Here is a 69,164-nt window from a genome sequence, read left to right on the forward strand (position 1 = left end):
GTACAGGCAATTGGAGCAATCCCAAAGACTGGCGGGGGGGCGGGGATATATATATATATTTATATATTTTCAGAAATTTTAAGAAATATATAAGTTACAAAAGTACAAAGTTATAAGAAGTTAAAGAATTAACGTTGAGAAATATATAAAAAAATCAATTTTAAATGAAAAAGGCCCATGCTACTCAAATAAAAAGAGATAATGTTATATACCATTCATTGTTTCGGTGTTTTTTATTTATAAAAAAATTATTCTTTACTCTTGTGATTTTTATATATTTTACATAATTGATGAGCGATTTGACTTGATGATCTAAATCTTTTGAGGATTAATTTTCGAATCAAATATGATTAAACGGATAGTAAAATTATGCCCTTCCTTTCCATGCACATTTGTGTCCATGAACATAGCCCCAGACTTTGCGGCCGATGTTTACAGCTGTCTGTTTTAACGCAACACCTTGCAAGTTGCAACGGCCCTCCCTCACAAGTCACAACATGGTGTGCAAGGGGTCATCCTGTAGCACATCACGCTTTTTCACACAAACAGATGAATTAATAGTCCAGATTTCCTTCCAAGAAAAAATTATCTATCAATTTTAGAAATATTCTAAGCTGCGTTTGTTTATCCTTAGTTTTTGTGTTTGTAGTAGATATTTGATAATATATCAAACTATGTTTTATACTATGGATTCATCAAAAAATTAAGTTTAAAACGTAATTTTTATTAAGCAGTTTTTACATATTTTTTTAATTGAATTTCGTAAAATTCTGTTTGTTTTTGCGTTTTAAAAGTATTTTTCTAAAAATTTGAAAATGTTTTATTTTTTTCTTTACTTCAAATTATTTTTTTTATTTTTATATCATTTTAATACACTGATATCAAAAATAATTTTTTAAAAAAATTATTTTAATGCATTTCCAAGTAAAAAGTATTTTTGAAAAGCAAGCACAATCAAACATTTTATACATGTTTTTTTGTTGTATATAAACATCCATCATAATTTTTACCAAACATGTATCTAAATTCAATTAATTACACATAACTATTTTTTTAAAATTTATTTTTTAAAAATTACAATCACAAAAACTACTTTAAAAACATAAACGTAGATTTGATGGGATAAAATGATAACTACTTGTATAGGAAGAGAGTGATGTATCCCACAAGAACCAAGGGAGTTGCATTCTTAAAAGAGAAAAAGATTAATCAACACACAAGTTACAGCAACTGTGGGTCTTTCTTTACAAGGAGGGATGGCCATGATGGCCATCGCACCTTTTCAAAAAACATCAACAATAGCCCTTGCAAGGAAGTTGCAAATGCCGATCTCTCTTTACACACTTGCGTAAGTATCTTAATTTGTTAACCTTTCTTTTCTGAAAGTAGGGGAATCCAGCAATCAAGCCTTGTGGGGAGGACACTGGTAGCACTTGGTGAAGAGGCCAAATGAATCGATCTGACGTATAAAGTTGAGCATGCTCGCCCATCCTCCAAATCCAAATCCCACAATAAAAACCCATACCATCACAAAAATGTTCACGCAGTATAAGCCCACCCAACCTCCAAGAAATGGGGGCGGTCTCTCCACAGCATTCTGTGAAAACACAATGAATTAAGAGATTATTAATAATAACTTGCTTTAACTAATGATGATAAAAGGGAAATTAAGATGGCTAACCTCTCGAGCCGACGCTGAAGAGAAGGTGATCATGTGTGCTAATGATGGAATTATGTAGACAGTGAAGCTGACAAGAAGAGATCCGACAGTGGAGTTGATAGGTCCAAAGAAAGGGAAGATGATAGCTAGGAACCAAATTGGTATCACCACGGGAAGTCTAGCCAGAGCTCTCTTTAACACACTCTTCGTGTCGTGAACCCTTATGAATTTCTCCCACACAAAGTATAGTGGGGTGCATGCAAATCCAAATGTTATGAACTGCCAAGAAATATGAAAATAAAGTGTCAAATGAAGGACATGAACATATAAGACTTGAACCAGATCCGACTCAGATTAGAAACCTGTTCCGATCAGGAATTAATTAATCGAAGCCATGCTGGTGAAGTTATAAAAAACTTCGTAGGCACACTGGACAGAAGCGGTAATCAATTAACCTGATGAATTAGCATGAGTATTATAGCAGTATCTCTATATCCGTTCTTCGGTAGCAGAGAGAGAGCATTAGAATGAGTAAGTAGCAAGTCCCCAAATGCCCAGTAAACAGCAGAAGCTGATGGTAGTGTCAAGGTTAAAACATAAAGTGTTGCTATCAAGTATATTAGCTTGAACTTCTGAGGCTTCCACATCGCATGCATAATTTCCCTACATTAACAATCACGCAGAGTCTTATCAATCAAAATTTAATTTCTGATACATCTGTGCATATGCACACAGACAGGCGTGCACGGGCAGACGTATGGAGTACTGTGCATTAATGCTTCTGTATGAAGGTGATCAAGATGGTCAACTTAAATTCCAAAATGATGGTATGGTTATATTTTTAAGTTTCTCGCTTCTTTGGAAACCAAATGGAGAATTGTATAAAGTAATCAGAAAGTTGGTGTACCAGCTTTTTCAGGAAAGATGTTCTTTTACTGGGAAAACTCTTTCCTGTAATTACATGTGGGTCCATATATGTATTTATAAATCAATTCCATCATTATCATAAAGTATATTTGTATATGCCATTATATATATTGAGTCATCACTCACACTGTGACAGCATGCCCACCAAAGGTATAAAGAATGTTGGTAGCCCCAGTAAAATACAGAACCATTGTGGTTGGACCTGAGTGTTTCACTTCTTCAATCTTCAATAAAATGGGGGGAAAGGAGTTAGGTTAATACCTTAAAAAAAAATACTAAATTGACAGCGGAAATTAAGGGCATATCACTCCAAAATTGGGTTTTTAAGCTGAATAACACTGCTAATTAATCAAAGATAGAATATGCAACCAATAGAATATGCAGCCGACCTGTCCATGGATTAGGGAAGCAATTGTCATATACCATGCGGTATAAGAGGTCATCATAAGGCCCAAGAATGACCAAATTCTGTAGTTGTGAAATGAGGGAACGAAGACAGTTGTTGCACAGCATGCACCAAAGATGTAGGTCCAGGTTCTCTTGTCTAGATTATCGTTTATATAGTAGATATTGCTGCGAAACGTTAGTGAAAAAAGAAGGATGAAAGTGCTGTTTGTTTATGATGAAATCATCTCAACCGAATAGGGCAGAAGAAAAAAGTTTATATCATGATTGATTGATGAATATGTAAGGATACCTTGCACAGGCAATTAACTGAATGACAGACCCAAATACAAGAAAAGTGCAGTTGAAAAGGAGGCCGATATTCCTCCAGTATTTCCCCAGCAGCCCATCAAGAACTTCAAACCACTGCAAACAACACCATTAAGTTAAAAAAAAAACTTAAAGAACACTTGACAAGACTAAACTAGAAACTTTATTTTTCTCTCTCTCTTGTGTTTCTGTGTTGTTTTGGCACTATATATATTGTACATAAAAGTTCTACGATACGACTTATCAGTTAGCATAGTCCAGATATACTAATTTGAATATTCAAGTGTATAGCTAGAATATATTACCTGAATTACATGATTCCTGAAATCAACCTTTTCTCTCTCTTTTCTAGTTCTATATTCAACATAAAGAACACTAATAAGGTAAGCAGTCCAGCTTCCCATCAAGCCGTATAAAAGTTGAAACAGGATTCCAGATAACAAGCCAAGTTGTGAGAATGAGTAGGGCAATGTGAGGAGCACTTGTGCAACCTACAATTCAAAAAAAATAGAAGAAATTAAACATATATGTGTGTGTGTTGATGTATTTATATTTCTTGCAAGATGGCAATGAAACCAGAAAATCCTGTAAGCATGCTTGAATATATTGCCTGATTCGAAGCACAGCTAAACCAAGCGTCATATACTGAACCACCATGCCATAAAAAATTTGAGAATTTGCTCTTAGTAGACTTGGAACTCCCCTCTTCTCTCTCCATTTCCACGTAGTTTCCAGCAATAACAGTCTCAACTTTCTCAGAAGCCATTGTTGTAGCTTACTGGTACTAATGCTGGGGAAGCAGTGGACTAATTGGAGTCTATAAATAGATAAAAGAAGCGCTTCTTTTCGCTATATTTTGCTACGCTTCTCCTTTTCCTTTCGTCTTTATAAAAAAATATTGGAGCAATTATTGATTCACCGAAGTGGGGACCTAAGTAGTTATTCACCCTTTAAAATGTGATTTTCAGATGACAGTTTAATTATCTCATGTTCATTTTCATAGGGTCTAGCTTTGAATCTCATTGGTAGGTGACATAGCAATGTCCCCTGCATGTGAGGAACTCATTACACTGTGCTCTCTCTTTCTTCCCCCCCCCCCCCCCCCCCCCCCCCCCCCCTACTTGCTACGGGCTTGAAAGGAGAATGGTGGACCCAGGCTCTCATGCATTACACGAGCGGGGTGGCCCACCACAGGCTTTTTCCAAGCCTAAAAGAGCCCATGTTTATAAACAACTGTGTGGATTGATCTCGAAGAGAAATTTTAAATGTTTGGATTCTGGAAGAAGGATTAAAGAAAAGATGGCAATCTGGATTTGTGTGTTTGGTTTCGTGGAGGTAGAGGCTAAGATGGGGTGAATTATTGCTTTGACAAGGGGGCTCGGTGCTAAACATGATTAGTACCACACGTGTGCCAACTGTCTTTGTAAAAGATTGATTTTTTTTCCCCTTCTTATCTTTCATCATCAAGACTAAACTAATAAGAATGAATTATTATTATTTTTTTCATTTTCTTACGTGTCAATGTCTATTCTCTGGCCCACTTGATTAGGCATCATCTCATCTCAATCATGATCTTGAATGAATGGGGTGACAAGTCTAAATCATGGAGTTGAAAGTTTAGTTAAAATCACTGGGAGAAGGATCATATTTTACAAATAGAGAGTTTATTTTTTTTTATGGTCAATAATTCATTAATTGATAATTTTTTTCTTATATGTGACTTTTAAAATAGTCAAAATGAACAAATTATCCCTTTATGGCCTTCAAAAAATATTTTGCATTAAAGCTAATTACAAAATAACTCAAGATGTCGTTGGCTATTCCTAAATTAATTAATATCACAATCCCAACATAGCATCCTTAATTATCGACTATAAGCTTTAAATTGATATATCTGGATCCATGTTTTCTTAGTTTCTACTCTGCACCCCATGGGTTCCACAATAATTGATTATCATTAAAATGTTGAAAATTAAAAGTAAGATTGGGTGGAAAGTAACTACAATGATATGAGTTAGCATTTTAAGTGATAAGTCATGGCCTAAATCTGCTTTCTTTTCTCACGAACAAAATGACTATAAAAACATTGGATTTCAAAGAGTATGTTCTGATTGAGGATGATCATTTTCGGTTCGGTTCGGTTTTTATCTAAAAAAAGTAACTAAACTGAAATTAAAAAAAAAAACAAACCGAAACAGGTTCAAACCGATTTGGCTTGATTTTTTTAGAACAAAAACCGGTTCAAACCGGTTTGGCTCGGTTTTTTCCGGCCTGGCTCGGTTTTTTTGGTTTGGATTCGGTTTGGTTTTTTCGGTTTCATGCTTGTAAAACCGAACCGGTTGGTTTTTTCAAAATTCTAATCGGTTTAATCGATTTTTTTCACGGTTCGGTTTTTTCAGTTATTTTTTTTCCAGTTTTCTCGATTTAATCAATTTTTTTGTTTTTTTGCTCATCCCTAGTTATGATCATGAAGACATATATACAATCTACCATCAGTTGCAGAACCATGATGAATTATTTTGAGAAATTATATACAATAATCACGAATATAGAATCAAATTAACAATAATCAATATAATAAGGAGGATATGATACCACATGTAAAATATTAATATAGTAAGAAGAAGGCTATGATACCACATGTAAAAATATCTTTAATAATATGTCAAGTATATAAACACAATGAAAAAATAATAGGATACAAACCTCCTACCATAATTAATCAAGTGTTAAAGTAATTATATCAGGTGTTAAAGTAATTATCTAAAAGAATCTTATAACTTAATAATAAAGAGTTTTGTAATATATGTCAAATCTTTATATTATTGTGTAGACCGAAGAAATGACATTAATATATATAGTTGGGTTGGGTTTGAATTCATAATTACATCCAACTCAAGTTTTTATATTTTACAAAATATAAATTCGATTCATTCAAGTTTTTTTAGATCAAACAGATTGAATATATATATCAGGTTGGGCTAAATTTTAAAAATATTATAAATATTTATGAGTTGAGTTGATATTGCTAATTTTTATAGGTTGAGCTTAATTAAAACTAAGTTTTTGGCTCAATAAATTAAATAATGTTTATTTCCAAGACCTATACTTCTTAGAGACTAACATGTTCACTCCACAACACAACTTTTAAACCTGAAAATATAAGCATTTAACCCATATTTTATATATTTAACACAACAAAGGTCAACCGACTTCTAACTACCAAGTTCTAACATGATCTCATTTTTCTCATACCAGAAAAAATCATTTAGAAAAAAAAAAAAAAAATCGCATGTTCTCTTGCTTTTGAGAAGGTTCTCTTTATCTCTCAATAACAAACACAATTATTAATTATAGCTTCTCACAACTTTTTCCAAAAAGTAAAAGGATTGAGATGGGAGTTTTGTTAATTAATTCATTTTTGCTTGCACAATCCCCAATCCCGGGGGGGTGGGGGGGCTCCCAATCCTTCTCTTCTGTGTCATAACTTTCTGCAGCTAGGATGGAGAGGCGGGAGGTGGGAATCGAGCATTACTGGCGGCGAGATCAGGAGTAGCACCTGGTTGGTAAGGAGATCAATAGCTATGTGCTGTGAAAGCGGGGAGGAACTTCTTTTCTAATAGTTGTTTTGTAGATTAGTAGTTTAGATTAGTTGGCCTGCTGTGAAGACAGACCGAATAGAAAAACAGATGGTTTGATAGTTGCACATTCGCTTAGTGACTGATCCAGTGCCGGGAAGGAGAACCCGATACTAGGGCTCAAGCAAACAGTGACAGATTATAATTCCGCTATATTCTATAATCAGGTAACATGTTCGGCGTGCTAGATTGATGAATTTATTCACTAAACTGATATGGTATTTTTGTTTTTTTATCCTTTAATTTTTTTAATATTAAATTAGTGGAGAAATAAATTGTATAATTTATTTTTTATTGTTTTCTATAAAATTATTATTATCTTAGATAAATATCTATTTTTAAATTGATGTTCAATTTTATATGCATGTATTTTTCTCGTGCAACTAAAAAAATTATTTATAAAAAAATTATTAAATCTGATATATTTCATAATAACACGTGTTGTTGAGAATGAGATCAATCAAATCTGTCATTATCTCGATAATTTTTTTTAAAAAAAATATTATTTTAAAATTTTATTAAAAGTTAAAACATGTTTTTATCTATTATAAAATTATATTTGAATTAATAAAATTAATCAATTTAATTTAAATTAATTTTTATATTATTTAATTAAAAACTTAAATCAAATAAAAAAATAAATTAAGAGGTATTAAAATTAACTCATTAAACTAGATTTAATAAAATAATTAAGAAATTCTTTATGTTTTTAATATTTTTTTATATTTTAAAAAAATTATTCGGACCAGCGACGTGTATGTCTATAATTCGGCAACATTTACTTGACTTGAAGGTGTCCCTATCTTTTTTAGTACGGCCTGATAAAAGTCTTTCATATCGTCATAGAGAAAAGGATCTGCATTCTGCACCCCCCCCAGCCCATTATATAGCTCTTTACAGCCACGTGTCCATGTCGACCAATGACTGAAGCCTAGCCCAAAGCACATGAAAACTGTTTTTTTTTTTTAGCCTACGAATGCAAACCCGAACTGACAAATGTAGATCATTATTGGACGTATATCAAATTTCAGCAAATGGGTGGTTAGAAAAGGAGTTTGAGAACTTTTCGTATTGTTTATAAAACCTGAAATTAGATTTTTAAAAAAAAAAAAAAAACTGAAAGGCGTAGATTTTCTCAATACGTGGTTTAATATACGAGGGAGAGTTGTTGGATTTTGGTGGTAAAAAAAATATATTAGTTGATAATGATTTCAATCATTAAAATGATTGATATTTGTGTTAATATGTTTTATTAAATGAAAGGATTTTTATTTAAGTATTTTTTTATCTTGAAATTATACAAGGTAGTAGATCTAATCTCAAAAAAATTCTAGGTTTCAGGTTTATTTTTTTATTTTTGGATTTTTTGGGTTATTAGAAGGTATAAATAAATTTATTTAGTTTTCCAGCGTGTTTTTTTTTGTCTTTTTAAGTCAAAAAATGGTTGAAGAATAAATTATTTAGTGTAAAACACCTCTACCGTAATCTTATGGCAACCCTTTAGCTGTCGAAATCCTGGCATAACAAGCAATGTGTCGCCTATTCTTTTTTTTTTTCTAAAAAAAAACAAGGTAGAAACATATTGTTCGTCCTTTTAAAAACTAAAAAAAATATATTAAAGCCCAGGTGCACGGGCCTAAACTAAAGACATGTATGCTCATGCTTTTTTATTATAGCTCAAGAGCGTTGGCCCGTCTAAGCCTGTCCAGGACCAACATTTGGTTTACTTTAAATTGGTTTTCATAAGTTGTTTTTTTTTTATTATTATTAAGTTATCACAGTCTCAAGTAAATATTTTGTTATTTTGTTAGTTCTTGATTTTAAAAGCGTTTATTTGTGTTGTCATTTTTTATCGTTCAAATTATCTTTAAACTTATCAAGTTGATCAGATTGCATTAGTGTAACCTTATAATGTTTAAATTTTTTTCTATTATAAAACAGGCTAGCAACGCTTTTTGTTCCGTTAAAAAAATTAATTTGGCCAGCTATCCAAAACAAAACAAAAAATGGTAGAAATTGAAGTACTGCTCTAGCACTATTAAAAAAAAAAACTAAAACCCACCAATATTTTACTATATGGTTAGACTCATTACATTGTAAATTGTTATAGTTCAACGATGTATTTTCCTTTCATTAAAAAAATCAAATGGCCTTTTTATAGGGTAAAATTGCCTTTTCTAATGGATTCATTTAGCAGTATGAAATTAATCGAGGGTATAATGATCTGTCAACTTTTTCTATATAGTTAAATGATATAAATACCCTTAAAAAGCAAACAACAAGTTAAAGAATTAGAAAGGCTTCTACGTCTTTTTTTTTAACAACATTAAAATTATTTCATTGTCCTTCAAGTAAAAGAAATAAATAAAGAGGTGAACCAAATTGATCTTGATCATTTTTTAATTCTTATCTGATGTCACGTGTAGTAAATTAGTAGAGTGAATCAGGTTAACTCAGTTTTTTTTCTTTAATTATTTTTTAAATTGATTTTATTTTTATTTTTATCATTTGATTTTAGGTTATTGGACCTTTAATTTTATAATTTTTTTTATTTTTCATTCTATAGGATATTCTGATCATATATTCCACGAGTTCTTTAAGTTAATTTGAGGCAATCGGATTATCCTTGTTTATTTTTTTTTAATGTTAAAAAAAATTGACTTGTCACATCAGTATTCTGGAAAAATACCTAGTGTAAATTATGAAGACAAATGAATACTTGTGTGGAAAAAAGTGGAGACGGATTACAGATTGATTATCACAAGGTGGCACATTCTGCTGATCCACTGTGGGCTTCTTTTCTTTTTTGGGTTACAGATCCACCGATCACATTGATGCATGAAACTGGAAAGTAAAGTAGAGAAAAAGTAATGAACGGAACCTGAATAAACTTGCATGAAAGGATGAGGAAAGGAATCATCCAGCTTTGCCCTACAGCCTCCCTCCCTAGAATGGACTCGTGTTTTCATTTTACTATCCCTCCCTCCACACGTATTCTTCGCCACTCTGCTTTATATGTCGGGTACATTTTAAATCTTCCTCCTCTATAGAGAGCACAACAAGCAAATTAAGAAAGATGGCACGTCTCCATGTGCATTTGCCGCTACTGCTGATTCTACTCCTGATTTCATCAGGTAAATGCTTTCTAAATCTTTGTCAGTTTTTTTCTTTATTTCCGTAATTAATTAGTTAATTCTGTTAATTTATTCAGCAATGTCGTCATGGCATACTACAGTAGTACACGCCTTTGGTTTGGCGAGCTTGTTGCTACACTATATATTGACGACCAAGATGCTTATTTTTTTAATCTAATTAGGATTAAAAATATTTATATTTCATTTGATTTTTTTATTATTATTTTTACATAAAAATGATAAATATTTTGGTTAAAGTAATTTGTAACTTTAATGAAAAAGTTGTCACAGAATGGTGTCAAAGTCTAGCTTTAATAAAAACTAAGATCTTTAACTTACTTATTGACTGTGAGTGCTTATATATCTTATTTTATAAAAAAAGATTAATTTATGCTAAATTTTTTTTTGAATTTAACTTATTTTTATCATAAGTTATTAAAAAATAAATAAAATTTTAAAGCATGATTTAAATTTGAAAGCCATTTTTCATAAATTATACAATAACGAAAATTAGATCACTAGCAGCTGGCATTAAATTAAACATTTTGGATCGCGTCAATAATAATTTTTATCTCAATTTTCGTGACCGGCAGGGCCAAAAATGATGGAGTGTGCGAGGATTTTTACCATAGTTAATTATTGCCAAGAAACGGTATGGCCGGGTGTCACCCCGGGTGACAACTTCAATGGTGGTGGATTTGAGTTAAAATCAGGACAATCAATTGTTTTCACTGCTCCGGTTGGCTGGAGTGGCCGGATATGGGGCAGAACAGGCTGCAAATTCGATAAAAATGGAAGTGGTTCATGCAAGACGGGGCCCTGCGGCACATCCCTGAAATGCAAGGCCTCCGGTGAGACCCCAGCCTCCCTTGCTGAATTTACCCTAACAACACTCGACTTTTACGATGTCAGCCTTGTCGACGGTTTTAATTTGCCAATAGCCGTTACACCAGTTAATGGTAAAGGAAATTGCAGCGTTGCTGGCTGTGATGCAGATCTGAGGGATACTTGTCCTTCCGAGCTCGCTGTTAAGTCCAACGGAAAGGTTATCGCTTGTCGGAGCGCCTGTGATGTGTTCAACACGGATGAATATTGTTGCAGGGGAGTTTATGGAAACCCTGTGGTTTGTCAACCTACATATTATTCAAAGAAGTTCAAAGAAGCATGCCCTACTGCTTATAGCTATGCATATGATGATCCTACCAGTATTTTTACGTGCTCAGGGACTGATTATATCGTTTCCTTTTGCTCGTCCAGGTCAGTAAACAGGAAGAAACATCTACAGATACTAAGATTTTCAATATCTCCTGTATATAATGATTCATAAACACAGATCAACAGTACTGTTGTTTTAATTTCAGGAAGCAACCGGTTTGCACCTACCATGACAACAAGCTTGTTTGCAGTGGATCAGAAGGCCTGAAATCATTGATTACTAGATGGTGGGCTCTCGTGTTCGCAGTGCCACTGTTACTTACTTTCTGATAATAGTTTTCAAGTAAGAAAACACATTTTATATTTTTTGAATTTTATATTTTTTGAAATTTAAACGAAGTCTCATTTTAATTCCATGAGCTTTACCTTGTACAACTTGAATAACGATTTATTATTCTAGGAATTATTTCCTAATTGAATGTAAACACGAATTTGCTCATCTGTTTATTTCAACTTAATTTGTTCATTCTATAAAAAATTAAGAATATCATTTGTTTATTGTTTATAGAATATACCATCCGTTCCATTTGCACCTCTTGCAGCGCGGCCAAATATTTTAACCATATCATAATTATTATAAAGTTATAAGAAACTTTAAAACATGTGGTAAAATCAGAAATATAAACACAACTTAGTGTATAATAGATCAAATATGGTAATGGATATCTATCTTTTAATTTTTTTAATTTAATCTAATATTTTTTTTATGTTTATTAGTACGGATGATTCTTGATTTATTTAATTAAATACATGCATAAATTTTTTAATTTATAATTGAAAATTTATTTAAATCAAAAATTGAAAAAAATTATATATTTATTTTTTTATTAAAAAAATATCCAACTTTCCTCGGATTAAATGAGAGAGATGATGAAGATGGTGGTTGGGGAATAACCGGTAACAACTTAGTATATATATCTGTTTGTTTCTACGTTTCAAAAGCGATTTTAAAAAAAAATAATTTTATTTTATTTTTTTATTAACTTTAAATTAATATGTTTTTAGTGTTTTCAAATCATTTTGATGTGCTGATGTCAAAAATAATTTTTTAAAAATAAAAAAATATCATTGACATATATTTTAGTACGAAAATTTATTTGAAAAGCAACCAAAACCACTCGCCACTTCAGTATATATATACGTCTGGAATTGGCACCGACTAGGACAAATCATCCCTGATTTAACACTTTTTAAAGCATTTATGTTAACCTTTTCTAGTTAAGTATATTTGGGACAAGAGCACTTAGGATGAAAAATATTATTGTATTATACAAGAAACTAACACATCATGTACTTCTACCGTCGTGTTTTAACTGTTCATTTACTATTAGCCTTCTAAGAAATGTTTTTGAATTTTATCTTATTTTATTTTAAATTTTTAGATCATTTAAAATATATTTTGTTATTAAAAATATAGTTTTATAGTTTGACAATATTTTTTCCCAGTGAAAAAATGATTGTAATATAATATGTCCTATTTATTTTTATGTTTTAAAAGTGTTTTTGAAAAAATTTAAATTTTTTTTAATTAATATTTTTTGTGTTTTTAGATCATTTTAATATACTAATATCAAAAATAATTTTTAAAAAATAAAAAAATATATATTATTTTAATATTTATAAATAAAAAACACTTAAAAAACCACTTCAACCATGCTCCAAATCAGCCATTTCAAAAACTATCATCTCGTATTTTCAGTCATCGAAGATGGGTTTGGTGATCGAAAGTGTTTCTAGACGGATGGTGTTTAGCATGGATGACTCATTGTGCGTAGTTTGTTATTAAAAAAAAAACTGGCCTGGGCTATAGAGCCCAGGCGTGTGGGCTTCCCTACAACATCGGAGTGCATTTGCTTGCTCCTCTAGGTTGTTGTATTTTTTATTTTTTTTTATATCTCTGAATAAACTACTGTTTAGATAATTAATTACAATGATTTTGAAAAAAAATAAGTTAATTCATGTTATTTAAATGATATTTAAGTTTTTATTGTAATATTTTTAATTATAATATTTATTTTTTATGATTACATATAAAACTGAAATGCACAAGTTTTTAAAAACGGTGGCATAAATATTCAACAAGAACAAAATATGTATTTTATCATTATCAGTTTCTATATTACTATCTCCATATTTTTGTTTTTTATGTAGTTGCATGAGAATAATTAAAATATTATTATTTTTCCTTAAAGTTACTTTATAAATCATGATAAGTTTTTATTTAAATAACCATGATTTTTATAAAAAAATTATTTTCTCTCAAAATTAAGAATAAAACAACATAAAAAAAGTGAAGCTTTGCCAAATAAATTGTTTCTTTCTTACTTAATTTAAATCATTTGAGTTTTGATAGATATTTATTTTAATTGCTATACGTTTTTATTGATAAAAAAACCACATCTCTATCAAAATAAAAATAAAAAACAAAAATGAATTTCAATTGGAGAAACACATTTTTTCTCAAAATTTAGATCATTAATTATGAATATTTATTTTAATTATCACCAAGATAGTAAAAAAATTGTTTTTCTTAAAATTTAAATAAATGAGTTTTAACAATCAAAATTAACCTTCATTGATGATAAATGAGAGAAAGCAAATAAGATAAGAAAGATAACTAAAGTAAAGTATTTGCATGTGCATTGATTTTTTGCTTCTTACAGTGAAGATTAATTTCTTTATTTTGTTTCTAATTGGCGTTAATAATTTTTTTATAATTAAAAATATTATTTTTAAAATAAATTCTGAGGTTTTTATTATGATATTATCATTAATTTATAAAAAAATTTATAAATATAATTTGCATGTTTTTTCAAAAAAAAAAAACAAATTATTGATGAACATTCAATAAGACCTTATTTTCTATGCTATAATTTTCTGAAATTAATTATTCTATCATTCCTTTTATATTGTTCCATTAGAATTATCATGTTATGACTTTTTTAATGTTTTGAATGAAAATTATTTTCATATAACGCCTATTTTTTCTTTAAAATAGCACTTTTTTATATAAAAAAAAATTGAAAAAAGAAACGTATTTTTTCTCCTACGTTGAAATTTGAATTATTATAAATGTTTATTTTATTTGTATCATGTTTTCATTAAAAACTTTATCCTACATGTAAAAAATACATGATTTTATTGAAACAGTAATAAATTAAAAAAAAAATTAAAATCTAAATAGATAATATTTTTCCACAATTTAGATTGCTATAGTTATAATATAAATTTTTATTATATAATTAAATAAAAATAGATTTTGAAAATCTCCTCATTAAGGTATCATGCAACCGAAATGAAACTAGAGGTAAACTAGTATTCGTGTGATGAGGAGAAGAGAGGTGTCAACAATGTCAAACGGTGCCGTTAATGTCAATTTTATGAGATCAAGTTTTTTGATGGAGCAATGTGGTAAAAGTAAATGAGAGAGAAATTAAAAATATTTCAAAACCAAAATTTAGTTTTTTTTTTTTGGAAAAGAAAATCATGAAAATATCAAAATTCAAGAAGAGAGTAGCGAAGAGATGGAATTGAATCAAGTTTACTTTTGAAGTATTCTTGTGTTTTTTACATTTTAGGTTTTATTTAAACATAATAATTTTTATTACGGCTCTTCTTCTTTTTATTGTTTTACTCAATTTTTATTCTCAGTTTTTTTTACCCCCTTATTTAAGTGGGGTGGCAATTGCTCCAAATCGATGTTTTAAAAAAATAATTTCCACTCTTTGGACATATCAAGGGTAAAATTGATGGGCATTTATGAATATAACTGGACGGGGTTTGAATATATAACTATATTTAACTCAAGTTTTAATATTTTATTAATTATAAATATGTTCCATTCCCTTTTTTTTTTCCCAACAAGTTGATTTTTATATGAATATTATATAGATTCATAGGATTTATGCCGCTGGTTTATATAGATCTTTATTTATAGACAAACCTACAACATAAATTATAGATGTTATGAAATTTCGATGTTAGATATAATTTTAATACCTTGCATCACCATTAAATTATAATTATCTCTATTTTCTTTCCAGTAAATAGACAAGCTTTCTTTTGTTACATTAAAGAAATCCAATATAAAACTTTCTAATAAAAACTCTGGAGATGAGATATTTTTAAATAAAATAAAAATAAATGATCAATTCACAAACTAACATATATAAAAACAAAATAAGTATAAAGTATATGAGTTGGGTAAAGTTGATTAAGTCTTAAAAATCTTAATTTATCACTTAGCTCTTAATAATCATTCATTAGATTATTCTACTAGCTATCATATATAATATCTATATTATTTTATTTTGATGGGTTGAGTTAATTCAACTTAAATAATATAAATATTATAAATGAGTTGTTTTTTTAACATCTTTTATAAAATTTATTTTTCCCCGACCATTATGAACATTCAAATATTGTTTGTTTTCTTTTGTTTCCATTTCTCTAGTCATTACTAAAATTAAAAATCTTCCTTCAATTATTAAACCCGTAGAAAATGAACAGCGGGGAAGTCACAAACTACTCAGTTCATCTCTCTAAATGTGTGTTTGGCTTAGAGATATGAATGACTTTTTTAAAAATTACAATCATCTCAAAGCATAAATTATACCCCACAAAAATAAAATAAAAAACATGTATTTTATGTGATTCCACAAAAAAAAGTCAACCACACCTCTATCCCCAAGATCCTTTATAAATCTCAACTCCCTCCAGTATTTTTTGACAATTAAATCCCTTTATTACCTTATAATTAATTTAACTCCCTTTAACTAAAAAAAAATCACAATTAACTATTAAGCTCTGTTTTTTAAACCCTAATCGAAATTCCCAAACAACGTACCCTGAGCCGAAAGAGCACTGGACCGTAGACACGATGGGCCGTACTTAGACCCAGCCCACTAAATATAAACCTGAGGCAGCGGTAAAGTACGGCCCATCCTTCTTACGTTTCTCAGTGCTGCGTTAAGGTTACGCAAGACGCGTCCAACATAAGCAGTGCGTATTTATAACGCGGTAAGATCTCTCCCTGGTCCGTTTCCAAAATCCCAACAGAGAAGAAAAATGGCGAGTGGCGGTGCTGCTGCAGGTGGCGGTGGAAAGGTGTCGTTCAAAGTGACGCTCACCTCCGATCCGAAGCTCCCATTCAAAGTGTGCGTTAATTCCTTTCAATTTCTTTTTTTTTCCTTTCATGTGTGGTTTATCTCTTTTAATTCAATCTGTTAATATTTGAAATTTCAGATTTAGCGTACCGGAAGCAGCCCCTTTCACGGCCGTTCTCAAATTCGCTGCCGAGGAATTCAAAGTTCCTCCCCAAACCAGCGCGATCATTACCAACGGTAATTCTCTCCCTTTGTGTTTGTTATTCTTATTGTTTAGAACAATTTATAATTTAGCATTCTCTTATTATTTATTATCAATATATACATGCCTCCGATGCATTAAGAAAAAAACATCGTTTCATAACTTTCTTTTCTTTTTTGTTACATGTAATGAGAAAGTGCTTATGTAAATATGAGAGCAGCAAAATGTTGAGGTCGTTTAAAATAATTTGATGAGATCTTCTAAGACAGTGTTGAATTATCACCCTGTGAACTGTTGTTTAACTTTTAATCCTTTCTACAATGAGTTTTTTGCGTCTTGTATTTCAAAAGTGATCTCTTGGTTTTTTAAAGTAAGAGGTTTTTTTGGGACTGGAAAACTCATCGCCCTTGCATTACTTTTAACTTTCCTGTGAATTTTGTACCGGAAAGCATCTCTTCTTTTAGAATTGAAAGAAACTTGAATTCGGGACACCATGTTCTGAAAAAGCTCATGAAAAATAGATGCGCGAACAGAGAATGGAGGGTTTCAGTCGGTTTAAAATATTCTGGTTCAACCCTGGTCTTTTGATTGGGAAAAGCTGCTAAATTCTATGTGACTGTGGGATAAGTAAACATCTAGTGGTTTTTCCTTTTCAAAAGTGGAAGGCTGCTCTCTTGATGCTTTTGCACTCAACTGAGATGGTTGAACCAGTGTCTCATCAGAGATTACATTTGGTATTTTTTGAATACCAATTTGAGCTTGGAAAATGATACCATGTGAACTATTTGTTCAGTCCCTGCTAAACTGTTTTTTCGCAATGCAGTCCCTTGAAAGATTGAGGCTTGTTTCCGTGGTTGAAAAGTCAAAACTTTTATGCATTGTTTGTAGACCCAGAGGATTATTGGATGCCCCTGCAGCAGTTCTGCTGGAATTCTATTTTGGTCTGTGCTTGTCTTGGACTTTGATTTGGTGGCGTGAGAAAAATTATGATTCAATTTCTGCTTCTCCTTTTTATTCAATTTCTGCTTCTCCTCTTTCCATACATAAAACCAGAACTTTTTTATTGGGATGGTGTTGGATGATTTTCAACAACTGATTTAGACGCAAGCAAGCACTTGGGATTTCTGTAACAAAATTCTCCTGATTTATAGTTGCCTTGTCCCTGGGATTGGAGATTTCCTTGAAAAAATTGATTGTTTTGACGATTGCGTCATCTCATTTTGTTTTGCACTTGTACCCTCTCTCGCTCTGAAATTTAGAGTTGGGAAACGGGTAGCATGGGTTTTTTGCGTCTTGTATTTGAAAAGTGATCTCTTGTTTTTTAAAAGTAAGAGGTTTTTTTGCGACCGGAAAAATCATCGCCCTTGCATTACTTTTAACTTTCCTGTGAATTTTGTACCGGAAAGCATCTCTTCTTTTAGAATTGAAAGAAACTTGAATTCGGGACACCATGTTCTGAAAAAGCTCATGAAAAATAGATGCGCGAACAGAGAATGGAGGGTTTCAGTCGGTTTAAAATATTCTGGTTCAACCCTGGTCTTTTGATTGGGAAAAGCTGCTAAATTCTATGTGACTGTGGGATAAATAAACATCTAGTGGTTTTTCCTTTTCAAAAGTGGAAGGCTGCTCTCTTGATGCTTTTGCACTCAACTGAGATGGTTGAACCAGTGTCTCATCAGAGATTACATTTGGTATTTTTTGAATACCAATTTGAGCTTGGAAAATGATACCATGTGAACTATTTGTTCAGTCCCTGCTAAACTGTTTTTTCGCAATGCAGTCCCTTGAAAGATTGAGGCTTGTTTCCGTGGTTGAAAAGTCAAAACGTTTTTGCATTGTTTGTAGACCCAGAGGATTATTGGATGCCCCTGCAGCAGTTCTGCTGGAATTCTATTTTGGTCTGTGCTTGTCTTGGACTTTGATTTGGTGGCGTGTGAGAAAAATTATGATTCAATTTCTGCTTCTCTGTTTTATTCAATTTCTGCTTTCCTCTTTCCATACATAAAACCAGAACTTTTTTATTGGGATGGTGTTGGATGATTTTCAACAACTGATTTAGACGCAAGCAAGCACTTGGGATTTCTGTAACAAAATTCTCCTGATTTATAGTTGCCTTGTCCCTGGGATTGGAGATTTCCTTGAAAAAATTGATTGTTTTGACGATTGCGTCATCTCATTTTGTTTTGCACTTGTACCCTCTCTCGCTCTGAAATTTAGAGTTGGTAAACAGGTAGCATGGGTTTTTTGCATCTTGTATTTGAAAAGTGATCTCTTGTTTTTTAAAAGTAAGAGGTTTTTTTGCGACCGGAAAACTCATCGCCCTTGCAGTACTTTTAACTTTTCTGTGAATTTTGTACCGGAAAGCATCTCTTCTTTTAGAATTGAAAGAAACTTGAATTCGGGACAACATGTTCTGAAAAAGCTCATGAAAAATAGATGCGCGAACAGAGAATGGAGGGTTTCAGTCGGTTTAAAATATTCTGGTTCATCCCTGGTCTTTTGATTGGGAAAAGCTGCTAAATTCTATGTGACTGTGGGATAAGTAAACATCTAGTGGTTTTTCCTTTTCAAAAGTGGAAGGCTGCTCTCTTGATGCTTTTGCACTCAACTGAGATGGTTGAACCTGTGTCTCATCAGAGATTACATTTGGTATTTTTTGAATACCAATTTGAGCTTGGAAAATGATACCATGTGAACTATTTGTTCAGTCCCTGCTAAACTGTTTTTTCGCAATGCAGTCCCTTGAAAGATTGAGGCTTGTTTCCGTGGTTGAAAAGTCAAAACTTTTATGCATTGTTTGTAGACCCAGAGGATTATTGGATGCCCATGCAGCAGTTCTGCTGGAATTCTATTTTGGTCTGTGCTTGTCTTGGACTTTGATTTGGTGGCGTGTGAGAAAAATTATGATTCAATTTCTGCTTCTCTGTTTTATTCAATTTCTGCTTCTCCTCTTTCCATACATAAAACCAGAACTTTTTTATTGGGATGGTGTTGGATGATTTTCAACAACTGATTTAGACGCAAGCAAGCACTTGGGATTTCTGTAACAAAATTCTCCTGATTTATAGTTGCCTTGTCCCTGGGATTCGAGATTTCCTTGAAAAAATTGATTGTTTTGACGATTGCGTCATCTCATTTTGTTTTGCACTTGTACCCTCTCTCGCTCTGAAATTTAGAGTTGGTAAACGGGTAGCATGGGTTTTTTGGGTCTTGTATTTGAAAAGTGATCTCTTGTTTTTTAAAAGTAAGAGGTTTTTTGGACCGGAAAACTCATCGCCCTTGCAGTACTTTTAACTTTTCTGTGAATTTTGTACCGGAAAGCATCTCTTCTTTTAGAATTGAAAGAAACTTGAATTCGGGACAACATGTTCTGAAAAAGCTCATGAAAAATAGATGCGCGAACAGAGAATGGAGGGTTTCAGTCGGTTTAAAATATTCTGGTTCAACCCTGGTCTTTTGATTGGGAAAAGCTGCTAAATTCTATGTGACTGTGGGATAAGTAAACATCTAGTGGTTTTTCCTTTTCAAAAGTGGAAGGCTGCTCTCTTGATGCTTTTGCACTCAACTGAGATGGTTGAACCTGTCTCATCAGAGATTACATTTGGTATTTTTTGAATACCAATTTGAGCTTGGAAAATGATACCATGTGAACTATTTGTTCAGTCCCTGCTAAACTGTTTTTTCGCAATGCAGTCCCTTGAAAGATTGAGGCTTGTTTCCGTGGTTGAAAAGTCAAAACGTTTTTGCATTGTTTGTAGACCCAGAGGATTATTGGATGCCCATGCAGCAGTTCTGCTGGAATTCTATTTTGGTCTGTGCTTGTCTTGGACTTTGATTTGGTGGCGTGTGAGAAAAATTATGATTCAATTTCTGCTTCTCTGTTTTATTCAATTTCTGCTTTCCTCTTTCCATACATAAAACCAGAACTTTTTTATTGGGATGGTGTTGGATGATTTTCAACAACTGATTTAGACGCAAGCAAGCACTTGGGATTTCTGTAACAAAATTCTCCTGATTTATAGTTGCCTTGTCCCTGGGATTCGAGATTTCCTTGAAAAAATTGATTGTTTTGACGATTGCGTCATCTCATTTTGTTTTGCACTTGTACCCTCTCTCGCTCTGAATTTTAGAGTTGGTAAACGGGTATAATGGGTTTTTTGGGTCTTGTATTTGAAAAGTGATCTCTTGTTTTTTGAAAGTAAGAGGTTTTTTTGCGACCGGAAAACTCATCGCCCTTGCAGTACTTTTAACTTTTCTGTGAATTTTGTACCGGAAAGCATCTCTTCTTTTAGAATTGAAAGAAACTTGAATTCGGGACATGTTCTGAAAAAGCTCATGAAAAATAGATGCGCGAACAGAGAATGGAGGGTTTCAGTCGGTTTAAAATATTCTGGTTCATCCCTGGTCTTTTGATTGGGAAAAGCTGCTAAATTCTATGTGACTGTGGGATAAGTAAACATCTAGTGGTTTTTCCTTTTCAAAAGTGGAAGGCTGCTCTCTTGATGCTTTTGCACTCAACTGAGATGGTTGAACCAGTGTCTCATCAGAGATTACATTTGGTATTTTTTGAATACCAATTTGAGCTTGGAAAATGATACCATGTGAACTATTTGTTCAGTCCCTGCTAAACTGTTTTTTTCGCAATGCAGTCCCTTGAAAGATTGAGGCTTGTTTCCGTGGTTGAAAAGTCAAAACTTTTATGCATTGTTTGTAGACCCAGAGGATTATTGGATGCCCCTGCAGCAGTTCTGCTGGAATTCTATTTTGGTCTGTGCTTGTCTTGGACTTTGATTTGGTGGCGTGAGAAAAATTATGATTCAATTTCTGCTTCTCCTTTTTATTCAATTTCTGCTTCTCCTCTTTCCATACATAAAACCAGAACTTTTTTATTGGGATGGTGTTGGATGATTTTCAACAACTGATTTAGACGCAAGCAAGCACTTGGGATTTCTGTAACAAAATTCTCCTGATTTATAGTTGCCTTGTCCCTGGGATTGGAGATTTCCTTGAAAAAATTGATTGTTTTGACGATTGCGTCATCTCATTTTGTTTTGCACTTGTACCCTCTCTCGCTCTGAAATTTAGAGTTGGGAAACGGGTAGCATGGGTTTTTTGCGTCTTGTATTTGAAAAGTGATCTCTTGTTTTTTAAAAGTAAGAGGTTTTTTTGCGACCGGAAAACTCATCGCCCTTGCATTACTTTTAACTTTCCTGTGAATTTTGTACCGGAAAGCATCTCTTCTTTTAGAATTGAAAGAAACTTGAATTCGGGACACCATGTTCTGAAAAAGCTCATGAAAAATAGATGCGCGAACAGAGAATGGAGGGTTTCAGTCGGTTTAAAATATTCTGGTTCAACCCTGGTCTTTTGATTGGGAAAAGCTGCTAAATTCTATGTGACTGTGGGATAAATAAACATCTAGTGGTTTTTCCTTTTCAAAAGTGGAAGGCTGCTCTCTTGATGCTTTTGCACTCAACTGAGATGGTTGAACCAGTGTCTCATCAGAGATTACATTTGGTATTTTTTGAATACCAATTTGAGCTTGGAAAATGATACCATGTGAACTATTTGTTCAGTCCCTGCTAAACTGTTTTTTCGCAATGCAGTCCCTTGAAAGATTGAGGCTTGTTTCCGTGGTTGAAAAGTCAAAACGTTTTTGCATTGTTTGTAGACCCAGAGGATTATTGGATGCCCCTGCAGCAGTTCTGCTGGAATTCTATTTTGGTCTGTGCTTGTCTTGGACTTTGATTTGGTGGCGTGTGAGAAAAATTATGATTCAATTTCTGCTTCTCTGTTTTATTCAATTTCTGCTTTCCTCTTTCCATACATAAAACCAGAACTTTTTTATTGGGATGGTGTTGGATGATTTTCAACAACTGATTTAGACGCAAGCAAGCACTTGGGATTTCTGTAACAAAATTCTCCTGATTTATAGTTGCCTTGTCCCTGGGATTGGAGATTTCCTTGAAAAAATTGATTGTTTTGACGATTGCGTCATCTCATTTTGTTTTGCACTTGTACCCTCTCTCGCTCTGAAATTTAGAGTTGGTAAACAGGTAGCATGGGTTTTTTGCATCTTGTATTTGAAAAGTGATCTCTTGTTTTTTAAAAGTAAGAGGTTTTTTTGCGACCGGAAAACTCATCGCCCTTGCAGTACTTTTAACTTTTCTGTGAATTTTGTACCGGAAAGCATCTCTTCTTTTAGAATTGAAAGAAACTTGAATTCGGGACAACATGTTCTGAAAAAGCTCATGAAAAATAGATGCGCGAACAGAGAATGGAGGGTTTCAGTCGGTTTAAAATATTCTGGTTCATCCCTGGTCTTTTGATTGGGAAAAGCTGCTAAATTCTATGTGACTGTGGGATAAGTAAACATCTAGTGGTTTTTCCTTTTCAAAAGTGGAAGGCTGCTCTCTTGATGCTTTTGCACTCAACTGAGATGGTTGAACCTGTGTCTCATCAGAGATTACATTTGGTATTTTTTGAATACCAATTTGAGCTTGGAAAATGATACCATGTGAACTATTTGTTCAGTCCCTGCTAAACTGTTTTTTCGCAATGCAGTCCCTTGAAAGATTGAGGCTTGTTTCCGTGGTTGAAAAGTCAAAACTTTTATGCATTGTTTGTAGACCCAGAGGATTATTGGATGCCCATGCAGCAGTTCTGCTGGAATTCTATTTTGGTCTGTGCTTGTCTTGGACTTTGATTTGGTGGCGTGTGAGAAAAATTATGATTCAATTTCTGCTTCTCTGTTTTATTCAATTTCTGCTTCTCCTCTTTCCATACATAAAACCAGAACTTTTTTATTGGGATGGTGTTGGATGATTTTCAACAACTGATTTAGACGCAAGCAAGCACTTGGGATTTCTGTAACAAAATTCTCCTGATTTATAGTTGCCTTGTCCCTGGGATTCGAGATTTCCTTGAAAAAATTGATTGTTTTGACGATTGCGTCATCTCATTTTGTTTTGCACTTGTACCCTCTCTCGCTCTGAAATTTAGAGTTGGTAAACGGGTAGCATGGGTTTTTTGGGTCTTGTATTTGAAAAGTGATCTCTTGTTTTTTAAAAGTAAGAGGTTTTTTGGACCGGAAAACTCATCGCCCTTGCAGTACTTTTAACTTTTCTGTGAATTTTGTACCGGAAAGCATCTCTTCTTTTAGAATTGAAAGAAACTTGAATTCGGGACAACATGTTCTGAAAAAGCTCATGAAAAATAGATGCGCGAACAGAGAATGGAGGGTTTCAGTCGGTTTAAAATATTCTGGTTCAACCCTGGTCTTTTGATTGGGAAAAGCTGCTAAATTCTATGTGACTGTGGGATAAGTAAACATCTAGTGGTTTTTCCTTTTCAAAAGTGGAAGGCTGCTCTCTTGATGCTTTTGCACTCAACTGAGATGGTTGAACCTGTCTCATCAGAGATTACATTTGGTATTTTTTGAATACCAATTTGAGCTTGGAAAATGATACCATGTGAACTATTTGTTCAGTCCCTGCTAAACTGTTTTTTCGCAATGCAGTCCCTTGAAAGATTGAGGCTTGTTTCCGTGGTTGAAAAGTCAAAACGTTTTTGCATTGTTTGTAGACCCAGAGGATTATTGGATGCCCATGCAGCAGTTCTGCTGGAATTCTATTTTGGTCTGTGCTTGTCTTGGACTTTGATTTGGTGGCGTGTGAGAAAAATTATGATTCAATTTCTGCTTCTCTGTTTTATTCAATTTCTGCTTTCCTCTTTCCATACATAAAACCAGAACTTTTTTATTGGGATGGTGTTGGATGATTTTCAACAACTGATTTAGACGCAAGCAAGCACTTGGGATTTCTGTAACAAAATTCTCCTGATTTATAGTTGCCTTGTCCCTGGGATTCGAGATTTCCTTGAAAAAATTGATTGTTTTGACGATTGCGTCATCTCATTTTGTTTTGCACTTGTACCCTCTCTCGCTCTGAAATTTAGAGTTGGTAAACGGGTAGCATGGGTTTTTTGGGTCTTGTATTTGAAAAGTGATCTCTTGTTTTTTAAAAGTAAGAGGTTTTTTGGACCGGAAAACTCATCGCCCTTGCAGTACTTTTAACTTTTCTGTGAATTTTGTACCGGAAAGCATCTCTTCTTTTAGAATTGAAAGAAACTTGAATTCGGGACAACATGTTCTGAAAAAGCTCATGAAAAATAGATGCGCGAACAGAGAATGGAGGGTTTCAGTCGGTTTAAAATATTCTGGTTCAACCCTGGTCTTTTGATTGGGAAAAGCTGCTAAATTCTATGTGACTGTGGGATAAGTAAACATCTAGTGGTTTTTCCTTTTCAAAAGTGGAAGGCTGCTCTCTTGATGCTTTTGCACTCAACTGAGATGGTTGAACCTGTCTCATCAGAGATTACATTTGGTATTTTTTGAATACCAATTTGAGCTTGGAAAATGATACCATGTGAACTATTTGTTCAGTCCCTGCTAAACTGTTTTTTCGCAATGCAGTCCCTTGAAAGATTGAGGCTTGTTTCCGTGGTTGAAAAGTCAAAACGTTTTTGCATTGTTTGTAGACCCAGAGGATTATTGGATGCCCATGCAGCAGTTCTGCTGGAATTCTATTTTGGTCTGTGCTTGTCTTGGACTTTGATTTGGTGGCGTGTGAGAAAAATTATGATTCAATTTCTGCTTCTCTGTTTTATTCAATTTCTGCTTTCCTCTTTCCATACATAAAACCAGAACTTTTTTATTGGGATGGTGTTGGATGATTTTCAACAACTGATTTAGACGCAAGCAAGCACTTGGGATTTCTGTAACAAAATTCTCCTGATTTATAGTTGCCTTGTCCCTGGGATTCGAGATTTCCTTGAAAAAATTGATTGTTTTGACGATTGCGTCATCTCATTTTGTTTTGCACTTGTACCCTCTCTCGCTCTGAATTTTAGAGTTGGTAAACGGGTATAATGGGTTTTTTGGGTCTTGTATTTGAAAAGTGATCTCTTGTTTTTTGAAAGTAAGAGGTTTTTTTGCGACCGGAAAACTCATCGCCCTTGCAGTACTTTTAACTTTTCTGTGAATTTTGTACCGGAAAGCATCTCTTCTTTTAGAATTGAAAGAAACTTGAATTCGGGACATGTTCTGAAAAAGCTCATGAAAAATAGATGCGCGAACAGAGAATGGAGGGTTTCAGTCGGTTTAAAATATTCTGGTTCATCCCTGGTCTTTTGATTGGGAAAAGCTGCTAAATTCTATGTGACTGTGGGATAAGTAAACATCTAGTGGTTTTTCCTTTTCAAAAGTGGAAGGCTGCTCTCTTGATGCTTTTGCACTCAACTGAGATGGTTGAACCAGTGTCTCATCAGAGATTACATTTGGTATTTTTTGAATACCAATTTGAGCTTGGAAAATGATACCATGTGAACTATTTGTTCAGTCCCTGCTAAACTGTTTTTTCGCAATGCAGTCCCTTGAAAGATTGAGGCTTGTTTCCGTGGTTGAAAAGTCAAAACGTTTTTGCATTGTTTGTTGACCCAGAGGATTATTGGATGCCCGCTGCAGCAGTTCTGCTGGAATTCTATTTTGGTCTGTGCTTGTCTTGGACTTTGATTTGGTGGCGTGTGAGAAAAATTATGATTCAATTTCTGCTTCTCCTCTTTCCATACATAAAACCAGAACTTTTTTATTGGGATTGTGTTGGATGATTTTCAACAACTGATTTAGACGCAAGCAAGCACTTGGGATTTCTGTAACAAAATTCTCCTGATTTATAGTTGCCTTGTCCCTGGGATTCGAGATTTCCTTGAAAAAATTGATTGTTTTGACGATTGCGTCATCTCATTTTGTTTTGCACTTGTACCCTCTCTCGCTCTGAATTTTAGAGTTGGTAAACGGGTATAATGGGTTTTTTGGGTCTTGTATTTGAAAAGTGATCTCTTGTTTTTTAAAAGTAAGAGGTTTTTTTGCGACCGGAAAACTCATCGCCCTTGCAGTACTTTTAACTTTTCTGTGAATTTTGTACCGGAAAGCATCTCTTCTTTTAGAATTGAAAGAAACTTGAATTCGGGACAACATGTTCTGAAAAAGCTCATGAAAAATAGATGCGCGAACAGAGAATGGAGGGTTTCAGTCGGTTTAAAATATTCTGGTTCAACCCTGGTCTTTTGATTGGGAAAAGCTGCTAAATTCTATGTGACTGTGGGATAAGTAAACATCTAGTGGATTTCCTTTTCAAAAGTGGAAGGCTGCTCTCTTGATGCTTTTGCACTCAACTGAGATGGTTGAACCAGTGTCTCATCAGAGATTACATTTGGTATTTTTTGAATACCAATTTGAGCTTGGAAAATGATACCATGTGAACTATTTGTTCAGTCCCTGCTAAACTGTTTTTTCGCAATGCAGTCCCTTGAAAGATTGAGGCTTGTTTCCGTGGTTGAAAAGTCAAAACGTTTTTGCATTGTTTGTAGACCCAGAGGATTATTGGATGCCCATGCAGCAGTTCTGCTGGAATTCTATTTTGGTCTGTGCTTGTCTTGGACTTTGATTTGGTGGCGTGTGAGAAAAATTATGATTCAATTTCTGCTTCTCCTCTTTCCATACATAAAACCAGAACTTTTTTATTGGGATTGTGTTGGATGATTTTCAACAACTGATTTAGACGCAAGCAAGCACTTGGGATTTCTGTAACAAAATTCTCCTGATTTATAGTTGCCTTGTCCCTGGGATTCGAGATTTCCTTGAAAAAATTGATTGTTTTGACGATTGCGTCATCTCATTTTGTTTTGCACTTGTACCCTCTCTCGCTCTGAAATTTAGAGTTGGTAAACGGGTAGCATGGGTTTTTTGGGTCTTGTATTTGAAAAGTGATCTCTTGTTTTTTAAAAGTAAAAGATTTCTTCACTGATTCTAATCCCTGAGGATCATTTTATGCCCGTGCAGCAGTTCTGCTGTTGTTGTATTTTGTTCTGTATTTGTCTTCGATTTTGATTTGGTGTTGTGGGAGGAAATTAAAAAGTTTTGATTTCTGCTTCTCTTTTTCCTATACATAAAACCAGAAATTTATTGGTATGGTAATTGATGATTTTCAATGATTTAGACGCAAGCAAACACTTGATATTTCTGTAACAAATTGCCCTGATTTATGGTTGCCTTGTCTCTGGGATTTGGGACTTCATAACTAAAATTGATGGTGGTATTATGAAGAGATTTGCCATCTCAAATCAACGGGACAGAAAAATCCTATTTGGTTTCTTAAATGAATCGCCTGCATTTATCTTTATTATGCCTATGAACATGTGGTTTAGGCCATTCTGATCACTCTTTCCCTCGTGTCTTTCACTATTTCTTACATCATACTTCTTGTTTTACTTCTGTGTGTAGATGGAGTAGGAATCAATCCTCAGCAAAGTGCAGGTATGCCATGCTCCCTTTACATTTTAAGCTGTGTTGTCAGTTTTTTTTTTTATGTTGTCTCTTCAAGTATTTGTGATATTCGCATCTGTGCTGATTGAGCAGCTGCCTCGTGTCCCATCTCCATTTTCCGGTTGCCATTTTCAGCGTTATAATTTGAAAGAGAAGTATGCCACTGCTAGTAACCGCTGGCATTATGAGCAAGGCGCTAATCATTTAGCATTAACCTTGTCCATCTTCACCAGATAACACTAACAAGTGATAAGATTTCTGTTTAGGATATTATCACTATATCATAAATGCATTAACAATGCATGAATGCTATTGCCTCCCTTTTCATTTGCTAGCTCCAGGCGATATGAAGTATCTGTTGATGATGATATAATTTTAGTAGTGATTTGTGCACTACGCCGCACTGTTTTTAAGTATTTTGATATTTGTTTCACGTGACTTTGACGTGCTAGGCAATGTCTTCCTTAAACATGGTTCTGAACTGCGCCTGATCCCGCGTGACAGGGTTGGAGCTTCTGAATGTTGAAAATATGATCATCATCAGACTGAAAAACTGGTTAATCTTTGTGCTTACTCTGGATCTTATTTTCTTCTATACCATTCTATAACTTTTAATTAGTGTAACTGGTATCATAATCAATATGAATTGAGATGGAAGGTAGCTGCAATGCATGGTCTTTCAAGTTAATCATAATAGAAAGGTCTCTTTGCCCTTTTTCTTAGTCCTTTCTCTTTCATTATGTGGAGCCTTGTTTTCATCAGAGATTTGAGCTGGGGGTGGATGATAATAGGCCATAGGCCTGGTTGCTTCTAATCACGGCCGACACAGATGCAGTGGTTTTAATAGTTAAACTGCTGTACCTTGACTTACTGGGAGCTACCCTGTTGACGGATCGAGGTTAGATTCACCTGCCTTGTTGATAGGTTACTTACATTTTTTTTTTGTGGGAAACCGCTATGACATGAAAGCGTTGCTCCTGGACTCGCTGCTGTTGGAAAACGTTATTTCCACTTCAGCGTTATACTTGGTCTGAACTACCATGAAAAGTTTTGTTTTTTTCTCTAGCAAGAGAAATCCAGAAACTAATTGGTGTCGGAATGTGCATGCCTTGCCCGAGGATAATTCAATAACGCATTGCCTAGGTGCGGGGATGTGCGTGTTTTATCTGAGCTCAATGTGCTAGTTGCAAACAGAAAAATCCAAATCGCACGATTGGTCAAAAATTGCCTTTTTTACACGCGTGATCATCGTGTAATATTTGTCCCTTTTATTTGTTGAAAATGATCGCTACCTAAGACCTTTTGCAGAGGCAGAGTAATGAGCTGGCTTTCCTACTCTTTCCATCAAAGTGCATGGTGCTTACCCTATACCCCCATTGTGAAGATAATACGAGCTTGCCGACCAAGCTGACCAATAGAATGTGTGTTCCAAATTCTCAAATGAAGTCATGTTCCTCTTTAAGCACCCCCGAAAATATATTAATATTAACAATATACTAAAAGGCCTTTTAATTATACTTATAATAATATATAATAATCATTATTATTATTATATTATATTATAATATTTTTTCCGTTTACTGTTTTTTCATTTTTTTTGTTTTTTTTTATTTTTTTTTGTTTTTTATGCCTTTAGGGTTTTTTTTTTGCTTTTTTCTTTGTGTTTTTTTCTTTTAAAGAATTTTTTTGTTTAATTTAGTTTGTTAATGGTAAAAAAAAATTTATTTAATTATCATACTTTCAAGACACGGATCCCGAGTTTGACGGTTTAACCTGGTTTGACGAGTTAATCTGGAATTTTATTTTTTTTTGTTTTTTTTATTTTTAATTAATTTTTTTATTTAGTTTTGTTTGTTAATGTTAAATTTTTTTTATTTAATTATCAAATTTTCATGACTTGTATCCCGAGCTTGATAGGTTAATGCAGTTAATTATGGGTTAACCCGTTAATTTTTTTTTCTATTTAGTTATCAAACTTTCATAACGCGAATCTAAGGTTTGACGGGTTAATCTGGTTTGAAGGGTTAACCCAGTTAATTCAGATTTTTTTTCCTTTTCTTCATTAGTTTTTTTCTTCATGTTGGTTTTTTTTCTTTGTTTTTTTTAATTAATCTATTTAATTATCAAATTTTTATGACATGACCTTGCAGTCACACCCACATCCAAGGCTCTTGGATCCGGTGTTGCAACCAGACTCACTTAAACTTGAGTCATATAAGTTTAATATTATTATAAATATTATAAATATTACTCTTGAGTTAAGCGTTGTAGCGAGACCAAAGGCTCTTGGGTATATCTTTGCAGAAAGACATAACACTATTAGATCTTAGCTTTTTTTATATATTTTTTATGCAAAAAAAAAAAAATAACCCGTGGCGTATGCCTTTGTTTTGTTTTTTCTTTCTTTTTTTAAGCTTTTTACTGTGGTTTGCACAATGCAGTTCACGGTGAAAAAGTTGATGCCTTTAATTTCTTTTTTTATCTTTTTTTCTTCTTTTTTTTGTTTTGTAATTATTCTTTTAATTTAGTTTCTTAATATTAAATTTTTTCTGTTTAATTATTAGACTTTCATGACACGGATCTCAGGTTTGATGGGTTAACCTGGTTTGACGGGTTAACCTGGTTACTAATCTGAAAAAGTTGATTCAGATTATTTTTCTTTTTCATCATTAGTTTTGTTCTTCCGAATTCATTTTTTAATATTGTATGCAGTTCACGGTGAAAAAGTTGATGTCTTTTTTTTTTTAATTAACTTTTTTTTATTTAGTTTGTTGATATTAAATTCTTTTTCTATTTAGTTATCAGACTTTCATGACACGGATCTCAGGTTTGACAGGTTAACCCAGTTAATTCAGATTTTTTTCTTTTTATTCATTAGTTTTTTTCTTCATGTTGGTTTTTTCTTTGTTTTTTTTCTTTTAATTAATCTATTTAAGTATCGCACTTTTATGACACAATCTTGTAGCCAGACCCATATCCAAGACTATTGGGTTTGGTATTGCAACCAGACTCACTTAAACTTGAGTCTTTCAAGTTTAATGTTATTATAAATATTACTTTTGGGTCAGACGTTGCAGTCAAATCTAAGATTTTTGGATATAGCTTTGCAAAAAAACCTAATACTTTTAAATTTTAGTTTTTTTAAATATTTTTTATGTAAAAAAATTGACCTGCGGCATCGCGCGGCTCATGTAACTAGTGTGTGTGTATATATATATATATATCACGTGGTCTCTAGCAAGTCGGTAAAGGAGGAGAAAGGGGGAGGGGCGTCCTGAAGAAACGAGGTCCACAGTGATGGGAGGACATGTGCATTTAAAGTTGCACTGAATCTTTTGGCTCTTGAAATCACAATTGAATCCGATCACTGACCCATAACAATAGCCATCTTATTCATGTCTTCTAATAATGTTTGCCTGGTCGGGGCCAGCGACAGGAAGGAGCCCACCCCGCCAGTATTTTCAGATACTTTCTTGTGAGTGGCATTTACACTTCTCAATTGTTACGTTTCTAGCTAGGGTTACGTGTTGCGTTGGAGACGGGACACGTCAACTACTGATATTATCAGTTTTGTTACAGCTTCAGCTTTTGTTGAGGTCGGAGCTGCTAGCTATGGTTGCAGCAGCCGTGATTGTAGTAGTTGTAAAAGTGTGGCAATGTGCTGTTATAGCTACTGCAACCATAGCTGACAAATGGTTTTCAAAATCTTTATTTTATAGCTTATAACTTTTAGCTTTCAACTGGTTTCCAAAACTTTACCGAATATCATTTTAGAATGTTACAGACTGTGATAATGGTAATGGTTTAACGTGGTTTTATTTAAAAATATAATAAAATAAAATTATTTTATTTTTAAAAAATTATTTTTGATATCAATTTATTAAAACAATCTAAAAATATATATAAAAATATTATTTTAAATAAAAAAATTTAAATTTTTTATTTAAATAAATATGATTTGGACAGCATTTCCAAACAAGACTTATAATTTTCAATGAAAAATCTCCGAGCTAAATACAGCCGGAGATCATGAATTGCCAAAGGGGCTTTTAGATGCCTTGTGGAGATCCAGACGATACCGCAGCAGCGACCATAAAATACTTCGGTTCTTGTTATGCGCTTTGGAGGAAGCATTTTGTGATGTTAGCGAAGTTGGAAAATGGATTCTGGTGAGGGTTGCTTGGTTCGTCAACGTCCTCTCCTTTTTTGTTGGCGTAGATTTGAGTTTGAAAGGCTGATTGGACAGGGATAGTAAGCGATCCGACCGTTAACCTATTCTATATTTACAATTTCACTCTCGCTCTATATCCGTTTAAAACATCTTTTTTTTATCTTCTACGTTTGTTTTACCTGAAATTTTAGAGGTATAAAAATATATGGCAATTTTTTTTTATAGCAGCCAGTAATTAATTATAAAAGAAACACGGTAATAATAGAATGATGATAATTTGGGGGTAAAGAATATTTTTTCCATTTCTATTTTCATTTTTCTTCTCCGTCTTCTAATTTTCTCTTCATTTACTGTGTTCAGAGACGATGTGACAACTTAGCTAAAAGCCGTGAGCGAGTCCATCGAGATGAAAAGTAAAGGGGGCACAAACGAAAAGAATTATCAAGGGCGTCGTGCCGAGGCCGAATTGACAAGTTTAACCTCATAAGGTAAAAAACAATCCCAAAACATCAGGGTACTTTGGTAAATGAGAGCCCCGTCAATCCAATCTGCTGCTTGGGATCCCGCAAAAGTGGATAAAACCACATTTATCGGAGAGATTCAGGCCCTTCTTTTTCATGTCTTTTGTGCTTCTTCCATTCCCTCACGTGATACTGTCACCTCTCTTCCCTCGCTCCTTTTATCAATCATTACATGATTTTTTCTTCGACGCTGTTTTTTCTGTTTTAAAAATATTTTTGAAAACATTTATTTTTTTATTTTTTCTTTACTTAAATTTAATATTTTTTGGTATTTTTATATATTTTTTATATGATAATGTTAAAATTAATTTTTAAAAAAATAAAAAATAAAAATATTATTTTAATATATTTTTTTAAAAAAAAAACTACTGCCAATTACCCCAAAGTTGCCATGAACGAATGATGCTCCAAATAAAACAAAACAGAGCATCAAACCCTTTTTGAAGTTTCCTCTCTGCCAGGTTGATGGATTAGAGTTCCCTTTCAACCTCAGCGAGTACGATACCTGCTGAGGAAAGCTATGGCCTTCCTCTCTTTTTGTTTTTGGGTGCTAATTTAAAGTAATTAACGGGGTATCTTTATAGGTCAAGTTATATGCCTCTACTATTAATTAATCTTTGTTAATTTAAAGATATCCCGACCGTCCATAAGAAAGAAAATGATGAATTACTTTTCCAATTCTCATTGATGTGCGGCCATTGATCATCAGCTTTTCTCATTTTCCCCGTTGCCTTGGCACTGGAGTATCCTTGTGTCCTTTTTTTTTAATATTCGTAATAATTATTTTTTAAAGTATTTTTTATTTAAAAATATATTAAAATAGTATTTTTTTTATTTTTTAAATTTATTTTTAACAAAATTAAACATCCTTCGTAGCAATTATTGCAAGTAGTAGCTTTATCTCTGAAGTTGACCTGTGGTCCTTGAAGCTACTGGGGTGCTTTATTTTGACCTTTCTATGTGTCATGGAAACATTGTTTGCGAAATATTGCGAGTAGGTTTTCTTGGTGGGATGTATTACACACTCACATGTGCTTGACAGGCCACGCAGCCGCATTCACTTAACTGAGATTCATTGTTCTTGTCCACAACTGTGCTGTATAGATCAGTAAATACGTGTAAGGTAGTTTTCCATGCAGTGTGTGCAATCCAAAGCGCCATGTGACCTTTTACTTGCTGCTCTGAAGATTCTCCAAATTGACGGATAATTGGGCCGTCGCCGTTTGGTGTTGTCATCCTTTTTTATCTATATATTTGTTTGAAATTTAACACAAATTTGTGAGCCAAACTCATGATCCATTTATATAGATAATAAATTCTATTGTATTTTTATATAATAAAAAAAGTTAAATGTTGAAATTTGGATGATACTACTACGGATATTATTATTGTTTTTTAATCTTTTCAGTTTCATTATATTTTTTTCTATTTTATTTATTTTTGTATTTTAAAAGTATTTTTAAAAAAATTAATTGTTTTTAAATTGTTTTGATATGCTGATATCAAAAATAAATTTTAAAAAAATAAAAAAAATAGTTTTTCCTAAACCTCTCCTCTTGTATAGATCGACCAAAAACATTTTTTTGTAATTCAATATATTATTTTACAATAAACTTAAACTTATACTTGGCATGAGCACGAGTCAACGCGCGTAAGGGTTTAAGCTCAAAGCCTATTACGCATATGACATTTCTCCTCTGCGAATTCTTTTGGGCTCAATATTAATTATTTACCTTCCTACTAAATAAACCATGAAAAACACTTGTTTTTTTTATGAAATATAGTTTGTAGAGGATATCGTGTTTCACCAAAACATGTTAATTAAAAAAATTTTGAGATTAATTTTTTATTCACTCATATTTTATTTAAATTATGCTAGTATTTCATGTTAAAAAATTTATAATAAAAATCAACAAAATTTTAACTCTAAAAATAAATAAACCTCATTTTTAATTTGATCTAAAAATATTCTCAATAACCATGTTATTAAACAAATTATGCGACAGGTTGATCATGGATAAGTTGCATAACTAGATTGTGATTTTCATAATCTTCTACGATATTGCGTTTGACTTCTGGTCTCGAAATTTGCTTTGGGAGATTTATTTTATAATTTTTCCTCTGGCTTATCACGCTTTCAATTATTTTCCTGTTGTGCCTTGGATTTTGAAGATGCTTTGAAAAATAAGAGCGGCATTTTTCTTTCTTTTGTGGTGCAATGAATTTTTTATCGTTGGTGAATCTCTCGAGTGTTTTTGTGGGTGGTCGTTCGATAGGAGATACGGTGTGGCTGGCAACGGTTGAGGGATATTGATCTTTTAAATACCATTATTTACGATTTTTTTTGTTTATGTTTGAGATATTGTTTATTATTATGGAAGCTTTTAATTTTTATCTGCCCACATAAAAAAAAAAACTATTTGGTTAATCTAGTTTTTATTTTTTATATTGAACCCTACATATAATTTTTTTTAAAATATTGATTTTATAAAAGTTAAAATAACTTATTTTTTTATTCAAGAAAACCTATTTTTTATTTAATTTGTATAAAAAAATATATCTTACAATAATTTTAGCTAAATATTATTATTTTTTAAAAAATATATAACTAAAAATATTTTTTTAATTTATTTTTCAAAAACTATATACTATCAGATACACACATTTAATATCAGGAAAACGCTGATCAAATTAAAAGCTAAATAAACCCGGCTAGTAGGGAAAATGATGGACTTCGGACAGTACTCCTACTATCTAGTAGTGAATAAAATTAGCTGAAAACTCTTGGTTAGCTCCATTATTTATAATCAATGAATGCTGGACAGTAATCCTATGATTTAGCCGTGAATCAAAGTTGGTAGACTTATTTGTAGAGGTTAATTATTCCAATTGTGGTTTCCAGGTCTTTCCTCAGCTTTCTGTTTTGTTTGCTGCGTTTTGCGGTGTAATAAATGCAGCAAGATGTTTCTTAATAAATTAAATTGTATTTTGTACTATAAAATTCATTAAAAAATTAAATTTAAAATATAATTTTTATAAAACAGCAGTTTTTACATGTTTTTTTAATAAAATTTCATTAAATCTTATTTGTTTTTACGTTTCAAAAGCGTTTTTGAAAAAATTTAAATTTATTTTATTTTTTTATTTACCTCAAATTAGTATTTTTTTTGTGTGTTTTCATATCATTTTTGATGCGTTGATATCAAAAATAATTTTTTAAAAATAAAAAAATATATTTTGATGTATTTACAATTAAAAAACATTTTGAAAAGCAAATGTACTCACACTTCCAAACACAAACCAAATATTTTAGTATTTAAATCTAAGTAATCACATCTAACCATATTTTTTAAAATTTATTTTTTTTAAATCACTAAAACTATTTAAAAAACAAACACACGAATAGGTAGGTGACCCGTGCTTCATTCATGAGCCGGATTAAATATTTTATAACATAAAAAAAATGTTTGAATGTTTACAAATCAAGCTAATAAAATTTTAAAAGAATAACCTAGCATGCAATCCAGAATATAAAATCAAAATAATTTATAAAAGAAAAGCAAAAGGAATTTATAAAACTCAAAATCTAATAACTTAATGTTAAGAAATAAAAAAACTCAAAAAAAATAACATTAAAAAAGAAAACTCAAAACTCAAGTTAATCCGACCTAACTTAACTAATTCATAACCCTTGTTATATAAGATTGATAAAAATAATAAAATTTTTAAAAAATAACCTGTTAAAAAAAAACCAAGCGATTTTCCCTAGTCCTTCTATGCTGATTTTTATGGCTTATTAAGGGTCTGGGCATGTGTCTCTTTTAGGCCTTGTCTCAAATTATATAAATTAGTTTGTTATAGAAATCATTCTTTATACTGAAAAAACATCTAAATAAGAAAAACTATAAAAAAGATTTAATTTTACTAACATGCTCTTAGGATAACCTAACAAAAAAATATATATAAAAAAAACAAAAAAGTTCAAAGATCAATAATTTAATGTCAAATGATAAAATTAAAAAAAAATTAATATCATAAAAAAATTAAGGGAAAAAAAACTTGAGTCAGCCCGGGTTAACTCAACTAACTCGCTGCCTGCGACATGGAATCGAGATAAAAAAGTTAGACTTTTAAAAGAAGGACTTAGAAAAAAAAACCAGAGTTAAATAAATAAAACATTGAAAAGAAAAACATGAGCTAACCCGAGCTAACTTGACTATCTCGTACTTAGGATAGCCCGATAGAAATAAAAGCAAAAAAAATCAAAAAGCTCAAAGCCCAATAATTTAATGCGAGTTGATTAAATTGAAAAAAAAAATTCTAAAAAATATAGAAAAAAATATATATGAGTCAATCCATGTTAACTCGATTATTATGTTATCCAGAATATGAGATTGAGATAACCTAACAAAAAAAAAAAATGAAACAAGCAATGAAGTTAAAAAATAAAAAAGACAAAGAAGCCCCTATGGCCTTTTCTTTTCCTTTAGGGTTATGGCTGTAATTTTACCATGTAATTTAAAAAAAAAACAATAGAATATATGACTGAAAGGTTACTATTTTTTTTTGTTTTTAAAGGAAAAATAGTTATCTTAGTGTGATAAAAAAAAAGATATCTTGATCAATCTGTCCTTAAAAAATCTTGCAATAACTAATGATATTCTATCTCAAATTGTAAATGGCAAGGTTCTTCAATTTTCTGGTAAAAAGGAAATGTGTTATTTCACTGTTCTAATAAACAATAAAATGTCTCTGCAATTACAGTATTTTACTGATGATTTTTAGTTTTTTTTTTAAAAAAAATTCTATTAGCATGCAAAGAACACTTCTTGAATTTTAATGTTGATGGCTCCTTAGGAAAATCAAAGAAATTACATGGGAGAGATCATCAAGGTGACATGAGCCGGAATTTCGAAGGTTAAAGTTGCTTCCGTCAAAATATAAAGGGTCTCTTTCTATGTTGTCGGCAAACTTGACTTCATTCATATTCTTTTCACAAAAAATTGTAAAATAAAAAGGAATATTTTGATGGTAACCATCCATGAAGAAAAACATTCCAAGAGGAATTGTGATTTTTACCTCAAAACAAAATAGTGTTTTTCACACTCCATTGTTTATTATAGATGCTAAAATAGCTTTATTTAATATATTTTTATTTTATTGAAATTTTAAAAGTAATAAATTTTACAATGGACCTTCTTTATTCTTAAAAAAAATGCGCAGGAAAAGTAGTTTAATATTATTCATAAATAACTGTCGCTTTATTTTTCAGAACACAAGTCTAATATTTTTTTTCTACAATATTAATGTTAAGCTGGTAGCAAAAACTACAAGTCTCGTGATTTTTTTTCCTAGCTAGTAGATATTGTAAATCTTATAAATGATTTACTAAACGAAATGTTCTGGTATAAAAATTGTATTATAAATTGTATATTATTATTAATGTTTTAATATTGTTTATGAAATAATAATTTAATTGCTAGAGATATATATTAGGAACTAGAAAGTATGGTGATTATAGATGACAAACTCGATCCTCCAGGATATACTGTTTAGGACAAATATATACTGTAAATGATAAAATTTAAACCAATTGAAAATAAAATAAAACACTTAAAATATAGTTTTTTTCCTTTACTTTTCTTTCTATCTTTTTTCTTCTTAATATTATTTTAAAAAGTATATTAAAAGTAATTTGATTGGAGGTTAAAATTAAAGAGTAATATAGACTCGTATTAAATAAAATTATATTAGTCTCTACAGTAAAATGAAAACAACACCATTGAAAAAAAAAAGCATGCAATCCCCACCCGCACCCGCACCCGCACCCGCACCACCATCACTTCTTCCGCTGTCATTTCCACTGTTTTCATGAACCCTCCCATCACTAGCATTGCTGACGCACAGCACCGCTATAATTTGTTCTAGCAACGCGGGAACATATGTATAAGCCACGCGTTAAATTTTTTAATTTTTTGTCGTTAGTAACACTAACACTGTTTAAGTAAAAATTTTGCAAGATAATACAGGCTAAAAAAATTCCTGAGAAATTACGCAGTTTAAATAAATAAAGACATGATTACCACTTATGTCTTTATTCAAATCAGCAATTCTGAATCATTGCTATATAACAAAACCAATATTCAAAATTACTAATTCAATTAATATAGAAACTTACATTTCTCTTGTTCTTCCTACCACAACCGTTGCTCATCGCCCGTAAAAACCCAAAAAACCAAGCTTTTCTCGCTTGAAATCGCTGAAAATAGCTATCTATCCTCCATCAAAACACCAAAATCTTCTTCCCCTAGACTCCACACATATTTCTAGTGTTTTTTCAATAAAACCTCCAGCCAAATCTCCTCCTTAGGTCTCCCCACCACGACCATCACAAGCTATCGATGAATTAAGGTAAAAACACTGCGTTTCTCTTGATTTAATTAGTGTCGTTGTTAAATTGTGAGATTTTTAGTTTTAGTTTATTGTTGTTTGTGTGGTGTATAATAATTGAGTATTTTGTTTGAATTGCAATAATTTGGAGTTTGAGTAAGGTAATGTATGTTTTTACGCAATTGATGCTATTTATTGAATCAATTAGATTTGAATTAAATAAATCAAGGATGTTGTGAATGTCAAAACAATAGCAATTAGGGTTTGCGTTGAGTTTGACTATAAATTACAGTAATTATATATATTATTTGAATTTAGATAATTTAAACTCTAATTGATTTGCATGTAATTGATGTTATAAATGTCAAAATAATAGCAATTAGGGTTTGCATTGAGTTTTAAAATAAATTATCAAAAATAGATATTTATTTTGAACTGGAATAATTGAGTTAATTTAGGTTTTAATCAATGTAGTTATATTTTAAGTTTAATTCAAATATCAAATGAAAACGATAAGATAATGAGACTTTTTGTTATGAAATTTGGTTATAGTATTAGAGTAAATGACATGATTTGTAATGATATGTTTTTTTATCGTAAAAATTTAGTATACAGTATTGATTTAGCGGTTAGATAAATTTTCAGCACTAAATATTATTCAATAAATACTGATTAACATTACATATTCACTTGAATATTAATTTTAATTATCTATAACAGCTTTTATGCAATTATAAAGTCTTCAAGCACCAAAATATCAATGATATTTCCATGAAATATACCATAAAAAGTTAAATTGCTTTAGATGGCAAAGTTGAAAGTTACTCACGGATTGAGATTGGCTGCGTCGGTCTATTGTGGAAGTCATGATGGATACAAGTGGTCATGATTGATATAAGTGTTTAGACCTCGACATTGAATTTAACAAATTTCAACGGATCTAAGTGTCTTACCCTCGTAAGTCGTATCTCGAGACCATAATTCCTTTTCCCGATTTATACATGTATGATGTATTTAATTTGGACAAGGTTTTCGAATATTTTTTTTTTTACTGCAAGCGGAGTTCCTATGTAACATTTTATTTTTAACTTTTACCTTGGGATTGGATATCATCACCATTCACAGACAAAAATAGGGATGTTAACAATTTTTATTTTATTTTGCGTGTACGGTATGTTTAAAATTATAGTTGTGGTTGCTTTTTAAAATATTTTACATGTTAAAATGCATCAAAATGATATTTTTCTATATTTTAAAAATTATTTTTGAGATCAGCCCATCAAAACGATCTAAAACACATAAAAAAATTAATTTTTAATAAATTTTTTTTTAAATTTTTAAAAAATACAGTTTGAACTGCATTTCCAAACAGGTCACGATCAAAACCTAAAAGATGAATTTACTTTTTTAAATAGATAAACACAAATGTTTCAAAATTTTGTTGGGGATCATCCTAATTATTTTCAAACTTTTATGCCTAAAGTATTTTTTATTTAAAAAATTATTAAAATAATTTTATTTATTTATTAAAATTTATTCTTAACAATGATACATCAAAACAATAAAATATAATAAAAAAATAATCTAAAACAAAAAAAATTAAATTTTTTCAAACAATTCTCTCTGTATGCTCTACCTGAAAGTCACCACAAGTTTTGTTTGATACCAGCAAAGCATCTTCAAGTCCCAGAATAGACTTGCAGGAACTCACTCTTGCCAATCCTCAACTAACACCACGAGTTGAATATCATATTAAAATCACAAATTACCAAAAATAACTTATCCATTCACTCGTGTCACTTTAGCAGTACTCTGTATGATACCCCCTAACGTTAATTATAAAAATAAAAATAAAAAAGCAGTTTTTTAAGAAATTAAATTCTTTTTTAAAAGCTGGAATCACACACCTTGTAAATATCATTTTAGTGTTTTTTAATAATTTTAATGTATTTATATTAAAAATAAGAGAAATTTAAAATATTTTTAAATAAAAGATATTTTTTTTTAAAAAAAAAATCATGTACTGGAATACCCAGGCCCCCTCTGGCCTCTTTCCCTCTCACGCCCCCCTCTACTATTCTCTTCTGTACACAAAAATAATCTTTTAAGAAATCTCCACCTGAAAACAAAACAAAACATCCTTTTCATCATTTCCTGGCACACTAAAAACAAACAGCTCTCCCTCCCTCTCTCTCTCTCTCTCATTTTTCTTGAAATGATCTTTCTCTCATTCTAGAACATAAGCTTTCTTTCTTATTTATTTGCATGGCTATAAACACTATAATGAAAAATAAAACTTATAATGTTGTCAGTAGTGAGGGGAGTGGTGGGGACGGAAATTCTTCTAGTCCACCATCGTCGCCACGGCGTCAGACAAGCGGCTTCTCTCAATGTCGTCGGCGGCTCCGCTCGAAGGTTCAGTTGCAGTACTTTCGCAAAGACAGTTTGGCTGCCGGGATTTTTGTACGGCGGAACATACAGTTCCTCCTGCTCTTGTTCTTTCTCTACTTTTCTGGTTTGATGATGTGTGTAGGCCGGTTCTCGGATTTCTTGCGTCACTCTCGTGAGCCTATTGCGATCTATAAAAGCCATGTCTTGTTGGAGAAGCTTTGGCATGATATCGAAACTGATAATTCTACTGCTCTCGAGGTTTTCATTTTTTTTTTAAATTTTTTTTGTGAACTTTTGTTTTTGCGTTGTTTAATTTTTATTTTCTGTTTGGTTGTTGAGCAAAAGTGGAAAAAGGAAAAGTAAAGGAAGGGAAAAAAAAGAAAGAAGTAAAGCTTGCAACCACCGAATTACTACGTGGGGCCGAAACAGAAAAATTGTTGAAATTTAATCATGATCGAGGCATTATTAATTTTCGAGAGGCTTTTGATTATTAATAAAGTGAATTGCTAAGTTCTAACAAGGGGTTATGCCATATAGCCAAATTAATGATATATATATATTTTAATTTATTTTTCCCACTTAAACTATAATTTTTAATTTTTTTTTTGCAGTTATCTTCTGTATGGCAATTCAAAAGGAGAATGAAAGTGCAGAAACCTTGTCCCGTGTTAGCTGCTAGACGGCGTTTGGGCTCAGTCGAAGGTAGTTGTTATTGTTGCTGAGAATTTTCAGTCTAGTAAACAACCCTTTGCCTTTCTCCTGGGCATGAGTCCCTTCTGTTTCAAAGATAATGTCGGCATGCTAATCAGCGCTAAGGGTAAAAATTAACTGAGTTTTTAAGAAGCTAAACTAATATTTTGTATTTTCAAGTGCAGTGTCGTCTGGTCCCGCCGGGTACTTAATCGTGGAGGCAAATGGTGGTCTTAACCAACAGCGCTCTGCGGTATGTTATTTATTATCCTATTTACCGCTTTCCATTTTCCGGTGTCATTGTAGGATAAGCCTGCACTCATGTGCCCCTCATGTCTTGTTGTAGATCTGTAATGCAGTTGCTGTAGCTGGAATCTTGAATGCAGTACTGGTCATCCCTAGTTTTGGTTACAACAGTGTCTGGAAGGATCCAAGGTCAGCTGCTGAATTATTCCCTCCTTTAAAAAAAATAAAAAATAAAAAATAAAATTCCTTGACCAGGTTTTAAATTTCAAACGTGGTGAGTTGTTATTAAGGTCTCTCTGGCTACTGTAATGACCATCTAATTATCTAAATGCACTCATCCCTAGTTTTCGTTACAACAGTGTCTGGAATGATCCAAGGTGAGCTGCTGAATTATTCCCTCCTTTTTATATAAAATAAAAATAAAAATAAAAATTCCTTGACCAGGTTTTAAATTTCAAACGTGGTGGGTTGTTATTAAGGTCTCTCTGGCTACTGTAATGACCATCTAATTATCTAAATGCACTCGTGAATTTAAAGAAGTCGTGTTAGTGTAACCTGGAAGTGCTTAAGAGATGGTGCAGAACTTTAATTGAGACTGAAACACGTAAATATATTCGAATTTTCTGAGAGAGGTGCCTCCAGTTTTCAGGGTTTTGCCTATAAGAGTAACAGTTACTCCAAGCATGACATCTGAAAGACGTGATCAAATACTGATCTTGTCAATATCATTTTCTTTTAATTTGAGACAAGATGGTGGTGGGTGCTTGCCATAAAAACCTTCAGGCTTGATGTTGCAATTATTTCAATATTTATGTCTGTCTAGATTGATGGATGTGTTGATGTTGATTGCACCATACATGTCATGATGCAAACGCATAAGCAGTTTTTTGGGCATTTTATATCTTCTAGTTTGTGGATGAACCCGATTGGCATGTGTATGTAATCAAGTATAACCAACTATTTTTTTGGACCAAATTTGAGGTTTTTGGTTCAGATGGGGAAACTAACAGTGGTAATAGACCCCACTATTTGTATTCGGAAACTTGCCAAAAGTGTACCAGGACAATGAGTTCCACCCCTGAATTCTGTTGCTTTCAGTGATTTTCTTTTAAAACTGAATCTTTCATGAACAAATCAATTATAGCTAAAGATTCATTTGTTTTACAGTGAGTTCAGAGACATATATGATGAAGATCATTTTATAGCCACACTTGAGGGTTATGTGAAAGTGGTTGCAGAGTTGCCTGATGAGTTGATATCAAAATATGACCACAATATTACTAATATTCCACACCTCCGTGTTGAAGCATGGGCTCCTGCTAAACATTATTTAGGAGAAGTTTATCCTGTCCTGCAGGAGCAAGGGTACGTGATGAAGCATTCTTTCCTGTTCTTTCATTTCCTTTTACTATCATTTATTTCTTCCCTCAATTAGAACGTATCTTTTTGAAGGAAAATGACTAATCTGTTAGTTGCTAATTTGTCCCAGCTATCATGATTTCTGCATTTACTACTTTCTAACCAGATATCTGTTGAAACACGCTTCTAGCTTGTTTTTGACTATTCACTCCTTTCAAAACAGGGTCATCCGCATTGCACCCTTTGCCAATAGATTGGCAATGAATGTCCCATCTCACATTCAATTGCTTAGGTGCATAACAAATTACAGAGCATTGAGGTTCTCTGCTCCTATAACAACCCTAGCACAGAAATTGGTAAACCGAATGATTGAAAGGAGCTCAATGACTGGTGGGAAATATGTGTCCGTTCACCTTCGATTTGAGGAGGTATTAAAGCTCATATATTATTCTATTCTAAGCAAGGTTTCTGTTCCTTGAAATATTTTATGTTGAGCATGCTGAGGATCCTATTTCATATAACGATAAACATATCCGTCCTCATCTTTTAGGACATGGTGGCCTTCTCAAGCTGTTTGTATGATGGAGGGGATGCTGAAAAGTCTGAAATGCATTCATTTCGGGAAAAAGGGTGGAAGGGGAAGTTCAAAAGAAAAGATCTCGACTTCGTAGCTGGTCGTAATCGTATAGATGGAAAATGCCCTCTAACACCCTTGGAGGTACCCCATTTATCTACCTCTTTTAGCATTTTTCATTTGAGCTCTTTGTAGCGCTCTTCCTTTCATAAAATGGCTGCTATAATGAGTTGCAGCCTTAACACAAATTTCCATGGTCTTCAACTTGCTCTTATAGCATCCTAAATTAAATAGAATGACCTTGAATAGTGCTTGAGAGCTTTTCTCTAAGTTCCTACTTCCTAGTACATTCTATGTTCTCTTGGTTTGTTTTGTGCAGTGCAACATTTTCATTACTGTTTAAAAACTGAAAAAAAGATTGTTGCATTGTGCTATAAAACAAAACAAAATTCTTACAGTTTTGATAATAACAAAGCAAATTAACTGTGAATAACTCTTAATTCAACCTGGTGTTGTTGGTACACTATCTTTCAAATCACCTTATTGGTTTCCATCCTCGTGATCTAATTTGGCCAGTAATCACTCTTTTCTTTGTACATGATGTTTTTCCTGTCAGCATAGGTTGGGATGATGCTGCGTGGCATGGGGTTCGGTAGCAACACTTCAATTTATTTAGCCTCAGGGAAAATTTACAAAGGAGAACAACATTTAGCTCCTTTATTGAAGATGTTTCCCCTTCTTTACACCAAGGAGTCACTTGCAACCTCTGACGAGCTTGCTCCTTTTCAGGTAAATCCTAAATGCTCACTATACCTCTCTTGCATTGTGTGGTTAAAGGAGTTTGTTGGATCAGGATGTTTTTGAAAATTGATTGATATGCTTTACAGATTACCCAAACCATATATGTCTACAACATGCGCCACTTTACCATTCCTGCTTCACTTACAACCCATGTTTTATCTGAGCTTCTGCCATCAAATTTGGAAGGCATTTTTTTTTACGAGGGATTCTAAGCGATATACTTGATACTCTGCTCCAAGTGTTATTTGTTATTTAGTCCCTATAATTTAACAAAACTATCCAATCAATCCTCATGGTTTCGAAAACTATATATTTAATTTCTATGTTTACATTTTTAAATTCATTTATAACTTAGTCCTTTCATCAATTTCTTGCTGTTTTCCGAAGTTTTTTATTTTTTTTAACAATATAAAAATTAAAATATAACTAGGCAATATGAGTTTTTTTTAATTCGTGAGACATTTTTGGAACAAGAACTACTAAATTGAGGATGTTTACTGTTGATTAAGAGACTTTTCAGTTATCTTCAGCGACTAATTAAATAGGTTTTATAAAGTACAGGGATCTAGTTAACTCTATTTTTAAAGTTTCTACGAGTTCAATAGGATTTTGCAATGTCCATGGATTAATTCAATTGAATGATGCTGAATATGTCTAGATTGCTATGTTGATTGTATCAGTAGACAGTGAGTTTATTTTTTTCAGCTTCTTGGCTTGAATATGAACATTATACAAAATGATTCTGAATATAGAAACAAACCCATATAAAAAAGCTGAATACGTCTTGACTGCTATGCATGTGCTTATTTTTCAATTTGACCCAGAACCTTATTCTACTAACTTGCTAAAACACCTATTTTCTATGATTGCAGGGCTACTCTTCGAGGCTGGCAGCTTTGGACTACACTGTATGCTTGTTCAGTGAGGTTTTTGTGACAACTCACGGTGGAAACTTCCCACATTTTCTGATGGGTCACCGTAGATTTCTTTTTAATGGGCATGCAAAGACCATAAGGCCTGATAAACGCATGCTTGTTGGTCTACTAGAGAACATGACAATCAGGTATCTTCTCCATCAACTGCGTCATTCCTCTTTGTTTATATCCTTGTGTTTATTGGAACTGAGTTAAAAGGTAATGTTGAAATTTTTAGATTTGCAATCGGCTTCTATCTTTGATTATGACATGATAGATAGGGGTTCAGGGGAAAACACCGACGGATAAAATGTCTTGTGGTTAACATTTAGCAGTTTGGCATGTTCTATCAACTAGCAGTTAGTATATTCAACCAATGAAATGCTCCAGAGATTGTATTTCTCGATTATTTCACCACAAGCTTAGTAAGCAAGAATTTGAAAATCGTTGTAGAAGAATATATTATAGAGGACGTTGTTATAAGGATTTAAACTAACCAGAGAAGACCGGGGGTAAAGTGGTTTTTGCTTTATGTACAGTTTAAAGCTAGAGTGCAAGATGCTATTGAGCTCTAGTACTTGGCAAAGGCCTAATGCAGAAAAAAACATGTATCATTAGTTGATGATCGAATGTTTACTCGTTGGATTTGCAGCTGGAAGGACTTCAAGGATGACATGGATGCGATGCTCCTTGAAAGTGATCGCAAGGGAATGATGATTCCAAGAGTCAGAAAATTCAACAGAAAGAATTCGATCTACGCGTTCCCGTTGCCAGAATGTGACTGTCTCCAATCACATGACTCCTCGCGCGGGATAAACCATACTCTTGATGTTCTTGATCCTCAACTTGAGGCCACAAGAGGAAGAGTTCCAGTCTCAGATTAGCTCTCATCTCATGTATAATAATCCATCGATGCTTTTATAGTCTATGCAGCTTGGGCTGTTTTCTTCAGCGGTCTTCCAGCAGTTCAGCCCGTTCTCGTGGATTGTTACATTTTTCATGCGGAGAGATGTGTGAATTCCGATTTTTTTCAATTGAGGAATTCTTTTAATGTAAATTAAAGTTTTGTAAATATATATCAGACTAAAGATATATAAACCATCACAAGGACAGAAGATATTTAATAAAAACTTAGTTTATACATGTTTAAACTGTAAGCATGTAAAAGCATAACTAAGTCTGATATATATTTATTATTTGTGCATTTAGAATATTAGCAATATATATTTTAAAATCCTAATGTCATGATATTGGTTTAGATGTGTTTCTACACAAGGTGTGTGTTATAAACTCTAGATTAGATTTGAGAGGAAAGTTAAAATATAAAAAAATAAAAAATAAAAACACTAAATATGAGATGAGTAAGAGTAAATCTGAAAAATTCAAGTTTTAATTTTTTTTTATAATTTTTTTTAGTGAATTTTAGAAAATAAAATGTTATTAAATGAATTTTTATTATTATCGTTATTATAAATAGAAAATTAAATTTAAAAAAAATATATTTTTTATTTTAATTCTTTATTTATCTATAATTTATTTAATCAAAACAAATTTCCCACAGAGATATACCTTTTACACAAAAATATGTCCAAGTTCCCTATATGTTTGGAAGTTTTTCGGTATCTAGTTTTTCTGTTGGCTGCAACGAGTGGATGCTTGGTTTTTGGCTACATGTGATTTTCGTCATGCAAGTGCAAGCATAGCATAGCATTTGATGTATGATCGGCGGAAAGATACAAAAATTTCATAAAGCCAATCCTAGGACCTAACCAGTCTGGAGCTGGGGCTTGGATTTTATTGTTGTTGGTGGTGTAAACGCGGGCCTAGAGATCGTCTTTCTAGCCCTGTCTACCTATGGGCTGATCTTATCTGTCAAGTAACTTTATAATGTACAACGAGAAACTTGTGGTCCGCGTTAAAAAAAAAAGGAATACTTCGAAAAAATAAATAAATACGGTAGAAATGTTTTTTTTTGTCATTATCATGGATTTTGTTTTTTATTTTTGCTCGTGTCTTCTTTTTATTTCAAATAACTCTGTGATTAACTAACTAATAAGATATCACCATCATCTTAAATTTTTTTTATTGAAAATCAGTCCTCAACTATCATAAATTTTATATACGTTCTTGGCTATATATAATTTGGCTATTGAAAACATTCTTCTGTTAACATCTCTGATACGGAAGTTCTGGAAAAAAAAAAAAAAAAATTCGAGATTCAAGTTTATTTGCTTGTAGAACAGTGCCAAAAAGCCTTAATTTCTTTCGTGTTTTTTTTTCCCTCTTTGCAGCGTAGAAAAATCTATTTCTTGTAGATTCTGCAATATTTTACTCGGACGCCTATCCTAAATAGGATATGCTTTTTTCCCTAAGGTCAGCCTGATAACTTCAAAGAATATCCAATGTGTCCATTTGATTAATGTTTTTACTTTCCAAGATCTTTTTCCTACGATCTTGATTTATTTATCTAATATTCACATTTGGATTTTCTTTTTTGATTTTTTGATATCTTTAAAACTTTCACCTATGATTTTCTATATAATGTGTAGATCTTTGATACGTGACATCCAAAATAACAGAATTGGATAAAATGATGAAAATCATAGCTGTAGAATTCATATAAAAATATTATACAATAGAGCCTTGTTTGGTTATAGGAAGTATAAAATCATGGGTTAATGCCTTACTGGCAAATTTTGTTCATACACTTTTTTATTCTCTATGTATTATATAAATTCTACTTATGAAGGTTTTTATCATTCCATGGCTAACTATGACACGTGTAGTGAACTTCTAGCTATGTAGCTTCCTCCAACAACTCACGAGCTCTTTGACCTTCGTGGATAATGAAAATGGACTTGAAGCATATAGTTGCAGCTATACGCCATTGTGGGCGAGTTCAAGCTCTCAAGCAAGGCAAATCATTTCATTCTCATTTGATCAAAACTGGGTATTCTCATAACGTCTACATAGCCTGCAATTTGGTATCTATGTATGCTGACTTCACATTTTTAATCGACGCATATAAACTGTTTGATGAAATGCCTGTAAAAAACATCGTCACCTGGACCACTATGGTTTCTGCGTATACCAGCAATGGAAAGCCTCGTGAAGCAATAAAGCTATATACCCGGATGTTAGATTCTAAATCAGAAGTCCCTAATGGGTTTATGTACTCTGTGGTTTTGAAAGCGTGTGGTCTTGTGGGTGAGATTGAGCTGGGTAGACTGATTCATAAGAGATTTTCTAGAGAGAATTTAGATTACGATATTGTTTTGCTGAATGCTCTTTTGGATATGTATGTTAAATGCGGATGCTTGAGTGATGCAAGAAAAGTTTTCGATAGGATCTTTTTGAGGGCGAATTCCACTTCCTGGAATACAATGATTTCGGGGTATTTTAAGGAAGGTTTGGTGGAGGAGGCTGTTAATTTGTTCAATCAAATGCCGGACAGAAATGTTGTTTCTTGGAATACTATTATTGCTGGTCTTGCAGAAAATGGGAGTTCACGTGCATTACAGTTTGTTTGTAAGATGCACCGGGAAGGGATTAAGCTTGATAAATTTACTTTTCCATGTGCTCTTAAGACATGTAGCTATGCTGGTTTCTTAGTTGCAGGTAAACAGATTCACTGTTATGTTTTAAAGTCTGGTTTGGAGTCTAGTTGCTTCGCTGTGTCAGCGCTGGTTGATATGTATTCAAATTGCAACGGGTTAGATGATGCTATAAGGCTGTTTGATCAATACTCAGGTGGTACTGGTTCAATCTGTGATAGCTTAGTACTCTGGAATTCTATGCTTTCAGGGTATGTTGTTCATGAGAAAAATAGAGCTGCTGTTAATATGATTGCACAAATCCATCATTCTGGTGCTTCGGTTGACTCTTACACCTTGAGTAGTGCTTTGAAGGTCTGCATCAACTTGCTCAATGTGAGACTTGGGATTCAAGTTCATGCTTTGATTGTTACCAGTGGGCATGAGTTAGATTATGTTGTTGGAAGCATCCTTGTAGACCTCTATGCAAAACTGGGGAATATGAAAGATGCTTTTAAACTGTTTCATAGGCTTCCCAAGAAAGATATTGTAGCTTGGTCTGGTTTACTCATGGGGTGCGCTAAGATGGAATTGAACTCCTTAGCTTTGTCACTGTTTAGAGATATGGTTACATTTGGTGTTGAAGTAGATCAGTATATTGTTTCTAATGTTCTGAAAGTCTGTTCTAGTTTGGCATCTATTGGAACCGGTAAACAGGTACATGCTTTTTGTATCAAGAGAGGATATGAAACCGAACAGGTCACCATCACAGCCCTCATTGACATGTATTCAAAATGTGGTGAGGTAGAAGATGGTTTGGTTTTGTTTGGCTGTGTTGCAGATAGGGATGTTGTATGCTGGACAGGGATCATTGTGGGGTGTGCGCAGAATGGAAGGGCAAATGAAGCTCTTGAAATTTTCCGACAGATGGTACAATCAGGGTTAAAGCCAAATGAAGTCACTTATCTAGGTGTCCTTACTGCATGTAGGCATGCTGGTTTGGTTGTAGAGGCACAGACCATATTTGGGACCATGAAATGTGATCACAGACTTGAACCTCAACTAGAACATTATTATTGCATGGTTGATCTTCTATGTCAAGCTGGATATTTCAAAGAGGTAGAGAAGTTAATTGCTGAGATGCCATTTAAACCTGACAAAACCATATGGAGCTCGATGCTTGGGGCCTGTGGGACTCACAGGAATACTGGATTGGTCAGTACCATTGCTGAGAACCTTCTTGCTAATTGTCCAAATGACCCTTCGATTTATGTTATGCTTTCAAATGCTTATGGAACTTTGGGAATGTGGGATAGTCTAAGCCAAGTGAGGGAAGCTGCTAAAAAGTTGGGTGTCAAAGCAGCTGGAACGAGCTGGATTGAGATTTCAAGTTAAGATGCGTTGGTCATGGCATGGCATTAGTTAATCTTGCCTGAAGTTCAAGATTAAGTGGTAAAACATTCACTGCTACTTATCTATTAGTCATTATGTGTCTGGGATGTCAGTGTAAGAGCATTTACCCGTGCTAAATAGTTGGGCTGGGTTGAAGAAAACCTGGAGATGCAGAAACATACAGCATGTATATTGCCGTCAGAAGGATCTCGATATGAAGGTAACTCCCAATCCACCTGCAGTTACCATGCTACATTTCAGTTTATTGGTATGGACCGTATGGTCACTAGCTTACTTTCATGCATGAACATCTAGGAAAATTACAAGTTCTGTGTGCTTTCATCTTTGATAAGTTTTCCATTGACTGTTCCAGGATGCCAATACAAATCATTTCCCTGAATTCAATTTACGAGACAAATTACAACTAATGTAAGTGTGTTATACATTGTGGATTTCCAGATGCAATAATACATGATATTAACCAGTCAGCTTTTCTTATCGTTTTCTTTTTAACAACAGCGGAAAGAACTATGTTATTCTTCATCTTGTGTTTTACAGAGTAGGAAAGAGAGGAAGGAAATTGCAATAGAAGGGCCCAAGAAAGGAAGAAACGGAATAGAATTTTTTACAGGTTTGGCCTCTCTCAATTGGCTCAACTATTTGGAACACTGTTGAACTATAGAGGTCAGTCAAACAAACTGGTAGGTCCAAGCCTAATTTATTGCATATAGCATACATGAAAAAGTAGCTGCAATTGAGCAACGGTATGTTAAAGTCCGTCTCCCTATTAAGCGCAAGCCTTTGAATTTGCTAATTTATACACTCTCATCTCGCTCATATCACTTCTATTTATGTCCTTTCCTTCTCTCCTGGTACAGGTGAGAAATTTCTTTGTTTTTGTAGTACTGGAAAGTTAAAACTGCGATAAATAGCAATAACGAGTGAAATGATGACGATCTTAACTAGCGTAATATAGAGTTATAAATGTTCCCTCTCTATAACTAAAACTTGGCAAGCTTTTCTTGCTCCCCCCCTCCCCCAGTATCTACTTGTTTAATATCATTTAGAAGAATTATAGGACAAACAGCTATAGGTGTGTGTGTTTACACTTGAGAATCCAACGTTAAAAGTCTTGAGTTGCACTTTCAGCTATATGCCAATCGAAACAAGGCCCTCTAGTCTCATTTCGAAGAGGTTCCTAGAATATATTTCCAAAAAATTCAATTTTTTTGTTTTACTAAAATTTAATATGGTTTGTATGTTTTGGATCATTTTGATGTGCTGATATTAAAAATAATTTTTAAAAAATAAAAAAATATCATTGACATGTATTTCAGCACAAAAAATTATTTAAAAAGCAACCGCTACCATACTAACAAACACCACGACAAGCATCAGTAGGCTTCTATTCCTTCCATGGTCGAATGTAAATACAATCATTGCTTGTGTCGTGGAGTTGGAAAGGCACTGCAAGAGAAAGGATACAATGGTCCTACCTAGAAGTGAACGCTGGTCCAACCATTTGACCTTGACCCGGCAGACTTGAGTAAGCAACTGGCGTGGGGTCCACCTAGGCAAAGATTAGGGAGCCACACCACCCAATTGTCATTGTTGATGCAAAGGGCAATTCGTTGCTTTGCAAGGCATTATTCCATGCTTGTGGCATTTGGTTGTTTTGAACATTCTTTCTCATGCCATGTTGCTTTCTTCAATCATTTCACCCCCCTCACAATTCTCTGTCCTCCCACAGATTCAACATTATGGATTGTGCCCGTGTTTCTTCTTTAAAGCTTATCGCCTTCTCTTTTTACTATTTTCAATGACTGTAAAACCTGAAAGCACTGTAAAAGTACAGTGAACACACATTAAATACTCCTCTGAGCCCATCATCAATGGGCGCCATAACATCAACTAAGAGCATCTCCTATAAAAATACTATTTAAAAGAGTCAAATGGGCAATATAACTTTTTATATATATATATATATATATATATATATATATATTTATATATTGCTTAGATACACTCCTATGATAAAAAGCCATTTAAAAGAGCCAGTTATATTTTAATATATTTGATACACAATTATTTTAATAACTCGATATAATTTAATTGACTTTGAGGATATAAAAACAATATGAATGATTTTCAATCAACCTAAATGATTAAATTAAAAACAATACAATTAAAAAAACAATTTAAGTTAATCTGAATAAACTTGTCAAATCCATGATATGGATAATGAACCAGGATAATTTTATTAAAAATAAATTAAAAAAATAGATTTAAAAAAAATCAAAGGAGAAAAGGAAACTATTAAAAAAGAAAACAATATTGCAATGAATGTGATTTGATATTTTTACAAGATATACAGGAATAATATTTTTATAAGAAAAATGTTATTTTGTTTAGTGTTTTTTCCGAGCATGAAAAACAAGTAAAGAAACTTTTTTGTTTTTGGCTTTTTATTTAGCTAGGTTGGAGTTGCTCTAACAAGTAACATCCAATATACGAGCCCTTAAATTCGAGTAGTTGGTCTAACATAGACCACCATTACATGGCATCCATCCATGATACATTTCATGGCTTGCTGCCATGATAAATACCGTTCATTTCCATCTTCAAAATCTCTTGGTAGTGGAAGAATGAACTACATTTGTGCGCTTCGTGATGCGCCACGGGCAAAATATTTTTTTTATCAGTAAAAATAAAAAGTTTGGGCAATGTAAGTGTCTTAAAAAGGTTTTTTTTTAAAATGCAATTTAGGGTATAATTCCGATAAAAAAATTGATATATGAAACAACTAAAAAAAATAGTTAAAAAAATGACGAAGTTAGGATTTCAGTAAATCAAGCATGGAAAAACAAAAGAAAAAAAAAACCTAGGTCAACCTTATCAAGCATCTAAATATGCAAGCTATGAGACCAAGATAATAAACAAATAAAAAGTAAATAAATAAAAAATCGAATTCAAATCTCAAATAAATTCAGCGTTGAAGGATAAAATTGAAAATATAATCAATTAAAAAAAAACTCTAAAAAAACCAAGTAAGCAAACCAAATCAAACCAAACTCTGTAATCTGAATCATATCAATAAGATAATTGAATATAAGACAAACTTGAAAACATTACATGGCTCAATTATAAAATAACTTAATATTGAAGCACAAAAATTATTAAATTTAAAAAGAGTGACCCTGAAAACAATTGACCCAATCCAGGCCAACCCGTGGTCTAAGCGACGAGACTGTGATAGATGAATAGAAAGAAAATCAATGAAAATCACAAAGCCTTATATAAAAAAAACTTCAACTTTGAATGATGGAACAAAAAAAACATTAATTCTTAATCGATATAATGTTGAAGAATGAAACTTTATAATTGCATATTTTTTTTGCTTATTTTGTTTTCAATTTCATCACTTAATATTTATTATTATTATTATTATTAATTGGACAGTGCAATTTATTTCGGTTTGATTTTTTTTTAATCACTTTGATATCTTGTTAGTTTTTAATTTTATAGGTGTTTATTTTAGATTAAAAAAATTATAAAAAAAAAATTGTTTGACTCAATTAAATTGATGACTCGTATCATAGGTTTGACTGATTAAATTTATTGGTTAGGGATGAGCTTGATAATTTTTGTTGTTGCATAAATAATTCTTAATTTATTTAATTAGATTTATCTATGAACTTTTTAAATTATTCTTTGAATTTATTATTTACAAAAATACATTATAAAAGTCTACATATATTTTTTAAAAAAATATATATATTTTGATTTATGATGAAACACGAATTAAATAACTAGCAATTAAAATGTGACAAACCAAGATCTTATGCGCGACTGTCAATACAGGCTACATTACTAGGCCGGAGATCAAATGCCCAAGCATCCTGGGGGCATGAGAGTACCGACCCCCTAACCTTTGCGGTTCAAAGATAGTCAGGTCTGCCATTAGGTCGTAGGGATAAATTTGAGGATATGTTTGGTATTGCAATTTAATTGTATTTTTTAAAAAAATTAAATTTTTTAAATTTTAAATTATTTGTTTTTATTTTTTTGTATCAATTTAATATAATGATATCAAAAATAAATTTTAAAAAATTATTTTAATATTTTTTCAAACAATAAATATTTTTAAAAATAACCTCTAACTTACTATCAAACATGCACTTTTTTTTCAAGGTAACTCTAGTGATTAGTGTTGTTTGGTGACATTATTATATTATAGATAACAGTAAAAGATTTGGCCATTTAATTGTATTTGTATTGTTTACTAACTCGGATTAATTATTTATAATTTATAATTTTTTCATTTTAGTTCTCAATTTTTTTGTATTTAATCTTTTTTAAATAGTGATTGTTTTTTAGTTATTTTATATATATTTATTTTTTGAATATAATTTTTTTATGTTTTATATAATTGAAATTTATTAATTAAAAAAATATTTATTTTCGGATAACATTTCTAATAAGTGCAACATTGCGGGAATTTTTTTTTATTTTATTCAATCAATTTTATATGTGTCTATTTCTATTATCATTTGATTAAATATAAAAATGATTTTAATAACCAGACATTAAACAGAACCTGGTAAATAATTTATGTTGCGAGATTTAATATTTTGATCTATATCCGCCTCTCGATATTTCCAGATATGTATTTAGTTACTATTAATGAATTTTATTTATTTATTGATTTATATAATTTTTTTATTTATTTAACTAAAAATATCCTTTTTATTTACACTTAATATTTTTTTATGTAAAAAAACTTTAGTGGTCAGGTTTTTTTTTTTAAAAAAAATAACTTAACTCGGGTGTCAAATAGCTAGTGAAAGTCTATGACTAGTCCTGCCACGTCAGCACGCCAGAAGAACTCATTGCTACAAATGAGCCAAAGGATTGAAAATTTGAGATGACATTTGGTGGCCACTGGGCAGCACAGATCTCTCCATCGTTTACCCTTTTTTGGCCGTTTAATGGATAAGTGCAGGCATGAGAGGCTATCTTTTCCTTTGTGGCCCTGGGAGGATTTGCCAGGCTAAAATGTACAAATGTACATGTCAGATTAAGGATTGACCATGGCCAAACCCACGGGATTAGAAATACCTTCTCCGCTCTCTCTGGCCATTCCTGTTAGAAATTCTTTCTCTGGTTTTGCCTCATATATATTTTACTTAAACTACGAGAAGTATAACATTGCATTTTCAGAAAATGATTCCGAGAAAATCGAAGGCTTCGGAGTTACAGTAGATGAAGTTCATTTTCACGCCCAGTGTTGGACATGAAGGCATGTCTTGCAGCTTGAAGACTGATGTAATATCGTCTGCACAAAGTGCAACGCCGTAGTGTTCTGAGTCTATGCATTCGATGATAATGCATCTTGAATAGTTAAATCCTCTGTAAACAATTAGGCTCGGGTTGGTGGTGAAGTTTCATAGTAATCGGTCGTTACATCTCAAAATATGGGTGCATTCTTTCCAAGAATTTGATCACCTTCACTTTCAAAATTGGCATGATTAAACAGAAAACAAAGGTTACTTCTCATTATTACATAACTTCTCGTCTGGTGAGTAGGAGACAGTGCACAAGAACAATGTACATTTAATGCCCTGTTTGGAGACTGGCCAAGCTGTGCCCAACAAATTTTTTGTTTATAGTTGACCAGGACCCCAAACTGTGCGTTGCAAAATCCTATCAAAAGGAAAAATTATTATCGAGTTTCATGGACAGAATCAACTGAACAGAACAGAAAACACTACCCTAATTAATTCAATACAAGATGCTACTAGTTACGAGTTAGGCCATATTAAAACCCTCTATAGATAACAACAAAACAAGGCAAAATTGCCCTAGGATTAAACACATACAGCTCGTCCAGATTAGAGTAAACCTCCATGCCAGCTGCTACTGAGTCATAATCCTCAATATTTCCCTCCATGCTCTTCTTAACTCTGCCAGCAATCACCCTGCAAACCAGCATTGCCCTCTTTTCGCTATCACCATTACCATCCTCTAATGTCGTGGCTTTGTCATGTGCCTTTCCACTGGTCGCTGTTGTCAAAATCCCATGTCCATTATCATCTCCACCGGTGGGATCTTTGAAGCCATTCTTGATGATGCTACATACCTTACAGTTTGGAACTGAAATGCACAAATTAGACGAGCCATTTAGGCCTATTGAGCACGCAAAGGTGGTGCAGTGAAACCTGAGGAGCTCATTGCCGTCTGCTATGCAACGTGGCTGTTTCTTGGGGAGCTTGGCGGCCTTGGCTTTGATGGAGTCTCTGTACTCTTCAAACTTAGAGATGGTTCTCTGGGTATTATGGACTTTGAGGATGCGATCTATTTTGCAAATGGGAGCCTGTTTCTTTAGCCAGCTGGATTGGAATATGATTTCTACTATGTTCTTGCTTGTATCCTCTGGACTCAGTTCAGATACTGTGAAATTTGAACCAAAAATCAGGGAGTTAAGGACTTGTTTTAGTGTTTGGTAATGATGGGCATGCGAAGATACGTGTGTGATGGGCATTGAAAAGTTAAAATTAGTCAAAAAGTAGTATTGAAAAAATGTAGTCATAAGCAACCAATAGATATTGGAAAAAGAAAAAAATCCGAAGCTTAATGGCCAAAAGGAATTCTTGGCTTCTTTTGCCTCCAAAAAATACAATGAACTATAAGGATGAAAATCAAATTCCTTCTCAAGAAACATTATCATAAGTCAAAATTATACTAATAGATAAGTAAATGTGAAAATAATAATTAAATGGTAGTTGGTTGAATATGTATCAAAAGTTGTAGGGAATGGTGGGCTACCTGCATGTCTAACAGCCTGATGAAGCTCTAGACTTTCAGCTTTCGTGAAAATCTCACCACATTCAGGGCAAGAACAAATGCTACCCCACAAGGAATGGTCTCTGGAAATTCCAAGAACAGGATCCACTACCATTCTACATTCATAGCAACCAGAGAATCTACTGAATGGCATTCCTCTGAAATTAGAAGATGCAGAAAGTGAAGAATTGGTAGAGGAAACAACCCCATTGAGTTCATGTAAAGGAGCTTTCATGGATCTACTTGAAGTGTCATTTTTACCAGCTGAGCCCATTGAAGCCCCTTTCCTTTGGACTTCAGGGGAGGTTGTTTCAGGCCTGTGCATGACCTTTGTGTTGCTGCATATTGAGCCTGAACACCTCATTTTCTTGCATTTCTTGCTTGTTTCCTCCGCTGACCGGTCTTGACGTTGGTTGTGTTTTTTCTCCTTCTTCGGTTGCTGCAGCTGATCTTGCTTTTGTTGTTGTGGTTGCTTTTGTTCTGGCTGCTGCTGCTGTGCTTGGAGATGCTTGCAGCTAAAAAGGCCTCTTACAACTAACCATGAAGGTGGTTTTTCTGTTTTCAGGGGATGGTAGTTTTGATTCTGTTGGACTTCCTTGGTTGTTCTGGAGTTTTTTGGTTTGGCCATTGCCAGGTGATAGAATATTGAAGCTTGAGCTCGCCCGCTGGGAAGGTGCGAAAACTAGTAGAGAAGCTAGGGGATTTATTTCTAGATTTTGGAGTTAATGGTGATCTTTGATATGCATGTGACGAACTGAATTTTATACTGAACTAATAGCCCTTTTTCACGACGGGAATCTGACCGTTCATTGCATGAAAGTTTCTTAGATCAGTAGCAGAAGTAAGAAATCTGGGTCCCTTGTTAAACTACTATTTACTGCATGGGCTGTTGTTCTTTTTGTCCAGTAGGTTAGATCAGTAGAATGGGAAGGCCAGATGGTGTTATACTCTACACTTCTTCCTTTCCATTTGCATCAGTATCCAATATTAATTGATGACACCCACGTTAAATTAAAAAGCTAAAAAAAAATATTGATTGATGAACAGTTAATTTGATAGTAATTGTTCTGATACTCCTATTAGGCTATTACTTACATCAGCGAAAACTTGGAGATTTGGTGCTTTTAGCATTGAAAATTAAAATTTTTGGCCAATTAACAACATTGCAAAATGTTTTGATGAAATAACATTTGAATTGTTGTAATTCCAAACACGACATATAAATAAGTTGTAATTAGAAAACGTGATATCAAGTAAATGTTGTATTTCAGAATTATGATATATTAAAAAGTTGTGATTGAAAACAATATAATCAAGTAAATGTTGCATTTTAAAATTATGATTTTTTTATATATCGTGTTTTGGAACCATAACAACTAACAAGATAGCTAAAAGGTTTCAATAACCAGATTACCACGACCAACAAAAAATTAGTAGTCAAATCTCCCCTTAAATCCTACATGTTTGAAGGGTTCATGACACTTGAAAATCTAAGAACCTAAAAATTTCAACAATCATAGTTTTGATTTACTTATATTTAAATTTAAAGTTATCATGTTAGAATATTTTAAATTTGAATTTGTTTGAATTTTTCTTCTATTTAAGTAGAATTCTAAGCTATGAAAAAACCATGAAAAAACTTATGGAGACTTTCTATTAAGTCATGGGAGGATTGAAGAACCTCAAATATACTTGTATGGAGAGGCTTGAGCAACCTCGAATATGCTCTAAAAATATCTTTTATCTTTTGTTAATTAGATCTTTGCAATCAATTTCTTTAAATTCAATAAAATTATTATTATTGTTGACCTGAATTATTAAATTTGTTATAATTGATATCAAAGTAGTAAATCTATAACAGAAGGAACGAGGATGTCATAGCTTATTGAAGCTATTATATTTATAGCTAAACAATGATCCAATATAAATGCAAATCAATGGCGTCATGACTATCTTAGTGAAGTGTGAAGACTCTAACTTGCTTTCTTGTCTTCCTAGGGTAAATTTCCAGATCCAAGCACGTTCACATTAGCGATTGGGTACTCACTAATTACACTATAATAGTGATTTTTTTATAAAAAAGAGTTGTTGGATTCCTTTCGCCTTGAAATGATGTGAACCCATATACAATGGAATGAATTTTTGTATGTTAATAATTCATGAAAATTAAAAATAAAACGTTTACCCCTAATGTTATGTAAATTTTATATTATGATAGTTTCGCAGTTGCGGTTTAAAAAAAATAATGATATTCCAGAATTCAATATCATCAGGAATTAGATTATTTAATATTTGAATAATAAGTAATCACATGTTCGGTCAATATTCTCTTATTTGGAGCTCACAAAATAGATGGTTGATAATATAAAGCTTAACACCTGTAAAATAATCATTTTTAGTGGGGTTTAAGGAACATCAAATGATAAAATCAGTGACTTTTAATAAAAAATTATAATAAATAAAAGAATAAGCTATATATTCTAAGAATAATAGTGTTTTTTTTATATGATAAATGTTTTAAGAACTAAAAAAATCAAGAATTCTTTACTTTGTTGATTCAAGTAATATTTATAGTTTTTTAACTTTATCATGTTATTTAAATAAAAGAATTAAAAAAATTATTTTCTCTTGCATTAACATATCTAATCTTTCTCTATACTTGAAAGAAGAGGTTGGAAAATCATGTTCAGGTCTTTAATGTACCACTGCAATTAGTAGAGAAATTAAAAGTGACTTTCAAATAAAAGAATGAGCTATATATTCTAAGAATAATAGTGTTTTTTTTTATATGATAAATGTTTTAAGAACTAAAATAATTAAGAATTCTTTACTTTGTTGATTCAAGTAATATTTATAGTTTCTTAATTTTATCATGTTATTTAAATAAAAGAATTAAAAAAATTATTTTCTCTTCTTAGCATTAACATATCTAATCTTTCTCTATACTTGAAAGAAGAGGTTGGAAAATCATGTTAAGGTATTTAATGTACCACTGCAATTAGTAGAGGAATTAAAAGTGACTTTCAAATAATCATTAGCAAGTGATTCAGTGGTTGTTAATATGATTGTCACTAGAGGCTAACACGATCGTTAACTTCAGGTTAGTGAGATTAGTCGAGGTGCGAGCAAGCTGGACCGGACACACATATTAATAATAATAATAAAAAAATGAATTTCAAATGAATTTATAATACTAGTTGGATCGTATAAAATCATTTTAAAAAAATGGGTGTTAAAAATTACCTGTCCAAGGAAAGGAGAGGGCTCCGGTTCACAAAAGTTAGTGCCCAGTATGAGAGCACTTGATCCCGAATGCCAAACAGAATGATTAGTTTCGCAGAAATAACCAGGGCGTTTGTCATGATGACTCTCATATAATTGACTGCTTTCCCCTTCCTCGAGAAAATCTATACCACTACAGCTTCAAAGGAAAATCTTCACATGCTTTCCCCTCCCAAAATATTGCTTTGTCCTATGTACCTCACGATGCATCGATAGCCAATGCTCTTTAAAATTCTAATGAACCCAGTAACCAGAGGAGAGAAAATTCATCACAATTTGGAGAATCTACGACTGCAATAAAATAAAACTGGTATTGGGCTCGAAGGGCCAATTGTTAGGAAAATGAACGATACTTCCCTTAGCCCAAATGACCCAAAACCAACTTGCCTGATGCTGGTTCCTCTACTTTTGAGCAGCCCTGCAATGCATTGGATTTTGCTTTGGCCATGAAAACGAAAGAGAATGTATCCCTGGAACAAACAGGACAATAGTCAATCAGAAAAATGCCAGTTTCTGCACAAAAATCAACTGTAGAATGGTTTTGGTTACTACTATTATGATTTGCTTTATTAGCTGCAAATTGACAACTGTGTGTTGTTAAATTGAGGTTGAATGAGAAAAATTTACCGAGTTCATAGTCTATAAAAAGCTGAGAGGTTCCCAGGTGCAGAAAAAGAAAAAAACGAAGGAAGTGTGATAGGATACCGAAGTAAATCAAAGTATTTTGTTGTCAGGGTGCCATCATGTCTACGAGGACTGAAATTGTGATCTGTGATAGGATGACTTTTGAGCTTTGACTGTATATGTCGTTTTCGGTGTTGGTGCCAGAAGTCTGTACACGACAGTAATCCTCTCCTCCCTTCCTCTTGTTGGGGTCTCGACGTTCTTCTGCTGTAACTCTTTTCTGGCGTACTTGTCTTGGTGCAAATATAATTCGGACTCGGCAATCTCGAGAAATGACTTCTCGGTTATTTTATCAAGGAAATCAATTGACACAGTAAAATTGTTCTCACGTCAAAAAGAAAAGAAAAGGTAATATTGCTCTTGATTTCTGAAAGCAGACTCCCCACCATGTTGCGAAAGGTAATATTGCTCTTGATTTCTGAAAGCGGACTCCCCACCATGTTGCGATTCTCTCCTCCCTTCTATATATATTAGAAGCACAGATTACGACTTTCGAGTGCTTTGCTTATTCATGCTGTGCATGTATGAATACCAACTGAGTTAAGTCCAATGGCCTGCTTGATCAGTGTTGTTTTAATGAATTAATATAAAATCATTTATTAGCTTAATGGTTTAGATTTTTGAATTAAAAATATTATTTAACATAATATTAAAATTTTAATAATAAAATAATTACGAATTAGAATCTCAAATAGTGGTGCGTGTGTATATATATATTATTAATTTGAGTATGGTTTGCTTGTTAAAAAACATTTTTTTATAAAACATTTTTCTGACTTCAGTTTTCTATAACAGAAAAATATAAGATTTAAAGAGTGAAAAATGTTTTCTAATTCAAAATAATAAAAACCACTTTTACACGGAGAAAAACAACACTTTATTATTTAAATATATATCAACATTATATATTAATAAAATAATTTTGAAATAAATAATATTATTAGAAAATAATAAAATAATAAAATATAGTGTAAATAATACATTAGGATACATCAATATAAAATATTTATTAAAAGTTATATTAATTTAATATATCAGTGTATATAATGTTTTACTTTATATAGTATTGCTATAAAACACATTGAAATATACATGTTATGCTATACAATAATCATATAAAAAAAATAGAATATAAAAGAAAATATTTTCAAGAATCATCAAATAGAAAAAAAATGTTATGGCACTATTTTAGAAATACTACTATTTAAAAAAAAATTATTGACTTGGAAACACTTATTTTTCAACTTAGTTTATACCATAAAATAGTTTAAACTCAATTTTTATTATACAATCAAGCATTAAAAATAATCTATTTTCTTGAAAATTACTTATCATGAAATTCACTTTTCAAAAAAGAATTTATTTTCTGACAAACGAGGCCTTGAATTACACGGTAAAGCTATACATTTTTTTAAATGACATTAAAGAATAGTTTCTTTTGTTAAGCATTGAGATTAAAATGAAAACAGTACTGTTAACAGTCAGTGTTACTCCAAAGCAAGGTATTTGTTAGCACTATTCCCCTGTTTTATTGTCTATTTGCCCCACCTTTGAGAAAATTCATGCTACTTGTTAAAAAAAATAAATTCATTCCTCCTCTCCTTTTCTCCTTTCTCCCTCCGGTCTCTCTCCACCAGCAATCACGTTGTCCCCTGTTTTTTTTTCTCCTTATCACCATGATATAACCAGAAATTAAAAAATAATTTATTTTCTCAAAAATCACTTTTTAAAGAGTGAAACCATTTTTAAATTTTTGACAATTAAAGGATAATTTATTTTGTTTGTAACAATTATTGTTACTCCAAAGCAAGACATTTGTCAGCACGATTCTCCCTTGTTTCAGCTACAATCCACGTATTAAATTCTCTAAAAGCCTTTTTTAATAACGAGTAAATTATAAATTAATCCTTTTAGTTTTGCAAAATGGATTAAACAGTCCATTTAGTTTGAGAAATAATTAATTAATTGATTGATTGATTGATTAGTGTTGATGATGTTTAATTAATATTTATCTATAATCCAACATATATCTTATTTTCTCATCAATCTTTTTATGCTATTCTTTTTCCTTTTCTACTCCTCAACACCAAAAAATAAATTAAGAAATATAATAAAAAGAGTAAAAATTATAATTCTAATATTAACTAAAACACTTAAAAAAAAACTAGAGTTTTTAATGGTGTTTCACTACTCGTGTAAATAATAAAACACCTTCCCCTTTTCTATTTTATTTTTGTTTTTTATTTTTTTAATTTCATCATAGAATATTGTTTTATTTATCAATCTCGTGACCTAATTTTATGAGATAAGATTTAAAATTATAGTGGAGAGATAAAATTAAAATAAAAAGGACCACAATGTAAAATACATAAAAAATATATGACCAGTATCAAAGTTTATAAAAATTTTATTTTGATTCAAATATTCATTTTGTTTAGTTTTTAATTCACGATTGTAAGATAAGAGGGGTAAAGTACAAGAAAACTGCAATAAAAAAGAAAAAATTAGCAGTTAGCCACATTATGATGATTAAAATGACTGATCTTGGTGTCAAGTGATTCAATTTGACGAGGACAATAAATAATGATGATTTTTCCCCTATAAACATGGTTGAAAGGGTAAATTAATGTTCATTTAAATCTTTTTAATTTAGTTTATATTTACTTTTTAGATTGATTTCACAATGTTTTTGGATTAATGAGTCATTGTGTTTTCATGTGAAAATAGATGAAAAAATGATTTTTCAAGCTAACCCCCGATCCCCTGGTTTTATGGGCAATAACCTAGCAGTGACTTGCCACCCAAATTGTTTTTTTTTTTTAAAAAAGAAAAAATAAGTGGATGACCCATCATCCACTCCTGAAAAGAAACAAGCATGTATAGAGTTAGAAGACTAATTAATTATTTTTTAAAACTAATTCTTCTAACATAATATTAACTCATTCTTCTAAGTTCTAACATAAACAGCATATATGCAAAACCAAAATGTTTACGTTTTTAATTAAAAAAAAACATTATATTTTAAAATGTATGTACATCACTAACACAATTTTCCATTACATTCAAAATTAATTTGAAATTTTACCCGTGAGTGATAAAACTAATTATAACTATATTTTAAAATAGAAGACCAATTAATTATTTTTTAAAACTAAAATAACTATTTAATTCATTTTGCAAAATTACATGTACTAATTTATAATTTACTCAATATTAAATGGTTTAGAGCTGAAAAAAGAAAAGGCCCAATAAAGGCCCAAATACAGCAAACAACCAAGATTCAAGGGCGCCAACAAGACATTTCAAAACTTTAACGCTGCTCTCTCTCTTGCTCAGTTAGCTTTGGCTAGAACAGCGGATGGAGTGCTGTTCCACTTTCTCAATGTGACACAAACACAGGGCACTCAAAAATTCCGATGCTTCCTCCTCATACTCATGGACAGCACGCATGCCCTAACCTAATTCCTTCTAATTAAAATATCTCCCCTCCAGATAAGTATCTTCGTTTTTGTCTTCTCCTCCCCAAACTGATCCTCTCCTTGACGGAAATGCCGTTGAGATCCGGTCATGGACAGGGAGGCTAACCTTCCTCTCCCATCTCTACCTCCGCCAAAAAATCTCGTTCGTCCGGTCACCAACGCCGCCGACACGACTTCATCTTCGTCCTCGTTCTCTTCCTCCCCCCCGGACTTTCTCCGGCATGTCCAAGCCGCCTTCAAGCGCCACCGCCCCCTCGGTACCACCACCCCTATCTGTAACTTTTTGTACTTTCGATCTCTCTAGATCTCGCTTTTACTAAGAAGTTCTGAAAATTAGGGTTTACAATTTGGCACATTCATTCATTTATTTATCTATTGCTATTTACTATAAAATGAAATTAAGGCTTAATCCAGGAATGCTGATTACTATGTTCACGATTGTGTTAATTAATTTGGAATCAACTTCTTCATCTTGAAGTCAAGTTCGAAGATTTTGTTTTTAATTTGTGACCAGAATACTTTAATTATCACTTTTTGACAGTTAAATTGTAATATATGTCGAAGTTCTAAGTGTTTGGCATGCTCGTTTTAGGTATAATGCAAACGAATAATAGTATAAAGCCTAGGCGTACGTTGATTCCACAGCGTGAAGCATCGAGAACCGTAGCTTCAAATGTGGATCCTACTACAGGGACGAAGAAGTCTCAAGATGTTGTTCCTCTAAGTAAAGATTCAATTTTGCAAACAAAGAATCCAGTTGCTGTTATTAGGGAAACTCATGAAGATGCATCTCCGTTTCCAGGAACCATTACAAAGACGTTTGATGAGAGTTTCAATCCGTTTGATGGACAGAGAGAGCAACCAGAATCTGTTATTGCTACTAAAGAGGATAATCAGGTGCCCCTGACATGTGTAGAATCTCAACTTGTTGAGGGTAAGAGAAAAGTCCAGTTTTTGACAGTGAACAAGGCCACTTCCCAGGGTAATATACTGCTCCTTGCTTTTTTGAGTGATCGTTTGAAAGTTGGTTTTGTTGGATTACTTGTTGTTTGTCATCTAATCTAAGATGCCGTGGCAAAAGCTTTTAAGTTTTGTACTCTGGACATATATATATGTACTGTTATCTTCTAACTTGCAGGGGCCGATGATGGAATGGCCACTGGATTGGAGAACTTGTCTTCTCATATGGGTTCACTTGCATTGACAGAAATGGAATGGGATGTGAGCAATCAAGTAGAGGTGTCAAATGTGATTAATGATGAAACGAAGCAGCAGAACTTTCATAACATGGAATCAGATGTCACTTCGAGATCTGATGGAGCTGTAACATCACTGGCAAAGAGAGCAATGGTTGTTCAGGATCAGTTGCATCAATTGAGGAACTTCTTAAACCAACCAGCTACTCAATCATCTGTTGTTGGTCCATCTTGTGCTACCACAACATCTGTTCATTCTACTTCGGCACCCATGCTTAACTCAACGACTTATTGCTCTCGTCTACATACAGAGAATGGTTCTCAAGCTGCTGTCGAACCTTTGAGGGATTCTAATGCAAATTCTCAGCATGTAACTCCAAGGAATTTGGAGCAGCTGTCACATCCTTTATTGAAGGACACAAGTGCTATGCTAATTGACCTGAGAGCCACTGCAACCCAGCCTTCTACCTCTGCTATTCATTCCCAATTTAAGGAGCTTGACCTGCCTAAGGAGCAAAAGGGAAGCATGCCTGAGGCACATGACATTGCAAACAATCCTTCTCTTGTTGATAAGCCCGCTAAGGAGAGAGGACCCGCAGATGAAGGTACTGATGTCCAATCTCAGCGTCCAATGTCCAGAAACCCATCTTCAAATGTGAAGTTGGAGCCATCTAAACCAGAAAACAAAGAAAAGGTTGCAAGCAGTAAAGGCACATCAGTACCTCGGAAAAGGAGTTATGATCCAGATTTGTTCTTTAAAGTTAATGGGAAGCTCTATCAAAGGCTTGGTAAGATAGGAAGTGGAGGAAGTAGTGAGGTTCACAAAGTCATTTCCTCAGACTGTACAATCTATGCACTCAAGAAAATCAAGCTCAAGGGTCGTGATTATGGAACTGCATATGGTTTTTGCCAGGAAATTCTATATCTAAACAAATTAAAGGGGAAGAACAACATTATACAGTTAATAGATTATGAGGTACTCACTTGCATCCTTAAAAGAATCATGCTCTAAATGATATGATTTAACTGGGGCAATCATGTTTGCAATTTACTCAAACTCTATACCTTGTGGTTGTACATATGTGCTTCGAGATAACATTATAGAAGACGATAAATCTTCTGTGCCAGAAGAATAGGTCTTTTATATTGATGTTCTTTTTTCTTCTCATCAGAATCCATATCTTAAAGGCTTGACATCTATTCTTGATTTATTCATCTACTAGATCTCTAACACTCTCTTTTGGAATTAGGTGACAGATAAAGCTTTGCTCCATGAAGTCATGAGTAGCTCCATAAGTAATAAAGATGGAAGAGTTAAGGATGATGGGTGCATATACATGGTCCTTGAATACGGGGAAATTGATTTGGCTCACATGCTGGCCCAGAAATGGAAGGAGATGGATAGCTCCAACCAGACGATAGATGAGAATTGGCTTAGATTTTACTGGCAGGTCCTCGGGCTTCACCTGGCCTTGCATCATAGTTGCAGTTTAATTTATATTAACACTCTATAGCTATTTCTAATATTACAGATTGATAGCTATAGCTACTAATTCAGATGTCAGTTTTTAATGCTAGAATGAAGTCATTTTGAACAGTGGGGAGCATTTTGTCTTTGTTTAAAGGAAGCACTGTAATCATGCTCCTGTTTTCATTATTGGGACTTTGTCTGCATCACGGGGTGGATAAGTTTCTAATGTGGCATGATGTTGATTATTGACATTTTTTCATTTTCCATTTTCAATCTCTCTCATAGTTTGTATGGAAGGGGATTTGGCATGGATGAGGAAACACACTTGTTTATATGAGCAATGCAACATTGTCTTCATATGATACTAACAAATAGCAAATTTACATCATCTTGAAAACACACAGAATTTGTTGGTCTAAGGCATATTTTTTTGTTTTATTCATTGTTATTTGAATGGCAGTGCAGATTAACATTGTTTTGTTCAAATATTTTGCAGCAAATACTTCAAGCTGTCAATACCATTCATGAGGAACGTATTGTACACTCTGACCTGAAGCCAGCAAATTTTCTTCTTGTCAAAGGTTCTCTGAAGTTGATTGATTTTGGTATCGCCAAAGCCATAATGAGTGATACCACTAATATTCAAAGGGATTCACAGGTAGACTTTACTTATTCCTTGTATTTGGTTTTCCAAACTATTATTAGATTTAGAAGTATGATTGCATCAGAATGCAGATTCCACCTTGTATGTGCCCTTCTGTTGATTGACCACATGTTGCCACTAAGAACACGCCCTTCTTTTGTTCTGTGTATTTTTGGATGAAGAGGATTGCTTAATTGTCAATTTAGCTTATTTAAGAGGTTCTTTAGTTAGTATTATTTTGCTTAGTGGTTCATATTCTGTTTCTGCAGGTAGGTACCCTGAGCTACATGTCTCCAGAGGCATTCATGTGCAATGAGAGTGATGCGAATGGAAACACCATAAAGTGTGGTCGACCATCAGATATTTGGTCCCTTGGCTGTATCCTTTACCAAATGGTGTATGGAAGAACCCCCTTTTCTGAGTTCAAGACTTTTTGGGCCAAGTTCAAAGTTATAACAGATCCAAACCATGAGATAACTTATGAGCCAGTTTCCAACCCATGGCTTCTTGATCTTATGAAAAAATGCTTGGCTTGGGACCGGAACGAGAGGTGGAGAATCCCTCAATTACTTCAACACCCTTTTCTTGTTCCACCAGTACCAACTC

General features: G+C 32.8%; 7 protein-coding genes and 1 long non-coding RNA gene across 17 annotated transcripts in view; 6 read left to right on the top strand and 2 right to left on the bottom strand.

Moving 5' to 3' along the window:
* Positions 1-1,159: 1,159 nt before the first annotated feature.
* On the bottom strand, positions 1,160-4,172 carry LOC7495107 (auxin transporter-like protein 3). Its single transcript, XM_002302217.4, has 8 exons — positions 3,912-4,172; positions 3,607-3,792; positions 3,285-3,397; positions 2,977-3,160; positions 2,714-2,811; positions 2,116-2,323; positions 1,682-1,939; positions 1,160-1,597 (listed from the first exon to the last, which is right to left on the bottom strand). The coding sequence occupies exons 1-8, from the start codon at positions 4,065-4,067 to the stop codon at positions 1,403-1,405; spliced, it is 1,398 nt and encodes a 465-aa protein (XP_002302253.1). The 5' UTR covers positions 4,068-4,172; the 3' UTR covers positions 1,160-1,402.
* Positions 4,173-9,941: 5,769 nt separating this feature from the next.
* On the top strand, positions 9,942-11,815 carry LOC18096219 (pathogenesis-related thaumatin-like protein 3.5). Its single transcript, XM_006386317.3, has 3 exons — positions 9,942-10,073; positions 10,667-11,330; positions 11,435-11,815. The coding sequence occupies exons 1-3, from the start codon at positions 10,016-10,018 to the stop codon at positions 11,556-11,558; spliced, it is 846 nt and encodes a 281-aa protein (XP_006386379.3). The 5' UTR covers positions 9,942-10,015; the 3' UTR covers positions 11,559-11,815.
* Positions 11,816-16,275: 4,460 nt separating this feature from the next.
* Positions 16,276-28,700, top strand: LOC18096220 (ubiquitin-fold modifier 1). Of its 2 annotated transcripts, none has more exons than XM_024594035.2 (4): positions 16,276-16,444; positions 16,533-16,630; positions 27,937-27,969; positions 28,072-28,700. In XM_024594035.2, exons 1-4 carry the CDS (start codon positions 16,356-16,358, stop codon positions 28,119-28,121), a joined length of 270 nt encoding a protein of 89 aa, XP_024449803.1. In that variant the 5' UTR covers positions 16,276-16,355; the 3' UTR covers positions 28,122-28,700. The 2 variants fall into 2 exon arrangements, with proteins under 2 accessions (XP_024449803.1, XP_006386380.2); XM_006386318.3 differs by having other exon boundaries at positions 28,431-28,700.
* On the top strand, positions 19,227-27,419 carry LOC127904999 (uncharacterized). Its single transcript, XR_008058544.1, has 3 exons — positions 19,227-19,846; positions 20,801-21,755; positions 25,581-27,419. It is a non-coding gene; the product is annotated as an uncharacterized LOC127904999 (long non-coding RNA).
* Positions 28,701-41,177: 12,477 nt separating the features above from the next.
* LOC7495109 (O-fucosyltransferase 10) lies at positions 41,178-47,178 on the top strand. Of its 2 annotated transcripts, none has more exons than XM_024594550.2 (10): positions 41,178-41,709; positions 42,063-42,156; positions 42,327-42,394; positions 42,488-42,576; positions 43,555-43,752; positions 43,970-44,174; positions 44,297-44,464; positions 44,942-45,109; positions 45,994-46,184; positions 46,688-47,178. In XM_024594550.2, exons 1-10 carry the CDS (start codon positions 41,326-41,328, stop codon positions 46,917-46,919), a joined length of 1,797 nt encoding a protein of 598 aa, XP_024450318.2. In that variant the 5' UTR covers positions 41,178-41,325; the 3' UTR covers positions 46,920-47,178. The 2 variants fall into 2 exon arrangements, with proteins under 2 accessions (XP_024450318.2, XP_002301007.4); XM_002300971.4 differs by having other exon boundaries at positions 41,180-41,709; positions 42,063-42,153.
* A 1,147-nt stretch (positions 47,179-48,325) lies between these two features.
* On the top strand, positions 48,326-52,743 carry LOC7495110 (pentatricopeptide repeat-containing protein At4g08210). 4 transcript variants are annotated; one of them, XM_052450278.1, is made up of 4 exons: positions 48,326-51,180; positions 51,334-51,389; positions 51,480-51,591; positions 52,110-52,743. In XM_052450278.1, exon 1 carries the CDS (start codon positions 48,882-48,884, stop codon positions 50,961-50,963), a length of 2,082 nt encoding a protein of 693 aa, XP_052306238.1. In that variant the 5' UTR covers positions 48,326-48,881; the 3' UTR covers positions 50,964-51,180; positions 51,334-51,389; positions 51,480-51,591; positions 52,110-52,743. The 4 variants fall into 4 exon arrangements, with proteins under 4 accessions (XP_052306238.1, XP_024450657.2, XP_024450658.2 ...); XM_024594889.2 differs by having other exon boundaries at positions 51,519-51,591; XM_024594890.2 differs by lacking the exon at positions 52,110-52,743 and having other exon boundaries at positions 51,480-51,922.
* A 3,910-nt stretch (positions 52,744-56,653) lies between these two features.
* Positions 56,654-58,842, bottom strand: LOC7495111 (uncharacterized). Its single transcript, XM_024595229.2, has 2 exons — positions 57,786-58,842; positions 56,654-57,410 (listed from the first exon to the last, which is right to left on the bottom strand). Exons 1-2 carry the CDS (start codon positions 58,429-58,431, stop codon positions 56,779-56,781), a joined length of 1,278 nt encoding a protein of 425 aa, XP_024450997.2. The 5' UTR covers positions 58,432-58,842; the 3' UTR covers positions 56,654-56,778.
* A 6,246-nt stretch (positions 58,843-65,088) lies between these two features.
* The window catches only part of LOC7463176 (serine/threonine-protein kinase MPS1), a 4,602-nt gene continuing 526 nt past the window's right edge, over positions 65,089-69,164 (top strand). The window contains exons 1-7 of one of the 5 annotated variants that reach the window (XM_024594696.2): positions 65,089-65,523; positions 65,841-65,972; positions 66,051-66,230; positions 66,387-67,420; positions 67,695-67,895; positions 68,412-68,573; positions 68,828-69,164. The exon at positions 68,828-69,164 is cut by the window's right edge and continues 526 nt beyond it. In XM_024594696.2, the coding sequence (XP_024450464.2) occupies positions 65,337-65,523; positions 65,841-65,972; positions 66,051-66,230; positions 66,387-67,420; positions 67,695-67,895; positions 68,412-68,573; positions 68,828-69,164 (2,233 nt within the window). In that variant the 5' untranslated portion in view covers positions 65,089-65,336. Of the gene's footprint in view, positions 65,524-65,840; positions 66,231-66,386; positions 67,421-67,694; positions 67,896-68,411; positions 68,574-68,827 lie in introns of all 5 variants that reach the window. The other 4 variants (XM_024594693.2, XM_024594695.2, XM_024594694.2 and 1 more) reach the window with 4 other exon arrangements.

The sequence above is a fragment of the Populus trichocarpa genome, chromosome 2, assembly GCF_000002775.5.
Source record: "Populus trichocarpa isolate Nisqually-1 chromosome 2, P.trichocarpa_v4.1, whole genome shotgun sequence".
NCBI lineage: Eukaryota > Viridiplantae > Streptophyta > Magnoliopsida > Malpighiales > Salicaceae > Populus > Populus trichocarpa.

What these genes read in the sequence shown, in the direction of transcription:
- LOC7495107 (XM_002302217.4), bottom strand. Translation starts at nt 4,067, where the DNA reads ATGGCTTCTGAGAAAGTTGAGACTGTTATTGCTGGAAACTACGTGGAA. An exon ending in TCAGGAATCATGTAATTCAG is followed by an intron (nt 3,398 to 3,606) that starts GTAATATATTCT and finishes TGTTGTTTGCAG; the next exon opens with TGGTTTGAAGTTCTTGATGG. An exon ending in TACTCATGCTAATTCATCAG is followed by an intron (nt 1,940 to 2,115) that starts GTTAATTGATTA and finishes ATTTCTTGGCAG; the next exon opens with TTCATAACATTTGGATTTGC.
- LOC18096219 (XM_006386317.3), top strand. Translation starts at nt 10,016, where the DNA reads ATGGCACGTCTCCATGTGCATTTGCCGCTACTGCTGATTCTACTCCTG. An exon ending in TCTACTCCTGATTTCATCAG is followed by an intron (nt 10,074 to 10,666) that starts GTAAATGCTTTC and finishes CGTGACCGGCAG; the next exon opens with GGCCAAAAATGATGGAGTGT. An exon ending in GTTTCCTTTTGCTCGTCCAG is followed by an intron (nt 11,331 to 11,434) that starts GTCAGTAAACAG and finishes TTTTAATTTCAG; the next exon opens with GAAGCAACCGGTTTGCACCT.
- LOC18096220 (XM_006386318.3), top strand. Translation starts at nt 16,356, where the DNA reads ATGGCGAGTGGCGGTGCTGCTGCAGGTGGCGGTGGAAAGGTGTCGTTC. An exon ending in CCGAAGCTCCCATTCAAAGT is followed by an intron (nt 16,445 to 16,532) that starts GTGCGTTAATTC and finishes TTGAAATTTCAG; the next exon opens with ATTTAGCGTACCGGAAGCAG. An exon ending in CAATCCTCAGCAAAGTGCAG is followed by an intron (nt 27,970 to 28,430) that starts GTATGCCATGCT and finishes TTGACGTGCTAG; the next exon opens with GCAATGTCTTCCTTAAACAT.
- LOC7495109 (XM_024594550.2), top strand. Translation starts at nt 41,326, where the DNA reads ATGGCTATAAACACTATAATGAAAAATAAAACTTATAATGTTGTCAGT. An exon ending in GCCCTCTAACACCCTTGGAG is followed by an intron (nt 44,465 to 44,941) that starts GTACCCCATTTA and finishes CTGTCAGCATAG; the next exon opens with GTTGGGATGATGCTGCGTGG. An exon ending in ACGAGCTTGCTCCTTTTCAG is followed by an intron (nt 45,110 to 45,993) that starts GTAAATCCTAAA and finishes CTATGATTGCAG; the next exon opens with GGCTACTCTTCGAGGCTGGC.
- LOC7495110 (XM_052450278.1), top strand. Translation starts at nt 48,882, where the DNA reads ATGAAAATGGACTTGAAGCATATAGTTGCAGCTATACGCCATTGTGGG.
- LOC7495111 (XM_024595229.2), bottom strand. Translation starts at nt 58,431, where the DNA reads ATGGCCAAACCAAAAAACTCCAGAACAACCAAGGAAGTCCAACAGAAT. An exon ending in TCAGGCTGTTAGACATGCAG is followed by an intron (nt 57,411 to 57,785) that starts GTAGCCCACCAT and finishes CAAATTTCACAG; the next exon opens with TATCTGAACTGAGTCCAGAG.